Source organism: Leiobunum rupestre, chromosome 5 (assembly GCF_980474605.1).
Source record: "Leiobunum rupestre chromosome 5, qqLeiRupe1.1.hap1, whole genome shotgun sequence".
Taxonomy (NCBI): Eukaryota; Metazoa; Arthropoda; class Arachnida; order Opiliones; family Sclerosomatidae; genus Leiobunum; species Leiobunum rupestre.
Window position 1 is genome coordinate 40,319,194 of NC_143388.1, and position 72,089 is coordinate 40,391,282.

Below are 72,089 nucleotides of genomic sequence, written 5' to 3' on the forward strand. Positions count from 1 at the left end.
AGAAAGAAGGAAGGGGAGAGATATTTAGAACGGGGGCGACGTAAACTCGACGGTAGAGAGAAGCTCGTACACTAACGCGCATCGCAGTTGCGCATCGTCATAATATGATAATTTGAAACTTTGACCCACAGTGAAATGGATTAACAATCAGGCGCGTGCCAACTTTTTTACGAGAGCGGGGGCAAAAACAAGATGTGTAAGACCAAATATTAAAAAAAACCTATTGTTATATATATTACTATATATGGCCAGGGAAAAGTAGCGGGGGCAAGTCGCCCCCGCTGCCCCCGTGCTTGGCACGCGCCTGTTAACAATAGTAGTGCCTACCTGGATATATCACTCTAGCTTTCCTAAGTGTTTGTTACGGGTTCTGTCTTGTAAAAGGCTTCGTGTCGCAAAAGTCATTTACTTGTCAGGTTTTTTCCAAGTCATATATCCAGGTAGGCACTACTATTGTTAATCCAAGGTGAAAGTGACAGCTGTGGTTCTGCCACGTGCTTATAGGTAGTGAGTTTTTAATTAAAATGGTTTACCACACAAAGTGCTGCTATACAAATTGCAATAGCAACACTAGATATACTAGTCAAGAAATTTAAATTATGCCATATAAAACTTTTAGTTCTATATTAATTTTTTACCGATTCTACCGAACTTTGGTAAGCCTTTGCCAAAAAACACAAACAACAGAGAAAGCTCTCTCTTGACTATGTCGTAGTTGCGCACAACGATGCGCGTTATTGTACAAGATTCCGTCGGTAACCATGGTAGCCATATGACGCGAAGAGCCACTTCATGAAAAGGGGAAATACATTGAAATTCGCCTTCACCATCTCTCCCCTTCCTTCTTTCTCTATGGTGGTAGTGCTTTTTTTGGCACACAACCCACTTTTATTGTTGATTTTTAAAAGGCGCCCAATGTTAAAACAAGGGTCAAATATAATCCCATCCAAAGTCTTAACTCGCGACACGGCAACATAAATCATTCCGAGGGCAAATTCGTTAGGCCCCATGTCCGCAACTGCTTTCTCCAGAGTTAAACCTTGGGAACGGTGAATACTTATGGCGTAAGGAAGTTGAAGCGGAAACTGTTTTCGGTTACAATTAGATCTTTTTTTAAAAGATACGGTGACTGGAGGAATCGGTTTAAAATTTTTGAGTGTTATACATTTACTGGTATTTTTTGGGCAAAAATTTAAATATTTCTTGAACTTAGATTTGCTGGTAATCCGGGAGAGCACAAGTTATCCCAAGACCCGACATCAAATTATAAGCGCAAAAAACGCAACCAGAGTCTTCTTTCCCACACCCGTTCACGACTGACGCTTAGTGCTTACCCCTCTCTTCCCCCACCGATCCACGACGATTTTTCACCAGCCGCTTATCGAGGCTCCCTCTCTCTTTACCTACCCACCCAGCACCCGACGACGGACAGCAAGTCGGACAGCAACTGATTTTTCTCCAGCCGCTTGTCGTGCCTCCCCTTCCTTTTCTTACCCCCCCCCCGCAACTTGCTTCGGACAGCAAGATTCCCTATCAACTTTCCACATAGTGAGAGCTTCGCTCGCTCGCTTCGCTCAATAATACTTGTTTTCAACTCTATAAATAAAAACTTCAATTTGAAAAGGAATTATAACTTTAAATAATAGGTAGGTGGAAATTCACTGCCAATACTTCGTAATCTGATTTAATCGCAGTATCTCCAAAATATACTGTGAATAAAAATGTAAATTACGTAACCAAGTTCCGATTCTTACATTGTTCCCCGCGTGTTGCGATAAATTCGTCTCCAATAGGTAACACGGCAAGATAACTAGTCATGTTTGATTGTGAGAGATGGCGAAGATATGGAGTTTCGAAATACTTTGCGCTTATCTACACTCCCCCTAATCGCGGAGATTTCCATTTTTGCGTTTTCGTTAAACAATGATGTTTTGGCCGTTTTATATTATTAATATTTTTAACGATACCGAATATTCTATATCCAATTTTTAGTACTCCACAGTGACTCTATCCACATGGAGAGTGTGGGCGAATCCCAGCAAACTCAAGATCTCGGATACGTGCTGTACAAGCGACGCTGGCTTGTCATCCTGTGTGTTTCTTTACTCAACGTCACCAATTCAATAGTAAGTTTTTTCAGATTTCAGGTAAGGTCATTAATCGTGTACCGAAAAAGCTAGACTCTTTTTCGAAAGGTACAGAAGGTATTACAATTCAAAAGCTCGTCCCCCTTATCATCAAAATATATCCTATGGTGCCATTGAGGCAATTACAAGGAAGATATAAATGTAAGTGAATCCGATTAGACAGGATGGAGAATAATTCGTTAGAGTATCCGAAAAGCGGTGTGTACAGCAGGGCCGAAGTAGCTTATTTGGGAGAACGTTAGACTGAACATGGACGAGTCAGTAATTCGCCAAGGACTGAAGATCGGAAGGTCCCTGGTTCGATCTCGGGTTTAGGCAGCCGGGTTGAAGAGTGGGGATCATTTGTCACGGTATCCGAAAAGCGGTGGGTACAACAATGGATTTCATAACCTTACATTGATAGTTCTCTGGGGTACAACGTCCGGAAGTCTCGATTTTACCGATACACGCGATTTCGTTTTAGGCTGCTATTATTTATATCATTAATTGTACATTTCAGATCGCATTTTCGTTAAGAAATTTAATAAACCTTAGGCAATGTTTTCGGTCTATACGTACGAAACTTTAGGTATTCCAGAACCAAAACTTGAAAATAAGCATGAGTGATGAAACTATGATTTTTGTAGGCCTATCTATTTAAAACTTGTATCAAGTTTGAAAGCCTATAAATAATTAAACGATAAATTGGTTATATACATAAATGGCTTAAAAAGTACAATATCAAAAAGGTCGCTTATAGTATTTATTTCCCACAATTAACCAGGAAGCTTGTTACATTACAACAAACCGTTGAGAAAATATTAAATTCGCCGCGAGATGGCGACGTGTCAAAAAATCTAGTTCCGGATTCGTATCGGTAAAGGGGCTAAAATTGAGGGGACGACAAAAATATCTGGCAGCCTCGTTTGAAACTCGTACTATAATAAAATGTACAACAGGGCCGAAATAGCTCAGTTGGGAGAACGTTAGACTGAAGATCGAAAGTCGCCTGATTTCTGATGAGAATGGAAGTAATTGTTTAGGTTTCGGCAAGCGGGTAGGGCTTGAAATTTATTTATTTATTTATTTTATTTGATTTCAGTTGTGGTTATCTTACGCACCGATAGCAAATAAATCTTCGAAATATTACAACGTTTCTGAGAAACAAATAAACTGGTTTTCTTTGGTCTTTCCCATATCAACGGTCGTTTCAGGATTGGTATCAGTCAGATTAGCTGATAAATATGGACTGCGGTTTTCGGTAAGCTAAAATACTTAATTTATCTTTGAAGTTTCTGGTTTCGGATATACGTGTTATCATTATATTATTAGTAACATAACATGCAAATGTGTTACTACATAAGAGATAAGGGAGTGTATACCGATAGGGGCCCCTGCAGGCGGGGGAAACGGGGGTGAAACGGGCCAATGTGGGGGTAAGCATTCCCCCCATTTTGCGTACATTTTCGGCAGGTCAAAAGGTTAGCTGATTTACGAGGTCAATAGGTAAGATGATTTACGATGTTATAACCCATAAAACCTAACCCCCCATTTTAGGTCAATAGGTTAGATGATGTCGCTATGGCGGTGTGGACTGACACGATGTTATGCAAACAGCCGTTAAATAGTTTCCGTCAAAACCCATCCGTCATAGTGAATGTCGGGCCTAGGGCACCATTCGAGTTGGTAATAAATAGGGTTTTCGCCGACAAACACTTTCAAACACTTTCGGGCCCCTAAGGGTTGTAAAAGGGTAGCGTAAAATAGCGGGCGGTCATCGGTAAAAGTATTTTGGAAAAAAAGAGCAGAGTGTATACAAATTATAAGGTTTTATTTATACATTCAAAGTTACAGTACATTAAGCGGATGAAAAAAAACGCTTAAAGATAAAACAATTTAGTTTTAATATATTTATGGTTTGTAGATACCATAGTGAACAAATTGTAAAAGTTAAATACACAAAACATATTTTGGTTGGCCACTGTTTCTTTAAAATCTTCAATAATTTGAAATGCGGTTACGTAATTGGACGCATAGCGTACAACGGTATCATACCTTTCATGTTCATCCGATAGAAATAAATTGTTGGGCGCGCATGGTTCTTTATACAATATTTCGTAAATTTTACGATAATTATCGGTTATAACGTAACCCATTAATTCAAAGAGTTTTTGGTTCACTTTAAGGAGTTGAATGTGCGAATTAATGAAATATTTGAGTCTGTCCAATTCTCGAGTTTCAGGCGCTTTGATTACGACCGACGCTTCGGATATCGTACTTTGCAAGGTTAATTCTTTTTGGTCAGACATGGCGGTGGTCACTAGCGCATCAGATAGCGGGAACGGTGATCGAAAGGGGAGCCTTTGTGGATCATTTATTTGTTCCCAGTGCCCGTATAAATCATCCCAGGCGCGCGAAGACATCTCAAAGACCTGGTGTGAGACTTTATTGCATAGAGCTACAGATATATCGAGCTCAGACGTAAACCCCGTAGTAACGAAAAGCTCGGATGAAAGTGAATACCGAGGGTTAATTTTCCGCTGAGTCGGGTCAAATTTAGACATTTTAGTGGACCCAGGAACGTTATCTACACAGCTTCGTTTAGACATGATGCTCGAGAAACGGTTTGTAGTGTACTGCCGATGGATGACGGGGATGAATCCCTTATATATAGCGATAATAATTTGATGACGTAATCAGGATGACGTAATGGGTTGACTCAATGACTCACGCGATTAGTCAAATTTTGCGATGTTATGTGTATAGCGACGCCCATATTGGTAAACCAAAGAGATAGAAATTCTACAAGTCCCGGTAAAGGGTAGACAATAGGTAAAATGATTTATCGATAGTTGGAGGATCTCCCCTTTAGCGTCCCTATTAGGTAGGGGTGGTGGAATCATCTGACATGATGTTATGCAAACAGCCAGTAGCTATAAACCCGAGTAATTGGCCTACTTACCTATAGGTCAATGGGTCCCTCATTATTTCTCAACCACTTGTCAAAAACCTATCCGTCTTAGGGAATGTCCCCCCTACGGCATCTGTCAAACACTTTTCTCCACGTGCGAGTGGTGTTATGTAATAAATCCAAATAGTTCAATGGGTCGAGCCTTTTGTGTTTTCGCCGACAAACACTTTACCCGTGTAACATTATTTTCAAACACTTTCACGATGCGCAAAGCTATCCGTCTTACGGAATATCGGCCCTAAGGGGTAAAGGGTAGCTAGAGAATGGCCCTTACCCCCAGCGCGTAAAATAGACACAGCGGGTGTCCCCTCTCGCTAGCTAAAAGTGTCGTTTTACATCAGGTGTGGATTCTTCGCGCTAAAATGGTTATAACAAACGATTGTTCCCACCAAAAATGTAAAATCCATCTCCGCTGTTCTCGGATGAGGACGTAGCCATGTAAGTTTTTATAAATTTTTATATTTTTAGCTTGGTGATCTATTCCAATATTAAATGGTAACCACGTATGCGTAACAATTTCAATGTGCAAGATACTCGAGAATGGTAAAATAGTCTATATTTAAATTTAAAGTGCGAAAACTATATTTGTATAGTCGAAATGTATTTTAACTTATTAAAATAAAAATTCATCTTTCTGACAAGTCTTACCCATCATACATACACCATCTAATCTGGAATCTATGTTTAACAATTGGAGGAATTCATGTTTAAGATAGGTTCTTTTTAAACGTAACTTAGTACATTAATTGAGTATTTTGAAATATTTTAATATCGGAATTTTTTTTGAAGTATTAAAAGTAGAGTTAAGATGCTTTTATAGTATTTTCTATGTATTTGCATATCTGAACTTGCGGTTCAATTTTGGGTACATGGACCACTCACACGCTAATGATATTAAAATGAAGTTTAAAAATATTTCCATTTGAACGAGTCCCTCTTTTTATATCCGCAAAGTACTGAACGATTCTATCTTATGGATTAAAATAGTTCTAACAATAGTACAATTACAACATTTGAGAAAGACACTTTTCCCATTGTGAAAGTGGAATCCAAAATAAGAATCACTTTAAATTTAAATATAGACTATTTTACCATTCTCGAGTAACTCTTTTTTTTCTTTAAAAGCTGAAGAAATATTAGAAACGACATCAGTGATCAATTAATTGTTTCCGAGTATGACAGACGATTTTTGATATTAAAGAGTCATTTATCAAAAGTAAGATTGTTTTAGGTTATTTTTTTAAAGCTACCTTAGAAATCACATTATTTTTATATATAATTATTTAGTTGTAATGTTAATTCTTAATTACGGGTAGCCTTCACTAGAAACTATTATAAGAATTATATATGAATTTATAACCAAGCGTGTATTTACCACTAGTTAATGCAATATCTGTCGCGATAAATATTTCTGGGTTCAGTTAATGTGATGATTCGAGTGAAAAATTTGTATATGCTAAAGTTATTGGATTGAAGGAAACTTCAGTGTTTTCAGGGCGATAATTAAGTGAAGTTGCCTTCAATATAGTTGAAAATTATCTTTTTAAGTCGGTGTTCACCTCTTGAATAGGTTAGGAAGTGCAAAAATTTCATTTAGCAAGCTTTTCTTAAATTTTGGGTATCCACCCTGTATCATTTAAAAGCTCAAGCATTGTTTTTATCAAGTTAATTTTAAACATATCTTAAAACAAGCTTCCCTAAGTCTGACTAGCTTTGTAGGGTAATAATAAAATAGCTAAATATTTTTTGGGTTTAATAATGGTGCTTTTTAGTGAAAATTTTACATATATTACAGTATTAGGTGGGCTAATAATTTTTTCACCTGCTACCATTCTCAAAGGGTGAACATAGAATAACAAAGATAATTTTCCACTATATTTAAAGCCAACTTTCCTTACATTTGACAAGTGGTTGAGAAATAATGAGGGACCCATTGACCTATAGGTATGATGATTCCACCACCCCTACCTAATAGGGACGCTAAAGGGGAGATCCTCCAACTATCGATAAATCATTTGACCTATTGTCTACCCTTTACCGGGACTTGTAGAATTTATATCTCTTTGGTTTACCAATATGGGCGTCGCTATACACATAACATCGCAAGATTTGACTAATCGCGTGAGTCATTGAGTCAACCCATTACGTCATCCTGATTACGTCATCAAATTATTATCGCTATATATAAGGGATTCATCCCCGTCATCCATCGGCAGTACACTACAAACCGTTTCTCGAGCATCATCTCTAAACGAAGCTGTGTAGATAACGTTCCTGGGTCCACTAAAATGTCTAAATTTGACTCGACTCAGCGGAAAATTAACCCTCGGTATTAACTTTCATCCGAGCTTTTCGTTACTACGGGGTTTACGTCTGAGCTCGATATATCTGTAGCTCTATTCAATAAAGTCTCACACCAGGTCTTTGAGATGTCTTCGCGCGCCTGGGATGATTTATACGGGCACTGGGAACAAATAAATGATCCACAAAGGCTCCCCTTTCGATCACCGTTCCCGCTATCTGATGCGCTAGTGACCGCCGCCATGTCTGACCAAAAAGAATTAACCTTGCAAAGTACGATATCCGAAGCGTCGGTCGTAATCAAAGCGCCTGAAACTCGAGAATTGGACAGACTCAAATATTTCATTAATTCGCACATTCAACTCCTTAAAGTGAACCAAAAACTCTTTGAATTAATGGGTTACGTTATAACCGATAATTATCGTAAAATTTACGAAATATTGTATAAAGAACCATGCGCGCCCAACAATTTATTTCTATCGGATGAACATGAAAGGTATGATACCGTTGTACGCTATGCGTCCAATTACGTAACCGCATTTCAAATTATTGAAGATTTTAAAGAAACAGTGGCCAACCAAAATATGTTTTGTGTATTTAACTTTTACAATTTGTTCACTATGGTATCTACAAACCATAAATATATTAAAACTAAATTGTTTTATCTTTAAGCGTTTTTTTTCATCCGCTTAATGTACTGTAACTTTGAATGTATAAATAAAACCTTATAATTTGTATACACTCTGCTCTTTTTTTCCAAAACACTTTTACCGATGACCGCCCGCTATTTTACGCTACCCTTTTACAACCCTTAGGGGCCCGAAAGTGTTTGAAAGTGTTTGTCGGCGAAAACCCTATTTATTACCAACTCGAATGGTGCCCTAGGCCCGACATTCACTATGACGGATGGGTTTTGACGGAAACTATTTAACGGCTGTTTGCATAACATCGTGTCAGTCCACACCGCCATAGCGACATCATCTAACCTATTGACCTAAAATGGGGGGGTTAGGTTTTATGGGTTATAACATCGTAAATCATCTAACCTATTGACCTCATAAATCAGCTAACCTTTTGACCTGCCGAAAATGTACGCAAAATGGGGGGGAATGCTTACCCCCACAGGGGCCCGTTTCACCCCCGTTTCCCCCGCCCGCAGGGGCCCCTATCGGTATACACACTCCCTTATCTCTTACATATTTTAAAAAAATATAAAAAAGCGCCTTCTGGTTACGACTTTCCAAGAAATAATTCCTAAATTGGGAAATAGGCGCTTAAATAAAACATCTTCCCAGAAATTGCCATGAAGTAATATTTCCGACAGCCAGGACTCATAAGTTATTATTTATATAGTGCTTGTTGAAATATTAGAAAGCTGGAAACTTTCTCGAATTTAACATCGGTTTTTTGCTAAGCCTTAACATGCCAAAAAAGTTACCTGGTTAAAAGGAAACACTTGTTGCATACCGTACTGCAAAAGTAATATGTTTAGTTCTAAAGGAATGAGTTTTCGTCTTTTTCCGAATCCAAAAGATAATTTTATACGAAATGAATAAACTCTGCCTACATGAGAAGCTTAAAAATTGCCGGGTTTTATAAAAATATTACATATAATTTTAATTATTTATACCATAAGAGGATGATGATAATAATAATAATATTATCTTCTTATACTTAGTCTTAGTAACATTACATATTTTACCTTAAAATATATTATCGAATATTAACATTAGTATGTTCCTTATACACGTGAGCCGACGCGTTTCTTATCTGACGTAAAAATCTCATGAGGGCAAAAACGCGTCTCCATTGGCTTAAAGATGACTTTTCGGCTAGCCATTTTAACCGTTTAACCGACCGACCGGAAATAGTGCCTTCCCAGATGAATTTGGAGAGGGGAGTAAAAACCGAGATTCTTTTATTGAAGCGTCCATTTAATTATCAATTACAACTATGTTTTACGAACCACCTTTATAATGGAATTGTACACCAAGCCCCACCAAAAACCAAGTTGATCACCATATGTAATGAACTTAGAGATATAGCAGAAGTAAAGACTATTAAGTAATATTCAAATATAATTATTATTAGGGGTATCTTTATTTAAAAAGAATGCCGTTTTTCAACCGATTAGTAATTGAAATAAAAATGAACTACAAAATAAAGAGGATAAATATGTATAAATCAAGCTGTAACTGGGACACATAAGATGGAAGCCTTTAAAAAAGGTTGAGGCAATCGAAAAAGAATCGCGGATGTGTACGCGACACCCCGTAACACTTACATTATGCATAACTGGGACATAATGAAATGTAGAAATTAAACTTGGGAAGGGTATTTATTTATAGCCATATTTTTCCGATGTAAGTTTCTGGAAGTCACCATAAAATATATTTCACCCTGCACTCAGGGCCGCCGAGAGCGTACCCGGGAAAATATTAATTTCCCTAAAAAACCGTAACTAATGGAGATAACTATACATTTTAGGGTATAAATATACCTCATTTGTTCCGAATCGGGCCCCCGAGGCTGCACGGGCCCAGGCTCCAAAAAATAATTTGGGGCCTACATAGAGCTGTAACTATTGGAGATAACTATACATTTTAAGGGTGAAGTATACGTCATTTGTTCCAAATCGAGCCCCCAAGGCTGCACAGGCCCCGGTAATTTGTACCGGCTTCTGCTCTCTCTTGTCGAGCCTGCCCGCACTAGTTTCTTCTTCCATATTTTGAAGTTACATATTTCAAATGAGTAACATCCCCAGTAGGAAATTACAGTCAAGCTGACGCGACGGCAAAAATATTGGTCGGCTGGCGTGCGATTCTCATAAGTAGGGCCATTGGATTTGATGTCCGAGCCACTGACTGTCCATTGTATAATAACGAAACAAACAAATCGACTGTTAGCCAATTGAGGCCCTAAATGGGTTAGAGTGTGCAATAACTGGTGGCTTTACCGGGGAGTCGGGGTCCAGCTCTTGTAACCCATAAGGGCGGTAGCGCACTGGGAGGTGTTAGCTCTGATCAAATGGCCCTATCTCCACCTCCGACTTCGGTCAGGTTTGGGCTGGATACTGAGCTTCGGTTCAGGCTAACGGAGAGGGTCCAGGCAAACTGGTCGCCTCGGCGGATTGGGTAGCCTGCTGTGGGGCGGCGAGCCTCCATATGCGGGCATGGCGGTCCTGTTTCCCGGCCTTTTGGGGTCCACCGGGATCTCCGGTGCCAGCTGTGCCGGGTTACTTGGGCTGCTGTGTGCTCGTCGTTCCCCTTTAGGAGCTCTCTCCAAAGGGCTTGACTCCCTGCCTCCATAGGCGGGGTGTCGGCTGGAGTTGCTAAAGCATCCATTCTTAATCCCACTGCTGTGTGCGAAGTGGGGATTGGTCCACCCATTGCTGCACCTTCTGTTGGGTTGAGTGGCTTGCGTCAAAGGTGCGACCATCAGTAGTAGGGCTCTGCTACCCATGCTGGATTTGTCACCTGTCCGGGCTAGGTGGACGCTGGCGTAGGGCGCTATGATGATAGGCATCCGGTGGTATGGTCTTTGTTACTAGGTACACCGGGCTATAAATTCTGATAAAATACGCGAAAAAGTACTGATGAGTTCCAAATAGAACGAAACCGGTCTATCGTTGGAATTTCTGGCTATTTTATTTTATTTAGTTTTTATGTAGTTTATTACTCGAAGATCTATTTGATCCGAGATTCGCTCGAAGATCTATCGGTACGAGTTATTAGTAAGTATTTTAATTTCTTCCAATTTGTTTAGGATTTAGATATATTATCCCTTTTAATTATGGACTAATCTACTTTTTCGCGTATTTTATCATCCTTCTCACAGTCCATAGGTGGTCTCTTCTAACTAAACTTATCGTATATACTATTCTCCACCACACTCCCCCCTTTTCGGCTTTCCGTTGCTATGCAACGCGTTTTGAAATTTTTAATGTTTAGGCTTAGTTTCTCTTTTCGATATAACAGTCGCCAGCCAGATTTCCCGCACGGTACTGATGAGTTCCAAATAGAACGAAACCGGTCTACCGTTGGAATTTCTGGCTATTTTATTTTATTTAGTTTTTATGTAGTTTATTACTCGAAGATCTATTTGATCCGAGATTCGCTCGAAGACCTATCGGTACGAGTTATTAGTAAGTTTTTTAATTTCTTCAAATTTGTTTAGGATTTAGATATATTATCCCTTTTAATTATGGACTAATCTACTTTTTCGCGTATTTTATCATCCTTCTCACAGTCCATAGGTGGTCTCTTCTAACTAAACCTATAAATTCTGACACACTGTTAGCCAATTGAAAAATGACCGTCCATTTCGTGGTCAGATGCGAGTCAGTTAAGAGGCCTACTCGACTCTGAGTCGAAAACGATTACCCACTTCGTGGTCGGCTGATGTACTGTAATAAGTCCATTTCGACTCTGAGCCGTCTCAAAAAATACTACATGTAAAGTAGTATTTTAAAAAGAGGAAACTGAACTGTGCCCCCTTTATTTAGCATCCCGCCTCCAAAAATATGACACCTCTCATTTTATCTCACTCAGGTTAACAGAAAGCAATTAAAATCTTCTAGTTGAAGTGTTGATATATTCACTCGGCGGCATGTATTTCGCTAACGTCACCCGTTATATTTTTCCGATGATTTAAACATGCCATTTTAAATAATGCTACTGATAGGTTTCAAGCGTGACGTAACTACTATATGTGTTGTGTTAATTTTTTGTGACTGTCATCTCTTTATATATTTAACAATTATTAAACAAATTATTTATATACTTGCTATCGAACCACTATTTAAGTATCGAATAAATGTATTAAGCGGTGTTTATTACGTAAAACACCAGATTAACAAATTTTTGACTTTCATAACGTTACACTACTCTCCCAATGGAATAAAAAAAAAAATTATTTTAGCTTGCCCAACTTGTCACTTTTTCAAGTCGTATTTTGTCAGTGAAAAAGACTTCTATTTTTTTCGCGCCAACGCTATTTGTACGTTTTCGGTGACGCTCTACAATTTTCTCCTTGACAATTTTCTTATAGCACCTAGCGGTTAAAATTTAAATTTTCAAAAAACGTGAAACTATTTTTCGATTTAGATGTAATTTTGGTAGAAAGTATTCCCCGACACTTATAATGTACAGTACAAATTCAACTTTCTAGAAAACATAGTTCTTGAAAAAAATCACTAGTCATGTTGCTTGCCTTGGCCAGGGGCAGCACCAGGACAATTTTCTCAATTGCGGGGCCCCCTAGAAATTGACTCAAAAATTAAATTTTGCAAAATTTTAGGGGCCCCTAATTGAATTAAACGTAGGCTATTGCCTGTCTCGCCTACCCATAACGCCACCCCTGACCTTTGCGCCAAGTTCTGACATATTCTTATAAGAGTTTTCCATTTGATTGCTCGACATTCGCTTCGAATCTGTCTCTGACGTCATAGATCTCGCCCCAATCGACTAAAGTAAAACCGCAAATGGAACATCCCATTAACATATTCCCGTACTTGGATGTTTTTCGTCTGTTATTAATTTTAATTTTCGCGTCTTGGTCTGCCATTTTGCCATAAAATCTAAAAGGAACACGCAAAAATTTGCTCCGATCTCGATCCGTTGAAATCGGCAGATCGGTTTGGGGCGATCTCGGAGCACCCGAGAGCGGGAAAAGGAACACGCGAAACTTGGTCGGAGCAGATTCGAGCACGCAAATGGAACATAAAATGTTTATCAGAGCAATCTAGAGCGCTCGTGAGCACTCTAATGAAAAACGATATTAATTCAAATAAAAGTGATTCAACATAATAATTTTTTTAGGAAAAAATTCAAATTTAGGCTTAGTTTGTTATTCGTTAGAATTACTGTTGCATAAACTGGTGAAAATTAGGCTATTTGAAGTAAAACAATAGATTATCTCTAATTTCAGATTTTACTGGGAGCATTCTTTAATGGTGCAGGAGCGGCAATAAGGCTAGCTGACAGTTTTTTTAAATCATTTACATTGGCTCTATCTGGACAAGTCATTGCAGCTCTGGCTCAACCTTTATTTCTAAGCATATCCACAAAAGTTGCGGAGACATGGTTTCCAGAGCACCAAAGGCTCTCAGCAACATCTTTCAGTGTTATGGGTAAGCAAAAAGAGTGGTCATCACAACATGAACTAGTACTTGCATAAGGCTGCTGGTATAAAAGTTATCTCACTGACCACTAATAATTAAACCATCCTCCCTTAATTCCTATGAGAAGAAACATTTGTTATAAAAGACTAGCTATATTGAAAATTGAAATGCATTTAAAACTAAAAATGATGTGTAATTCAGTCAAATAATGATATATTACTGAACTAAAACAGAAAATTTACTTTCTCTTTGATTTTGAAGATACTGTCGATTTTGATCTATGGTAATAAATCTACCAACAAAGAGAGCTTGTCCTCAATAGTTGTTTAGTTTCTCATACATGTGTACAATGGTTCGATTGACTCATAATGTAATTACAGCTTATAGTTTTTAATTTACTATTTTTCAACTAAGAAGCAATTAGCAAGAGACCACAATTTAGGATTTAAATATTAGTTTATGACTTTGTAGACTGCGAAGTCAATAGTACTGTTGTCAATTTATCTTTCGAAAACTCTTGAATTTCTAGGCAGCCTGTTAGGACAATTAATAGGAAGTGGAATTACACCATTAATTACTGATGGAACATCATGTGGAATTAGCTGCATGGTAATTTGTAATATTCTAAATATTTTAAACTATTAAATAATTATTTTGAGTTTCTGTACCATTTCTTCTGGTACTTTAAATTAAGAGAATCCTACATTTATAGAAATGGGTTGCTTAGTTCTTAACAAATAAAGCTATGTTAACCATGCAAAGATAGCAAAAACTTAATTTCCGAGCTCGCGCTCTTCTCTTTCACAGTGAGTAGTTCTAGCCCGCGCTCAGGCTCTTCTCTTTTAGTACAAGAGGGGGAGCCCGTGCTCGGGCTCTTATCTTTTAGTACAAGAGGGCGAGCCCACGCTCACGCTCCTCTCTTTTAGTACACGAGGGCGAGCCCACACTCGCGCTCTTCTCTTTTAATACAAGAGGGGGAGCCCGCGCTCGCGCTCTTCTCTTTGAATACAAGAGGGGGAGCCCGCGCTCGTGCTCTTTTAAGAGGAAGAGCTAGAGCTCGCGGTCTGCTCGTAATGAGAAGCGCCCTCTCTCAGAGACCGATAGATTCTGGGAAATTCACATTTAGAAAAAGCACCACGTGAAGTGGTTCGTGAAGAAAGGCGGGAATCAATTGTTTTAAATTTCGCTCTCCTCTCTAAGGGCGGCGCTTAAGCTCGCGCTCGAGCTCTTCTCTTTTATCTCAGAAGCTGAAGCTCGTGGTCTTCTCTTTTTTTTCAGAGGCTGATTTCGCGCTTGCGCTCTTCTATTTTATTCTTAGAGGTTGAGCTCGTTCCCAAAGGATGGAGCCCGCGCTTGCGCTCTTCTCTTTTTTCCCGAAGAGTGGAGCTCGCACTCGTGCTCTGCTCTTTTCTCCGGAAGAGTGGAGCTCGCGCTCGCGCTCTTCTCTTTATTCCCGAAGAGTCTAACTCGTGCCCAAAAATAGCTCTCTGACTCTTTAGAGCCCAGAGCCCGCCGATCTCTGTAACCAAGTGTTTACCGGTAGACTAATATTTTCATCAGCACAGTTGAAAAAAAGTGCCCCAAGCCTTGGCATATTAGCGACCCAATAAATCTTATCATTGCAACTATTAATTAGAGTCCGAACGCGGACCTTCAATTGTAATAGCGGTCGTGACTTGAAAAAGACATAACACATTTATAACCCGACTAATAGCAGACTTATATGCAACAGTTTATTAGCCAATTAATCGCGCAGAACTGTGAAAATTGGCGATTTAATAAAACAAATTTAAATATTTTTTAAATAACTTCTTTTCTATACTCTATTTTTTCGAAAAATATCATATATTCAGCCTGAAAAGGTTTGCTTTTATTAAAAATCACTTAACTCAAGTAGGTCACATTCGTTAGGGAAATATACTGTTCATGAAGATTTCGATTCTTTAGTATACTTTATAATAAAATTAACAAGAGAAAGTATGGAATTACCATAAATCGTTGATTTATGTTTACAAATTCATAAATAAGCAATTCAATCACAGCTAAATATCTTTTAGGGCATCAAATTAGTATTTTCTTTGGTTCGAGTCGGAAATACTGCTAAATTTGACGTCAGCCCATCGTCGTTTCGGAGTCGTAAATGTGTCTACTTGAAGTGGGCCCGTAGTCATTTCAGATTCGGCCAATAGTCATTTAAGAGTCGGTTATATTGAGTAAAATTTTCTAGTCGATCGACGGTCGGCCGACCCAAGGATTCTACGCCACTGGTGGGCTACCAAAACAGTAAGAAAACTGTGGTGTCAGCGAACACACAACTAAAGAATTACAACAAAAAACGTAAAAAACCTAAAATTTCCAAAATCTTTTAAATTAAATTAAAAAATTAAATCTTCATTTGTGGCAAAAAAAAATTATATCCACGCTATCTACATGAGAAGGTCTACGAGGTGCAAGCCAAAAAAATTAAAAACAATAAGGCCGCTGTAGTTTAGTTCAACTGAAAGGAGAATGGAAGTAAAAATTATAGTATAAGATTTCATTAGAGTACCTTTTTTATTAAAATTATTACACTTTTTTGTGACTCAGATTATTTTTTCTACAACTTTTCCAATTTCATTTTTTGTTGCATTAGCATAAAATATAATGAAACATCAAGAATTGGTTTGATTTGGTCATTATACAGGGTGTTTCAAAAGGTTATGTAAAAATTTTAAGGAGTTGTAGGGGTGAGTTGAGAAGTATGAATGTTTTTTTCTCATTTTCCTACGATGAGTTAAAAGAGCACCAGAGAGCTTCAAAGTGTGGCCTACTAGCCCCTGGAATTAGGCTGCAACAAGCACAAAACCAAGCAGCAAGCAAATGCAAAAATTAAGATTTGGGTTCATGTGATAGGTAAACAAAGGACTTTGTAAACAAATCGAGGTAATCAGCGTAAAAAAGTAAACTTAAACAGTATTAAAGTCGTGATGGACCGCGATTTCTCAAACTGCAACAATGGAGTTCCCTTCGGAAGAACTGGCGGATTTTCATTTGGTGGACTAGCGGATGGCAATGCTTTGGCTGCTCAACGTCTCTACCAGGAAAGGAACCCGAACAGGCGCATCCCCGTCTCACGGACTTTTACCAATGTCCATCGTCAATTACGTAAGACAGGCACATTCTGGGTACGTTACTTAATTTTCTACTTGAACTTATCTGCGACTGGTTCGTTACAAACGTATTGTTCGTTTTACAGAACAGGAACGAAGTAGGTCGACCATGGGTTGCCCGCAATGTTCAGTTGGAAGAAGAGGTGCTGGAGGCTTTTAACGACAACCCTTCAACCAGCACACGTGCTGTGGGACACGAAATGGGAGCCAATCATTCGTCCGTTTGGCGGGTCATGATCGATAATCTTCAGTACCCTTTTCACAGACAGAGTACAACCGTTAAATCCGGGGGATTGGCCATTGCGAGTGGACTTTGCACGGTGGTTCTTGGAGCGTTCAGAACAATATGTCTTGTTTCCTAAAAGCTCCTTTTTCACTGACGAAGCTACTTTCGGAAGGGAAGGCCCATTCAACACCCACAACCAGCACGAGTGGGCGCTCGAAAATCCGCATGCCACGTTTGCACGTGGTTTTCATGAGCAATTCTCGGTTAAAATGTGGGCTGGAATAGTTAGAGACGTCTTGGTTGGCCCTTATATGTTGCCGCAACGACTCACTGGGTCGTCGTACCTGGTTTTCCTGCAAGATGTTTTGCCTAATCTTTTGGACGACGTGCCACTAGCGACTCTGCGAGGAATGTGGTTGCAGCACGACGGGGCTTCTGCTCACTATGCTTTGGCGGTCCGAGAAGAATTGAACCAGCGATTTGCACGCAGATGGATAGGGAGAGGAGGTCCAGACTTATGGCCTTCGAGATCACCCTACCTAACGCCGCTTCACTTTTGTTGTGGGGATGGATGAAGGATCTGGTACACGCTAGAGAACTGCATTATAAAAAAATTACCATTCCCGTTGAAGGTTTTCCCGTTCACGATCCATTCCCGTAGTTTTCGTTGAGTTTTACATTCCCATTCAAAATATCCCTCTTCCATCCGTTACCGTTCCGTAATTTCTCGCTACCAACCGTATCCGTTTAAGAAAGTAGTCCCATTCCCTATCCATTACCGAAATTTTGTAAGGGAAGAAACTAGAGTAAAAGAGTGGTTTTATAGTATTATTACGACTTGTAAATCAATTAAAACAAAAGCACGAAATGACTCAGATTGTACCGACTCCCGAGTACCGAAGTGAGACTACTGACGATGACGTATATACCATACCGCCTATTGAAAAACCTTCAAAACGAAACTTAAAGTAAAACCTCGATTTTACATTTGAAGGACGCCAACACATCCCCTCGCTGACTAGAAACTAGAAACGCCCGCCTCCCTTGACGTGCATTCGCCTTCCTTTCTTCAACACGCAACTAGTTCCCCAGTGAAACAAAAACAACGTACGAACGACGAAGTTATGAAGGGGCGGGCGGTGGGTGTAGGTGACTATCAAGCGCGTCGCAGACTGAGACTCTCGCTAGAGCTCGAAATGTATTAACCCCGAATTTCTCGGTCAGCCGCTTTCTCGAGTCACTTGAAAGTGAAAAATCCATCCCCGATTACCGACCAAATATTTTTAATCCATTCCATTACCGAATATAATCTTTCACTCCCATTACCGACCATTCACGCGGTTACCGGCAAGACTCCAAACTGCTACCAAACAGATTCGGAATACACCGGGAGTATTTCAACATATACGCGATTCCCTCCTTCAACGCTGTCGTCTTTGTGTAAGAGTTGAAGGAAGAAACTTGGAATATTTATTGTAACTTGTACAAAACACACATTTTCCTACTTTGTTCTTCTGTTTAATTAAACTCATTTCACATTTCTTATTTACTCATTTGTTTTTTATCTAAATCGTATTTCCCTGCTGCTGGGTTTTGTTCTTGTTGCAGCCTACTTTGAATCTCTTTTAACTTATCATACGAAAATGGGGAAAAAAGCGGAATACTTCTCAACTCACCCCCTACAACTCCTTAAAATTTTGGCATAACCTTTTGAAACACCCTGTATATTATTAAGATGGTTTTGATTAACTGGCAATATATGTTAGATAATGATTGTCCCAAGTGCCCAAGTTATATTCATTAATGAAAAGTTAAATAAATATTTTCCCAAGTGCCCAAGTTATATTCATTAATGAAAAGTTAAATAAATATTTTCCTTATAGAACATTATCTGGACTGTTCCTTGTATTGTGGCTGTCATTTTCGCTTTATTTGGGGTCAGAAATTCGAAACCACCTTCCCCTCCTAGTGGAAGTGCAGCCATAACAATTGACTTACCATACATACCAGTTATTCTCAAGGTGAAATATTTAACTTTATCTATAACAACTAGTTGTAAACCAGCATTTGTTATAACTATTTAAATTTTTCTAATGCAAAAATCTAATTACACTAAAATCTACAAAGCACATTTTGGGGATAATACTTTCAGTTGCAGTAAGAATTTCTGTAACAAAACCTATAATAGGTGCTTTTGGTACATTCAATATAACAACCACCTGACTTAATCATGAAAATTCAATACTTTTATAAAAAAAAATTATTCTATCACAAATAAAAATTGAGTTAATTTGGACCAACATAACAAATTTTAAAGCTTATTAACAAAAATTATTTTACTTTTAGTTAATATCAAGTTGGAATTTTATGGTACTGATGCTAGTAACTGGAAGCATTTTGGGTATTTCAGATGTCCTTATTGCCAATATGGAAGAGATACTCTGTGCCAGGGGGTTTGACAATGTAAGATTTACCTAAAATCTAATTGCATCTTTAAAGACCTTTTCTATTAGCGGTAGTTTAACGAAGCTAATAAACATCTTTCCAATTTAAACGAAAATAAGTTAAACATACATTAATATTACCAGAAGTATATAATATTTTCTTTTAAAGAGAAGTATTCATCTTGCTAACATGTTCTTTCTGATTTTAGAAGTGCAGGAGTAAATACATTGTTATCTACTATTAAATTTAAAAAAATGGTTATCACATTAAAGAAAATATCCCTATACAATGTAATTTTTACAGATTACGTCATTAGAAAATTATGAGGTGTACATATGCTGTTTGGCAGGAAATTTACAACACAAAACTGGTGATAGTAGATGCATTCTCATTTTAATGACATAGATGCATACTTCTATCAGATTTATAAACTTCTGATACTCCATCCCTTCATTAATGTTAACTAATATTTTGAAGTAGACTTGGTATTTCTCTAAGAATTATGAACATGAGAAACCTCATGAAGATCTTATAATGGTAAAAAATACATTATGATGGAAATGAAACTGTGAGAGAAGAGATTTTTATCTATTTAAAAAGATAATTTGGTCAAACAGAAAATAGTTTATATTATATTTATTCATTAACATAGAAAACACCAAGATCATTAAGTATAAATGTTGAAGATATCACACTTAGGTGTTAATAATTTAGGAAGTACTTGTGGTACAGCATTGAAAATTTCTTTAGCACATTTGGTAGAATGGTATTTGAGTACAAGACTTTTACCAGGATTTTGCTGGTTATTGTTCCATGATTCTTCTTGGATGTGGTCTCCTTGGATCTGCATTAACAAGCCTATTTGCCGGAAAGCATCTAAAATTAAATATTGCCATGAAGATTCTAATTCCTCTGATGGTTGCATCATTATGCACTTTCATATTGGTAAGCACTGTTATAATTTTGTATTTGAAATTAACTCATTTGGGTTTATAAATATAAATACTAGATCTTTTGATATTTTAATCATACATTATGAGCTTTAAAAGGAGATACACGCCCCTCCTAAGCCTGTCAAGACAGGTATCTTAGTTGTTGCTTCCTTCACCTTAATATTAAGGTGAAGGAAGCAACAACTAAGATACCCTTTTGCATCATTCCTTGTCACTGGATGTTAGTGAAAATAAAATACAGCCTGACTGAGGGTAACACTTATTTCTCTTCTTAAGTAGCTGACAGAACACTTTGATAGGATATTTCTTCTTTGATAATACAGATTTCTACCATGACTTTTCAGACATCTCGTTTTGATCTCAAATACTCAATATTGGCATCATCTGGGCTTATAGGATTCTTTGGCTATGCTGCTTTTCCAGTTGGACTAGAGTTGTGTGCCGAATACTGTTTTCGTCTCATACCCGAAGCAACAAGTACAGGGTTTATTATAATTAGCGGGTAGGACTTTTTTTCATTTTCTTGAATGAAATAGCGAATTACTATTTCACCAAAGAGCTATTTGATATTTTTTAGCGTAAAGATTCAATACTGACATAAACAATTTTTACATCAACAGCAAAATTTAATTTATACCATCAGATTTCTTTACCCATAAAAAGAGTGTTAGTCAATTTTGTGATAAAATTCTTCACATAGGCTTATACACATTTATTTAAAGAAATAACATCTTGGCGGAAAAATATATTTTGGAGGAAAAATATGGTTTATTTTTCCAAATAAAATAGCCACAAAATTTTGGGTCTGACAATCTTTAATTTTTTTAGATTGAAAATTTTCTTCTATCTACCATCACTAACAATTTGTTTGTAACACCTTGGGACTGTTTATTAGCATTTATCTTCCTACATAATTTAACAGTTTACTTAATTCTGATTTTCTTCATTAGAACTCAGTAAGAATTGATATATTTTATCATTAAAGCAGAGAAAAATACTGTTTTGACTAGTACATGGAGCCTAACCATATTTTCCATTCAAAAACGTGCTACAAATGTATCTAAAATCATTCTGATAAGATAAACAAAGCATAGACAACAGAATTTTCTTTTAAGGCACCTTCAAGGATTATTATATTTGCTTCTACGTGAATTTGCAAGTCAAAATTTGGACGCATCTGAGATGAAGAGAGAGGTCTGCACACATTTTTCAATGCTTTCCGGTTCACATGAAATACAACCTCAAAATGACACTAGTAAGTTAAATTCATTTCCGAGGGGGTTTTTAAAACGATTTAGTTAAAGAACTTCTTTTCTAGTTCCATTGCTGGTTATTGTTGGAATTACAATCTTCATAGCTCTGTTGTTTCAAACTATATTCAGTATTAAATTCAGAAGAGCTGAAGCAGACCAGACTCGAATTATAGGAAGGATAGTAGATACTCAAGATGAATTGGATGGAATGAGGAGAAAAAATGCATGGGAAGCTTCCCTAATATATTCGTAAATTTTTTACTTAAATTACTTTTGTATTATAAAATAATAAATTATTTACATTTTTCATGTTTATTTTAAACCTTTACATTTTATTCATTACCAATAAACATGTTTAATATAGGATGTGTATTAATGGATGATACCATTGTGTCAGTCCCATTTAAGACTGAGTTACAGGCTCTCAGATGTGTAAGCAACACATCTGTGAGCCTGTAACTTTAGTTGCACCAATACACCACTTCTGCCACAAGTAGAAATGTATATTTTGGTATTAATCCTTTTGAAGAGCTGCAATTTATCAATTTAATTTTTCTTGTTTCTCTATGGAAATGGGGATAAAAAATGCGAGTGGTCGGAAAATCAGATGAAAATTATAAAATTATGGTTATTTACATTTACCATTTCATTTAAATAGAGAAAGAAACATAATAGCTTTTAGGAGCTGAAACTCTAATGAAGTGAGTTTTCGCTTAAAGAGGATATGATAATTTTGCCACTACTAAAAGATCTTGTTTGACTATAGGCTAAAGGAGCATATATTTCTACCATCTTATCAAACATCTGGACAAAAGCTGAAGTGATTTACTAGTGTTAGTTAATTTAGCATACTGCATGTTCCTCCTAGATTATGTTGCACAAAAGATGATTTACCCAAGTTAATGCTTCTGAACCGTGTATTGTGTAAACTGATGTAAAATGCCTATAGTATTATTATGGTTTGTAATATTAACTACTTTAGAAATGTAGATAAATTATTACTGTTAATTTTCCTTTTTAGGTGAGGTAAATTATAAATAATAATAATGAGGAATACTGCTACAATGTTTGATACATTTTAAAATATTTCAGAAGAATAAACTTTATTTAAATGGCATAATTAATAAAAAAATCTTGGTAATTTCTCAATAAACATTTTTCTTAAGCAACTGGCATATCAAGAATTCTTAATGAAATCGTGTTTGTTCACAAATGTGGTTGTAGCGCCTGTAAAGAAATTCATTTAATTATAATAAGACTCGATACATCAAATGGGCCTAATTTTTCACACCACACGATTGATTGACTTTTTAAGCCAAAAGGTACGAAATCAGAAATGTCATGCAAAATAGTTTACAAGAGAAGAATTGCAACGAAATGACTTCAGACTTTTCACATTATTGCGTTAAAAATAAGGATTAAAAACAAAATGTAACTTTTTTAATAATTTAAAAATGCAAACTATCTTTGAAAAGATAAGCCTCATTGATACTTTGGCTAAAAAATTTAGTCAGTGTTTGGCATATTAAATAATAAACGCTGTTTTAATAATAATAACATGAAATAAATATATTTAATGAGATAAATATTGCAAAAAGGTAACCTAACCATAAAGTGGCTTTTTAGGAAATAACAGCAGAGTTCTACTTTGACTATGTCACTATATCCACCCCAGGTGTTGCCCGAGGTGACAAATAGGGTTACATATTCATTCAGTCAAAGAAAATGAGTAAAATTATAAATTAAATATTTGGCAGGTATCCTCTAATCTTTGGTGCAACCAAAAGTGACAATTACCAAAAGTGTGACAATCCCTGTACTTTTGTATGCTAAAGGTTTAATGAAAGCTCGACTCGAGATCGACCACATAAAAGACTATTTATTTGCGCCTTTCTGGATCTTTTTTTAGTCTATGGTATTATATCGTAGGTAGATGGCGATAGCATCTCTACAGAACGACGAAAAATCAAAAATTACACTTAACTTTGACCAGTGCTACTTAGTTCCTCCGTTCCTCACTACGAGGCGTTATTTGTTGGTATTAACTTACTTCCTTCCCCAAGGCATACTTTCCCTTTTCCCCTCCAAACTTGTATTTCGCTCCTAACATTCATTCAGAAATAGGTTCGATTGACACACTTAATTATGTCACTTTTGGTGTAACTAAATTGTTAAAAAAAACAAAATTGTTTTTAGCTAAGTTTGATCCCTCTAGTCCATTACTATGCCTTTATTACAGCCTTTATTTCCAAAACTGGCTGTATCATAAGATTCACTTTTAAACGTAATTGTACTTTCTTGACGCTGATCTTTATGGCTAGAAGAGATTTTTAGGCAATAACATGCACACATTCAAAAATAGTTTAACTTAATAACATAGTTTAATGCCGGTAGTTAAGATTCAATACATACTCAGCATGTTGCATTTTGTGGCTCTGTGTTCGACAATTCTTTCCCCAATAACAGTTTGGTCGAGAAATAACCTCATCTGTAAAATCAAAACTTTTTAAACCCTATGTAATTTGGAAACATCAACAAACACTAAAATTATACTTTAATTGTCACAAACTACTAGCTTATCTCTTTGTTGGAACATTGTGCCAAGTGTTTTGGTCTCAAAATACAGTACTTTCAGAAACAAAGCCTGTCCGTTTATGATCCGGCATAATAATTTATCGTTATCTCACTGGAACCACAGACCACCTACCCCAAGAGGGACATATATATATAAAAAATTATGTCCCAAATGCGGTGCGCCTTTTTTAAGAGCACGCCATCTCACGGCAAGTAGAGGCATTTTTAAAAGTACAAACACAAGCAGTACGCATGACAAAACAAAATATATTATAGAAGCTGGCTTGTGCACGACTTTATTTATATTTCATAAAATAAAGGATTATCATGTGCTTTTTTCTTTTGGCTGTAAAAAAAGCCCATTCTTTGGTCCTGAACCTGCCGTTCCTATCCCCTTAGGCAAAGTGTATGGACTTATCTCCAAACTCATGATTCATCAACTCAAACTTGGGCTTGAGATGGATGGACAAAGGCAGGCCAAAGAGTATCCTTGGATCCTAGTCTAGAAATAGACTGGTAATTGGCCTACTTACAGGTCACTGCCAACTTAATAGACATTTACACTTGATTGGCATCAATGATGATACAATCTACCGGGCCTGTCAGGCTGAGGAGGCAACGTTCTCTCTTGTACTTTGTAAATGTGAAAATTATGCAGCTCAAAGGTTTGAGCACCTTGGCATGCATTAACTGGAAATTTCTGATTTCTTTAACATGCCAGCCAAACGGATTCTCAGTCTTGTGTCGGAGATTGGACTTTTTAAGTCTTAAGGTCTGGGGTTGCACAATGAACGTATGGTTGAAGTGCGCGATTGGGCCTACCTTGGCTATCTATCTCCCTTTCAATAATAACAATTATCATTATTTGGAAAAGGCTAAGCCCGATTACTTTGTAAGATTGGTAAAACGTACCCTTAGCAAAAAATTTTAAGGTCTGGGGTTGCACAATGTACGTATGGTTGAAGTGCCCGAATGGGCCTATCTTGGCTAGCTATGTCCCAATTCAATCATAATAATTATCATTATTCAGAAAAGGCTAAGCCCAATAACCATGAATGTATTCATTTCAACCATGAATATCGAACTACATCATTACCCTTTCTACCATCTGGGACTAAAATGGGCGGTGCCTATTGCGTCTTACGTAATCGCTGGAGCCAATCAGGAAACAGGTGATTGTCATTGACTCCATCCACAAAACGTTTCCGGGATTGCGCGATTCAACCAGCGAAGAAAATGACTCGTGATTCTTAGAACAATACCTGTACTTTAACAAAATTACTTGATAATCATATTTAAAGGAATTTATTATTAATATTCTTACCTATTTTCGTACAATCATAAGCCTATCAACCCTAAGTTTGAAACGTGCATAGCGCCCTCTGTACCACCACTGGACTAGTATCGGCACCTGGTAGAGATAAATTGAAGCTTCTTCCTTCCCCCTTTCTCTCTCTACGCACCTCTCTCTTACTAAAGCAGCTGGCATCATGCATTGCGAGACGCGTTACGTTTCTCTTTTCCGTCACCGGGTGGATTTAGTGCTGTACTTTTGACAGTTGTTAGCTTGAACCAACACTGCCTTTCGATTCAAACTTGGGGTTGATAGGCTTATGGTACAATCAGAAAGATGGGTATTAAAATTTTTTAACTAAATTTTTCACTAAGCCTTGGCACTGAAAGCTAGTCAAGTTTCAAATCGTTGCCTGTCGATACAATTTTTGAGCGGCGGCACGTTCCCAACCTCATGATAACGAAGCTCCTCCCATCCTGCGACTGAGGCCAGACTACCTAATGCAGTTCGATATTCATGGTTGAAATGAATACATTCATGCAATTACTTTGTAAGATTGATAAAACGTACCAGTAGCACAATATTTTATTTCATTTTGAATTTCCCACCAATAATAAAACATATTCATTATAAATGTGACTACAGGTTATAAATAACATTTTAGAAATAAATGTGTAGTTGATTTCTGAAATGCTACAGCAAAAAGAACAGTAGTAAAAAATGTAAACCTAAGAAATAAATAGAACCAGAACTAGTCCTTCCAAAATTAAACAATCAAGTCCTATTAACTTGTGGCCTCAGTATGCAAATGGCAGAGCCATTAGGCCCATAATAATAATTATTTATGTTCAAAGTTCATATTGGTCAAGTTCCGCCATATGTCGTCAACCATTTCAAGCGAATTTCCAGTATGCATGGTTATTCAACTCGTGATAGTGAAACTGGTTTTTACCTTGAGAATTTTCCAGCTACAATTGAAAAACTAAGTCCAAGGGCTATGGGTGTAGTTTTGTGGAATACTCTCCCACCATCGTTATTTCTGAAAAAAACCCTCTTTGGCTTCTTTTAAAAGAGCCACTTTAGAAGTTGTAAATAAATTTTAATTACCTTAATGCTTAATGAAAAAATGTATTCTTGTTTGGACCCAGTTGGAAATCAGTATTTTGTACTGAACTGGATATTCATAATAAAGCCTTATAATTATTATTATTATTATAACCCAAATATTATACGTTCAATACATGCCCAAGGTATGTAATTTTTCATTGCGACAAAAAACTATTTTTTATTTGGCGGTGGTCTTACTTAAACTATTTTTTTTTTAAATAATGTAAAAATTAGAATTTCCAGCCAAAAATTTCTGAAGCCACTAAATATATTGCAGTTTAAGAAACTCTCAAACAGTAAACAACAAACATAAACAACAGATTTAAGGAGAGGATTTTACATGATAAACCCTCTATACCCTTTAGCACAAGATTATAATGTAAAATTTGTATATTGTAACTAGCAATATTTATTTAAATGCTTAATAATCAGGAATATGTTTAGACCGAAGGCTCAGTTATTTGGTAAAATCCTGTGTAACATTAAATTAAATGCACAAATCCCAAATCCAAGAATTTTCCTCCCATAGAGTTGATATGCAAATCCACACTTAAAAATTCTGGATTTTAAAAAACTGTATTCGCAAAACAGGCAAACATCCAACCACTCGGTTTACAATGCATGAGGCCCCTACACAGTAAAATATGGGAAAACATTGTCTGGGGCCCTAGGTATTCCTGCCAATTTTTACATAAACATGTTTTGAAAAAATGAATCCAAAAAAGGAAATGGTAAATACCGAAACTGATCAAAACTTTGATTTCAGAGTAAATGCACTTACTTGGTAATATTTCATTCTGAATGTTACTTCTATAAGTATACAGAAGGTTTTTTAATTGTCTCATTCCACAAGTGTTACATACAACCGAATTTGAACTAAGGAGTGGAACAGTGGTAAATAGCTTATCATCAAGTTTTGTCAAACACTCCTGGAAACAAGTTTTCCAATCTTTACCCGATGATGCTAGAAAATCCTGTTCATGGAAAAACGTTATGAGGTATCGTAGAAACAATGTTTTAATTATTTTACTGCTATAAAGTAATTATTTTCTAGTTAATCAATAATCAAAGCTTTTTCATTTAAGTATTAAAACGTATTATAAGTAATTATTTTCTAGTTAATCAATAATCAAAGCTTTTTCATTTAAGTATTAAAATGTATTAAAAGTAATTATTTTCTAGTTAATCAATAATCAAAGCTTTTTCATTTTAGTATTAAAATGTATTAAAATTTAAATCAACATACAGCGAATATTGAAAAAATCAAATTTCATTGATTCTGCAGACAAGCTTTTCGAAAATTTACAAGGTGTATCAGTGGCTTATCAAATGGAAAAATTTATTAATAATGAAAACTATAGTTTTGGTCGTTTCTTACGAGTAAACAAGAAAGAAAGATTAAAGCTCCTAAAAACAATTTAATAATAGAGAGCAGCAGAAATTGATAACATTTAACCTGCATTGATTTCTAATCTTGCTGTGAACAGTACGGCTTGATAAATATACTCCACAGCTGTAGAGTATATTTAGAGCTCAACTCATTATCCGCTTTTACAACCTCCTGTATCCCAATAGCCAACAAAGACTGATATACTTTTTGACCATTTTATGACAAGGTTTTAAATTTCAAGCTCAACCACTTGTTGTATTTTAAATTTATAAATGGATTTTAAATCTTGAGAACCTGAAGAAGTGCCTTTGTGTTTAGGGTTTGTAAAATAAATTGTTAACAACAAAAAATATTACGATTTTATGGCAAGGAAAATGACGTTTCCTCTCTTCTTTTTATGCAGACTCTGCAGTTAAAGAAGGTGCACAGAGTTGGGCACATGGGAGAGTGTCAGTGGACTGGGCTGTTAGTCATGATAGAATCAGTTTTTAGCACTTGGCGTTTGGGTAAAGCATGTCGTAGAATTACTCACTTGCGTCTATAAAATTCATGAATTGAAATGTGATGACAAAAAGTGATGCCAACGAAAGCAAGTGTTCAAAAGACGAAACAACGCGATTGTTATTTGTACAAACATGGTAATAATAGCTTTTTGTATTGTTTTCTACATTTATTCCTGTTGTGATGGGCTATTGAAGGTTGGCTAAAAGACGCCTTTTTATACAACCTCAACCAAGGAATGCTTACCATGCTAAATCCTCTATGGTAATTAAGTTGTTCCCCCATCTCAACCACGTCCCCCCTATCTCACGATACGGTTGCAAGTGTTTTCACTCTGTCCAAACTCTGGTTTCATTAAATTTAAATTTAACTGTCATTATGACTTAAAATGTTAGTCAAAAGAAGTTATCTGTCATGCGAGTCCTGTTGGTTTAGAAAATATTATAAATAAGAAAATACTTTTGACTTGCTCTCGAAACATTTATGACCTTGCTGGGACTAAATCTAAAACGTTGGTAGTAGTGCAGCTCCTGATAGGTCAATATTTTTCACCGTATACAGAAATTTATGAACTTACTAAAAGAATTCTTGTTTCAGTGAAGTTGTTATTAATACCTCGAACCAAATCAACTTCATCAAACTTGAGATCTAAATTTAAAAGGAAAAAGAAAGGAAAATGACAGTTTTTCATCATCTCTAACAGCAAACGTTTCATTTTACCTTTGAACTCATTCAAACATCCTTTGCAATAAACTTTAGTACAACCAAAGTACAAGTGACAAAAAATCATGTAACACAGAGTACCTAAAAAAATAAAGCAGGGTTTAAAAATATGAACCAATGACGGAAATTTTTAAGAGCAGCAGCCAAATAGATGGCCCCAATAAATATTAGGGTGGTTAAGCTATTTCCAACAATGGGAAGGCCAGTGAAAGGTTAATGCCGAATATATTCTGCAATGCAGAAGCGTAACCTTTCACCCACTTGAGTAAAGATCTATAAAAATTAAATAATTTACTTAAAGGGCACCCATAAAAAGATAAGGTCAGGCCAAACAGTAGATTTTACAGACCACAAAGTTTTATTTTGGGATTGGGGTTTTTTTTTCCCGATTTAAATTCAGCATTCCCATTGGTTTTTAACTTTACTTTATAAAGTTTATTTCAATACAGATATTTTCTTTGCCCTTTTTAAGACAAAATATTTACTTCATGACTCAGGGTTCATACAACATTTAGAAAATTAATTTCCCTGATATTTCCAGGTGCTAAAGCACCGTAAATTTTCGTTAAATAGAAAAATATTATATATAATTATTGAGGAGCTTCCAGACTCAAACGAATTTCCCTGATATATCCAGGTTTTGGTTAAATATTTAAAATTTCCCTGATATCTCCCTGATTTTTTTGGAAAGAATCTGTTTCACTGATATTTCCAGGTTTTCCAGGTTCTCCAGGTTTGTATGAAACCTGTGACTTAAATAATATTTTCCTAACTTTCCCCTGTTTTCTTCAAACACATTTTCTGGATTTAGCCATGGGCTTAAACCTGATCCGAACTAAACAGCCATCAGTTAGAGAGTTGCTGATGCTTAGTAAATTTAGCAATTTTTATTGTGAAAATTTCCTTTCAACTAAATATTTTCCAGAATTAACCTCAGGGTTGTTGATTTTTTTAAAAAAATCAAAAACATAAGATTTTTTTGATTTTAATCAGATTTTTTTGATTTTAATCAGATTTTTTTGATTTTAATAAATTTTTTTATTTTTTATTAATTTTTAGGTTTTTGTCACTTATTAAAAGCAATATATAAGCTTATTGATATAATTATTATTTTTGTATAAATAATATTCAATAGTAGACAGTTTTATCATGTCAAAAAATATTTATTCCAAGAAATAAGTATATTTGTATCACAGGAGTAACCTTGAAGTAAAACTAAACAGTGTGAGAAATAAGGCACTATCACAGGCCAATCCCCATTTTAAAAATTAAATGCCTGCGGTGTTAGTGGCCCTGGTGAAAACTTAATTAATTCAAAGTTTTTCCCTTCAAGATTTATAGTTCTTTATTTAACGCTCCAAAATTTTGAAATACCCATAATAACTAACCTATTAAGCCTATACCCTAGCACATATTGTCAAGAGTAGATAATTTGACCATAAATTATGAAAGCCTGATTTTGAAGGTTAAAAATGGTAAATGGCCAGTGGCCAGTGGCCAGTTTTTTAATTAAATTACCTAGGCTCTACTGGCCACAGGTCCAGTTTAAAGCAATTCCTTATTTCTCAGCCTCCGAGAGTCCATTATTTTCAAAACACCAAAAATGAGGTGGGGAAGGGATCGTGGTAGTGATAGGTAATAGTGTAATATAATGACAAAATTGGTCTAAAATATAATAATTCAATAGTAAATCTCTCATTTATGGAAAATTAATACCTTTTAAACAATCTTTCATAGGAACAGATTTAAATCAATATTCAGATTTTGTATCCATTCATATTCTTTCCAAGAACTTTAAGAAAGTAATGGAACTTAAATAAATTGACGCGTTCTCTTTAATTTACGCCATCACCCGACCCAAAAGCAAATCCTCACCCCCCACAATCTTTATTTCCCCTAGCAGGAGAATAGAAAACGTATCACCCTGATGCAATTCAATCACACGGTGAGAAGTAAATTTTAAGGAACCAATGAGGAACTAGGCTAGTTAATTTGACTTTCTTTTTGGGAGAAAGGAGCTTAGTAAAACTTTTGTAAGACCAGCTCTGAATCATTGATGGTTTGCGAACTTTCAGCATTTACAATAGTGACTTCAGAAGTTGTTGCACGATGTTGAAGGGGCGCTGATTATTTTCATTGAAAAATGGCAAAATAAATGGAGCTAAGAAGGAGAAGAATAAGATTGGCTTTTAAATTAAATTAATAATGGATGATGAGAAAGATATATTTCAAATTCTGGATAGTAAAAAAACGAGCTGTAGTTATAGGAAGTATGGGCATGTAATCTTTTACCAAAGGAAACATGTAAAAAACGCCATCTTTGTCCATAAGTTTAGTAGTAACTATTTTGTTTGTAGCAGATATTATTGCAGCGATGATTTTGTAAATCATCAAGGTTTCAAGCCGAGACTACGATTGCTCAGCACTGACAAACATGACATCACAATCGAAAGTGTGAAAAGTCGTTCAACAACTTCTCGACTCAGCGCTTACAGGGCTGGCTACGATGAATAGCCGTTGAACATGAGGGGCATTGGGAGCAACGCTAAAAATCGTATCCCTGAGAATAGAAAAAATATTCTTTAGTGGTGTAGCCAGAAATTCTTCAAGGGAGGGGTTCAAACTATGTAAAATACGTGAGAGGGGTCGAGAAGTGGGTGAAATTTTACAACAGACAATTTTACAACCAAGGGGTTGACACAGAAACCCTCCCTTGTCTACACTACTGCAGACATTCTTGTTTATATTTTTCATTTATTTGTAGTATGAGATAGCAGTTTTCTACCCAAATTTTTAAGCTATCAAAACTAATCTAAAATGGCATACTATACTTCCAGACCAGCATTTATCATGATTCAATTAACGCTTTAGAAATTCCAATATGATATACTTTATACTTAATCAGTGAGATTTCAGTGAACACCATACTTACACTGTTGAGGTGGTGCCCCTTTCTCTATTCGTCTGTCAGGCATTAGTTGCTGGCAACAATCGCATGATATATGACTCTGATTTATCTTGCAAATAAATTCAGTAGTGCCATTAGCTGCGACATTTTTATCAGTATTGCAAGCCCCTAAAATAAAAATTGTAGAATTATAACTACTAATTAACATGCTGCCGGGAATTGACATTTCAGACTAACAAGGAGTGTACCCGCGAGGTGTTAATCACCAATTTTGATGAAACTCAGGGGGTATGTAGACCTTGGGGTAACATGAATTTTCAAAAAAGGGAAAAGTTACACTGGGCTATGGCAACCGAAAATGTTTTTGACAACTTAATAAAAAAGCATGGGATTTTCTCGGGTTCACTGTGAAATTTTTTTTCGAAAAATCAAAAAAATTTCAAATCTGAACTAAAATGCTATTTTGGGTGAAATTCATCAAGTTTGGGTAAACTTCATCCAAATTTGAGTAAATATGAGGAAATTTCAATGAATTTGATAAAAAAAGGAATACCTGCAAAATTTTACGTAAACAGGGTATTGTTAAATAATTTTTTTAAATCGACAAAAATTGGATAAATTGACCAAAATTGGGTAAAATGACCTAAAATGTTTCAAATTGGATAAAATCGTGTTAAACCAACTAATAGTCTAAAATGAGGTAAGCTGATAAAATTGAGTAAAACAGCCAAAAATTAATAAAATTGAATAAAATGGTGTTAAACCAACTAGTACGGGTAAAAGAGGGTAGCTCAACGGCAAAATTCGTTCCAACATGCAATGTGGACTAAAAATTTTATTTCGTTGTCTACTTAGAGGATCCGATGAATCCGCAGCGATGCGGGGTGGACAACACAGTATGGGGGGGGGGCAGGAGGGGAAATTTGCTTTCACCAAATTGGGCAGTGTTTGGTGTTGTTCCCGATGGTGCATTTCACCCTGAGTCGAATGCGACCAATCACATGCACATAGGATGAACCGTTTCCGAGTTATGGCCGAATTTGTACTGAATAACTTGCTTTTTTCACTAATATGAAAAAAAATATATTCCCAAATGATAAATTTAGCAAGCGGGTCACGCTTGGTATAGTTTCTGTAGTATGTTTTGACGCTGAGTCAAATGAGACCAAAACGCGGATCACTGGGACTAATAGCCCTTACCAAAACATAAGTTGGCTAAAAACCACTTAGGACAACTTGTATTTCAACTTGGTTTTCAGTTTGTATTTGGGACAAATGCCTACTTAAAAATAACTTAAATCCTCTTTATTAATCAACTTATTTCCAACTAAACCAGAATCAACATTTACATTTAACTACTTAAAAGCAACTTAAATCCTACTAGGGAAACATCTAAAAACCAACTGAAAAATATTATGTCATTTCCTGACTACTAAAAACCAACTAATTATAAACTTAGCAAAAGCAGTATTTTCCTACCAACTGAATAACAACTTATTATTACCCCTTTAATAGTAACTTGAAATATGCTGACAACTTGAGCCTACTTAATACCAACTCAATATCAACTAATAATGTGTATACAAACTAAATACAAACTTAAATCCAACTTATTTTTTGGTAAGGGAGTTCGGAGTTATGACCAAAAGTACACTAAAAAAAGTTTTTTTTTTCAAAAGTTTCACTAAATGTTGAAAAAGTATATCAACCATTTGGCCAGGACCAACCATACTTTTGGATCTTACGTATTATTCTGTGCCGAATCGAATGACACCAAATAAAATAATTCAACACAATTCTAGTCAATTTCATTTATTTAACCCAAATTCCGGTTGTTTAACCAAATTTCATAAATTTAATTCAATATTTTAATCATTTTTAGCCGTGTTTTTAGCTGTTTTACCCAAATTTCGTCTATTTACCCAAAAAAATTTCATTTTACCCAATTGTAGACGATATTAGTTGTTTTAACACAATTTTACAAAATTTTAGTCAAAACAACTAATATTGGCTACAATTGGGTAAAACAGCCAAAAACGTGGCTAAAAATGATTAAAATTTAATAAAATTATTGAAATTTGGTTAAACAACCGGAATATTCAATATTGGTTGCCCTCATTTCCACATTTATATACCACCAAGAATAAAGTGAATTACAGCGTAAGTCTAAAGATAAAAAGCATTTTTGAATTTTGTGATTTAGGGTACATACGTATTAATGTATATTGTTATGTCCCGAATTCTTAAATATATATGTTATAGCATTTAAAACCAATATTTAGTTCTAAAAATTGCCTTAAAATATTTTGTGTTATTCACTTCCCCATAATTTTACCCATTGGTGATGTCATAAATTGTTGTGGAGATCTGGAATGAAATTTAGAAGATTTCCTACCTAAATCCTATCGTTTTTGTTAGGATTAAATATGTGTATAAAATTATGTGTTAATTCTTTGGGCTCCTAATATTTCAGTGGAGCGTGGCTTGCTTGATTTTGCTCAAAAATAAAAAATAAAAACGCATGCGCTCAATAACTTTAAAAGTACATCAGAAAATAGCAAAAAAAATCAATATTTTTCGAAAGCTTATTACAACCGTTTGATTTGGAAATAAGGTATTGATTTCTGTTTATTGATGATTAAATTCCTTATACATAAAACATTTATATGATTTTACTAAATGTAGAATTTAGATTCTGATGTCATATTAGTTTTCTCCATAAGGGGCTCAAATGATTTTTGAAAATCCCAAATTAAGGCTTAAGATATTAGGCTTGTGAAATTTTTGTCAGCATTGCCAACCTTAGAAGAAGTGTTTATTGTACCAGGGGCACGAAACTATCGTATTTTCGCTAAAAATTACACTTTAAAGGACTCGACAGAATCTACTATTCACCGATTTCTAAGTGTTTTCCGTGCAAACATCCACCCAAGCGGGGAGCGGGAATTTTAATAGAGCAAAAGCATGTACCAATTTAATCGAATTAATCCTTTCAGTCACATAATTTGGGCGCGAAAAATAATAAATCTAGTGCTTAAATCAGCTTTCTAATTGGTTTTGGCAGAATCTAGATCGCAATAGTATCAGGTTTTTTTAACTAATAAATTATTTTATTTAAAAATTTCAATTTATCTGTTGCAAAAACCTACTATATTAACTTTGTCATACTAACGCACAGCTCCTTTACTTCTGAGCATAGATTTTTTACGTTTTTGTTACGCGTTGCGGTTGCAGGGCGGCACTACAGTCGCCAATTACGGGTATATAAACCGCTGCAGAGGAGGTATTACGTTCGCCCGACTACTACCGTCACCAACGATGTTTGCCGCGCTCCGTAATGTTTGTTACTTATACTAGTCTCTTACAAGTGGCTTACATTGCCCTTGCTTGTATTGTAAATATCATTTAAACCAGTTTTTATTAAACCTAACTTTTTCATGACTATTTTGACCACCGTTATTTATCGACAAGACAATCCACACAACATTATCGTACATTTTGCATATCGTAGACGAACACTATCGGGTCATTCCACGTCAAATTGACAACTCATGCAACCATGGGTCGGCCGATCCAAATGAAATTTTTACCACGTAAAATAAGGACAAATTGATTGGCAAATACTAAGTTTTAGCAAAAATTATTAAGCGGTTGCAAACTAGAGCAATATGAACAGAAGTCACTTTTTCGAAGTGACGTAAAGCTCATTTTGGTACCCCCAAAGGAATCATTGAATAAAATATAATATACAAATACGTTTTAAGCAAAATATTCGGCGATTTTAGTGTAATACATACTGTAGATTTCAAAAAGCACCATAAAAAGTTTCTATCTTTAACCGTTGGTTTAATAATAATAGTTTTCTTAGAATTTTTTAAAATGGGCAGTCACCTTCGACGGCGTATAAAGGCCCAAGTCCCAACTTTGATTTTCCAATACAAGTTATTTTTAAATATCCCCTTACGTAAGCTTGAATTTTATATACTATACTCTTAGAGTATTTGGTTTTTAAGGTTTGAAAAAAACAATATTCGAATTTTGTTTATTTTTGCAAATTTATCAATAAAATTGTATGTATTACACTAAAACCGCCGAAAATTTTGCTTAAAACGCATTTGTATATTATATTTTATTCAACGATTCCTTTGGGGGTACCAAAATGAGCTTTACGTCACTTCGAAAAAGTGACTTCTGAGCATATTGCTCTAGTTTTGCAACCGCTTAATAATTTTTGCTAAAACTTAGTATAAATTTGTCCTTATTTTACGTGGTAAAATTTTCATTTGGATTGGCCTACCCATGGTTGCATGAGTTGTCGATTTGACGTGGAATGATATCGTACATCGTATTTGGCCCTATATATCATACAAATATGTAGTTATCGTATGGTTGCCCCTTACCAAAAAATAAGTTGGATTTCAGTTTGTATTTAGTTTGTATACACATTATTAGTTGATATTGAGTTGGTATTAAGTAGGCTCAAGTTGTCAGCATATTTCAAGTTACTATTAAAGGGGTAATAAGTTGTTATTCAGTTGGGAGGAAAATACTGCTTTTGCTAAGTTTATAATTAGTTGGTTTTTAGTAGTCAGGAAATTACATAATATTTTTAAGTTGGTTTTAAGATGTTTCCCTAGTAGGATTTAAGTTGCTTTTAAGTAGTCAAATGGGGTGAAGTAAGGTACACAGACACACGACATTTTCGACCAAGTGTTATATTTATTTGATACCTTGGGCGATGATGAATATTTGGGTGCAAGAATTATGCGGCGCAAATTTATATTCGCAGAGCTATTTAACTTTAAAAATTTAGATTTTTCAATGGATGTTTACTAAAAATTCCTGATTTCGAATTTTTAGATAACGTAGAACACCTGACGGTTGGACGATACTAGGAGCGTTTGGCTAGGTACTGTCCTCTCGGTCGCGTTATAGACGGCCCATCGCTTTTTACAGTATGGGGTTGGGGTGGCGCCGCGCGCCCCCAGCGCTCGAGCGAAGTGAGTGCGCGGCGCCGTCAGGCACCAATAAGGGGAACGCTTGATATTCGACGTCGTGTGTTCTGAGGCAGTGCCATTTATTCTATGTTCCATTCATTTGGTTTTAAACGGTGTTGTCGCACGTGTTCTGCTATTTTTAAGATATTTTAATTCGTCATAAAGAGCGAATTATTAGGATGTCTTCATTAGAAGAACAAGCGGGCCCTTCAGACTTTAAGGGAACCGTTAATTTGGCTGGTAGTGGCAGTGAAATGTTAGAACCTGAAGAAGAATTTCCTTCTCAAGCAAGCGAGGTAACCGTTTCATCAGATTCGAATAGTGGTATTGACGAAGGAGAACTATTCGACATGTTTGAAATCGACAGGTTATCCAAAAACAAAGAAGAAATGATTGAATGGCTTCAAACTTATAACCTCATAGGCAAGGGCTTCGATTGAAATAAATGCAAAAAGGACATGAAATTATACCCAGATACAAGTGACTTAGATGGTTTTACATGGAGGTGTGGTAGGGTCATCGAAGCGAAGAAAAGAAAGAAAAAGATGAGGTGCAACACTAAACTCTCAATTCGCAAAGATTCTTGGTTTAGCAATTCTCCTCTCTTGATAAGGGATATTTTGCTGATTGTGTACTTTTTCATTTACAATATTCCGCAAACTTTCGCAGCCCACGAGCTGCATGTCGCTAAATCTACTGTTTCAGATTGGTTTAGAAAATGTAGAGACGTTGCTTTCGATGCAGCTATTATGACTAGCGAACGAATTGGCGGTGAAGGAACTGTCGTTGAACTCGATGAGTCCAAATTCGTTAAACGAAAGTTTCATCGCGGCCGACGAGTTGAAGGGCAATGGGTTTTTGGGGGGGTTGACAGGACCAGTAAAGCTTTTTTTATGGTTCCTGTCGCCAAGAGGGATGCGGTCACATTAATCCCTATCATTCAGGCATGGGTCAAGCCTGGCACCACCATACATACTGACTTCTGGAGAAGTTATGATGCCCTTGATGCTGACCCTGATTTCACGCATTTTAAAGTTAATAATTCACTGCACTTCAAAGATCCTCAAACCGGGGTCCATACGAACCGCATTGAAGGCCTTTGGGCACATGCTAAAAGAGCAATTATTCCCTCGGCCGGCAGGAGGAAGCGCTTTATTCCGGGTTATTTGGCAACAGTCATGTTCAAGAGTAGGGCAAAAAATTAAGGGAAAAACCTCTTTTTGGATTTTTTAGAAGCTGCTGCAACTTTGCATTCCCCAACGCCTTAAGCACACAAAAAGACGGTTTACTTTTTTCATTGGTTCTACTGCACTGAAAACCACTTGAATATTTCGGAAATAAAATATATATAAAATAAAAAACGTGTGTCTGTGTACCAAATTTTTGCCGGCATTTGTCCCAAATACAAGTTGTCCTAAGTGGTTTTTAGCCAACTTATTTTTTGGTAAGGGTGGCAACGCTGGGCTCGCTTTAGTAGCAACCACTATAAGCACCTATCTGCCAATGACGTCAATAATAAGCACCCAAGAAATGTAGGAAGCCTAGCTACCCTTCCATTTAAAAACTTAAAATTGATAGTAATTATTTATTTTAAGTAAAATTGTCATTACCATTATTATTATCTATTTATATACCTCATGCAAAAATCTAATACACCATGAAAATTCTGACACTATCTCTTCAAATGGTGATTAAAATAGTTTGAGATTTTAAATTACCCTCCATGTAATTAGTCTCTCTCAATCCCTAACGTGACCTGGAAGAACGTCCCCTTACCAAAAATTAAGTGGTCTAGGAACTTGGTTTTAAGTTTGTATTTGGGACAAATACCAACTAAATACTAACTAAAAACCATACATAAAAACAACTTATTACCAACTATACCATACTGCCAACTTAATATCCACTTATTACCCCTTTAACTAGATTATTGAAAAATGCTGACAACTTAACCCCAACTTAATACCAACTAAAATGTGTATACCAACTAAATACAAACTAAAAGCCAACTTATTTTTTGGTAAGGGACGTCAGCCGTGCTATGTTTTGTTTTGGCTTTTTTAAAACCTTTATTATCAGATGATGATAACTCACCATCACTAAAGTTTAGAATCTCTTACTTATGAATGTTAATGTTATACTTAGTTTCACTCAAATCAATTCCATCTTTTTGAAGTGTTTGAATAGTAACATTTTTTCATAGAATGGGCTGATGGGTTGACCCTTAGCAAAAAATAAGTTGGATTTCAGTTTGTATTTAGTTTGTATACACATTATTAGTTGATATTAACTTGGTAATAAGTAGGCTCAAGTTGTCAGCCTATTTCAAGTTACTAGTTGAAGGGGTAATAAGTTGTTATTCAGTTGGTAGAAAAATACTTCTTTTGCTAAGTTTGTAATTAGATGGTTTTTAGTAGTCAGGAAATTACATATTATTTTTAAGTTGGTTTTTAGATGTTTCCCTAGTAGGATTGAAGTTGCTTTCAAGTAGTTAAATGTAAATGTTGATTCTGGTTTGGTTGGAAATAAGTTGATTAATAAAGAGGATTTAAGTTATTTTTAGTAGGCATTTGTCCCAAATACAAACTGAAAACCAAGTTGAAATACAAGTTGTCGTAAGTGGTTTTTAGCCAACTTATTTTTTTGGTAAGGGGAATAACACTGCTTTGAAGAGCCCAATATGAGATAATGTTTACCATTTTAAAATGACACGAAAAATACTGATACGGAAATCAAATAAACATACCTGTATTAGTAGAAGTGCTAGGGCGGCCTAAATTATCAGTTCTTCTGACTGAAATTTTACTTTTGTTTTTTTTCGGACACTGAAGACAAGAGCCGCTTAAGGAAAAAATAAATCAGTAAACAAGTTATAAAAAGGAGAGATGAGTAATACATTAGTCTTTTATCAAAGGGCAGAACCATGAATTATGTAGATTTGACAAGAAGAAACAAGATGTCACGAACATTTAAGTACACACAATCCCCCAATGTATGCACTATATTTAAAATATTAAATTTAAATTTGAACAAATATCCAATCACTTAGAAACCAAGAGGAATTTTATAGAAAAATAATTTTTCAAGTAACCTGGTTTTGAAAATAAAGTAGCGAAACACAAACCCAACTTCCCAAGAAAAAAAAGTGAAACACGCACAAATTTTTTTGAGTTAGATGGCGCCTGTATCAATTAGTACGAAATTAAAAAACCACAATAGCGGGTACGCTGATCGGTTGGGTCCCGTGAACTGGCCAGAAATCTCACTTAAAATTAAAATTTGTTTATGCAACCAAAATGAAGTTAACAAATAATCAGTACTAATTAAAAATATAATTTACAACAAAGTCGGTCTTAATTTAAAAAATTAATGTGCACATAAAGTCAAAAATTGCTAGATTAAATCGCCAACAATTAGTAAAACGGGCCAACGTCCCACTTTCGGGGCCCCAATCTCACATATGTTAACTATGCTGGCGAGAGCAGGCTATTTGTAATTGATGATAATAATAATAATCCTCTAGGATTGTGTGTAAAGAGGTAAAGAAATGAGCCAGAATATCGAACTGTTAAAACCATTAAAAAAATTAGAAGCACTGAAAAAAATCATTTTTGAAAACCTCAATAGATACCTCAAAGAGTCAGAATGCACCAAACTTGCATTACATCCATCATCTGTGGAGTCGCTTTCAGATCCAATAGAATCGGAGTCCCTTGAAAAATGTACCTAAAGGTAATATTAAAAATGTAATCACAGGAATTGAAAACCAACCCAAAAAAGGATGGCACAGCCACAATAGTAGCCTCTTCCTTCTAGCACTCTTGATTTTACCCCTTTAATTAAAAACTGTGGCTCAGCACTGGCATAGGTAGATAGAGAGAACTAATGCCAGCGAATGACGCCTTAAATAAATTTATATTGAGCGCCTTTGAAGAGAATTCGTTGATTCCCGGGAACTTATACGGAGCTATAGACTACCCTTACCAAAATAAGTTGGATTTTAGTGGGTATACACATTTTAGTTGACATTGAGTTGGTTTTAAGTAGGCTCAAGTGGTCAGCATATTTCAATAAACTAGTTAAAGGGAATAAGTTGTTATTAAGTTGGTGGGAAAATACTTTTTTCTTTAAGATGGTAATTAGTTGGTTTTTAATTTAGTAGGTTTTTAGATGGTATTTGTCTCAAATACAAACTTAAAACCAACTTAAAGTATTTCCTAGACAACTCATTTTTTGGTAAGGGTATATACAGACCTATAGCTTCCTTTGTATTATTCACCACCACACCGAATACATCGGGAGCAAAAATAACAGCCTCTTTCTTCTATACTAGAGGAAGAGGCTAAAAAGTGGACATAGCCTACTCAGAATAAATATTATTAAAAAACGATTCTACACAAATCAGGTTGAGTGGTAGCATTATACGGGGTTTCATTTTCGATTAAAAAAATTATTTCTTGAATCATTTTGTAAATTTTTGTAATAATTTTTTGTTTAGAAATAACGGCCATTGAATTTTTTATAATTTCTGCAAACTGATTCGCATATTTATCAGTATTCTGACCCTTCAAACTGTTGATTTCAGAATAGAAAACAAACAAAACGTTAATAGGAAACTAGCTAGTCAGATCAGTTATTTTGCCAATATTTTCCATTCAAAATTATATCAAATAATATAAACTTCTATCACTTCATTTATATCCATGGCCCAAACTGAACCTCTATTGCAATCTAAGGCTGATAAATTCAAATTACAAAATAAGGTATAAGTTAACATGCCCTATACATGTATAAGCTAATTACAATCTACTTTTGGTTGAAATTACCACTACTGCATGGCCATTTAAAATTTTGTTTAGGAAAGCTACCAAAATCAACAAGTTTCTATTTATTCTTTTGGAATTCCTGGTTCTATTTCTTGATTTTAGGTAGAAAAAAAATTTGTAGAAATTTTTTTTCTAAGTATTGGCAAATGAGGAAAGGTGTAAATTTTGATATTATTTCTGTAACAAAAAAGAGTCTATCTATGAAATAATTTACACATTAGTAGATCTATACATATCCATGGTAGCCAATATTACATTGCCCTTACCAAAAAATAAGTTGGATTTCAGTTTGTATTTAGTTTGTATACACATTATTAATTGATATTAACTTGGTATTAAGTAAGCTCAAGTTGTCAGCATATTTCAAGTTACTAGTTGAAGGGGTAATAAGTTGTTATTCGGTTGGTAGGAAAATACTTCTTTTGCTAATTTTGTAATTAGTTGGTTTTTAGTAGTCAGGAAGTTACATATTATTTTTAAGTTGGTTTTAAGTAGTTAAATGTAAAAGTTGATTCTGGTTTAGTTGGAAATAAGTTGATTAATAAAGAGGATTTAAGTTATTTTTAGTAGGCATTTGTCCCAAATACAAACTGAAAACCAAGTTGAAATACAAGTTGTCGTAAGTGGGTTTTAGCCAACTTATTTTTCGGTAAGGGTGCATTTCTTACAGTAAAAGAGATCTAGGCCCATTTTTACATAACTGTTGGTAGAAATGTACTTAATTTATTCTGGTATTTTTACTGAACTGTTAAAGAATATGCCATGTGCTAGAGAAAAGAACTTAAATATTTGATACTGCATTTGGTGCTTATGTTTCTCGCTGGACCCCCTAACACTAAAAATTGACGAAATGTTTTTCGGTATCATTTCATAGATACTGGCCTATTTAAAACTATAATTGTTAGAAATTTTTCATACCTACCACTAAGGATCCAGTGCTGTTATTAGTTCAAATAAATCTATTTTACAAATAATATACACTTTTGATACCTTTTATTTAAAGAGATAGTGCCAACTCAGATTAATTTAAAATTTTGTTCTTTGGCTTACAAGTTACGATAGATTTTTAAGTCCTGAATCCGAATATATATACATATTAGCACTTTCAATTAGTATTTAGTTAAAATTTTAATGTAAAATAATGGTATTTCAATAGCTGCGTCAAAACTTTACAGATTGTTGATGTCATGAATTTGGTCGATTTCGCCGCGCTCGAGCGGCGGCGAATTTCCAGTAGTCTTTTACTACTCCCTTACCAAAAAATAAGTTGGTTTTTAGTTGGCTTTTAGTTGGTTTACACATTTTAGTTGATATTAAGTTGGTTTTAAGTAGGCTCAAGTTGCCAGCATATTTCAAGAAACTAGTTAAAGGGGTAATAAGTTGGTTTTAAGTTGGTTTTAAGTAGGTTTTAAGTAGGCTGGAAAATTCTTATTTTTTCTAAGTTGGTAATTAGTTGGTTTTAAGTGGTCGGAAAATTTCATATTATTTTTAAGTTGGTTTTAAGTTGGTTTTAAGTTGGCTTTAAGTTTGTGCTTGTATCGCGAGAAGGTTTAAAATGTTTTGACGAATATTTTTCTACTAAATAACTACGCTCGTCCAAATATGCAAAGAACGTATTTATATTTCTAAGAACCTACGAGGGTACTTTGTAACGATCCGTCCAAGGGTCGCTCTTTAACAGAATATTTCGGGCACATTTCATGCTTGTGACTAGTGTTGTTCCAGCAGAGGCGTAGCGAGAGAAAATGGCGCCCGGGGTATTTAGCCGCTTTTGCGCCCAACTTAATATATAGTTTTAAAGGGAGTATGTATATGTATATTTTAGTAGTTGTTAAGTGGTTTAAAGGCCTAGGTTTGCTTCTGTCAGTCCGCCTTTATATTGACTTGCCTGCAGTGCAAATACCCTGGTGGTAGGCCACCCACTAAACATGTTGTTGTCTTTACTAAGTAAGTTTCAAGTTGGCTTTAAGTTGTCTTTATTAAGTAAGTTTTAAGTAGTCTTTATTAAGCAAGTTTCAAGTTGGTTTTAAGTTGGTTTTAAGTTGCCTCCATTAAGCAAAATCAGAGTTGGTTTTAAGTCTACTTCTAGTTGGTTTTAAGTAGGTTTTAAGTAGGTTTTAAGTAGGTTTTAAGTAGGTTTTAAGTTGGTATTTGTCTCAAATACCAACTTAAAACCTACTTAAAACCAAGTTTAAATATTTTTTAGCCAACTTATTTTTTGGTAAGGGCTATCACGTAGAGGATTTGTTAGCGCGTTTTTTGACTTTCTTCTCGCGGACCACGCGGTTCGAGATTCTCGAATCAAGACTTCACGAGCCGGCTACGTGTAAAAATATTATTTTCAAAGTAGAAATTGAAGAAAAAATCGATAACAAGGTATTGTTTATAAATTATATCATTATTTCTTATACGTAGTCATTATAACAATATTTATATTCTACGGAAAGATGCCACCGAAAGCACCGAAGACCGTGGGCGCCACAGTGCAGTTCCTTCCTGCAGTAATAATAACGACAAAAGTGGCTTATCTTTCCATTACTTTCCATCGAATGAGTGTCTTAAAGCGTGCGAAAGCGGGAAACTCGGATCACAAGAAAGCTATGGGAGTAAAATTTCCTCCTGTAATCCCCTAAAAATTCTATCTCCAGCTTGCTCTAGTAGCAACCAATAAAAATCAACCTATCTATGACGTAGACAGTATGTGTTAAAAAAAAAGTTACGCTATCTTTCCATTTTAAAATTTGAAATTAATCGTGAATATTTATATTTAAACCAAATGCTTTATAACTATATTTTTCTTAATATATTTTTAAATAAGTTATGAAAAAACTTCATATACGTAGACAATTCTGACACTATCTCTTTAAGGTTTTCACAATTTGTTCGCCTCTATATGCATAAAGCGATTTGATTCACAAGTGATTTAAAAAAATCAAAATAAATCACCTATTATATACTTCAATGATATTATGAAAATGTACGAAAGTTATCTAGCAATATCAATTATGACCAAACTCAATTAATATTTTATTAATAATTTAATTTATTGAAGATTAATTTAAATTTTAGTTTACAATAACGATGCCCTCAAGTTATTAATGAATTTTGTGAAGAAAAATAAGCATAAAATCTTTAAAAAAATCAAAGGAAATCAAAAAAAAAATAATAAAAATCCGTTTTAAATCAAATAAAGCAATTTAAAAATAATAAAACCCTGCTTAAAGTGCTGCAGTTAAAAAAAAATTCAAATCCTGCTAAAAGTGCTCAAGCAGATTCAGGTCTCCTTGACTATATCCAACAAATTAATAATCATTAAAAAGAATTTAGAACGCATTATATGATTTGTGAACCGCAAGTTATTAATGAATTTTGTGAAGAAAAATAAGCATAAAATCTTTAAAAAAATCAAAGGAAATCAAAAAAAATAATAAAAATCCGTTTTAAATCAAATAAAGCAATTTAAAAATAATAAAACCCTGCTTAAAGTGCTGCAGTTAAAAAAAAATCAAATCCTGCTAAAAGTGCTCAAGCAGATTCAGGTCTCCTTGACTATATCCAACAAATTAATAATCATTAAAAAGAATTTAGAACGCATTATATGATTTGTGAACCGCACGCAGTTTTACAACAAATTTGAAACTTTTTAAATATACATGTATTTTCAATACGTATTGGTATTTCATTTGTGGGTTAGATATGTTTTAAGAGATAGTCAATATTCGTGCCAAGTTAGGTTTGGATATGTTGCGTGTACTAAAACTGACTATAAAGCTAGACTATAATTACATTATTAAGCATAAAAAAAATTACTTACAAAATCGTTTTCAATTGTGTTTAATTGATGTAACTTGTCAACATCAGAGGCACTTCGTTGTTTTTCTAAGAGAAAAAATGTTTTTAACTATCCAAAAATGTTTTTCTAACTTATTATATTACCTGGGTTGCTCCGCAGATATGCTTCAACCAAATTACTAACGATGTGATTCTTTGCAAGAGATTCAACAAACAGCCTGCACTGAAAAAATTATATTTTTTCAATTCCTCTATAACAATTTGCTTCATGAAATATCTAAGGTGGGTTCAAACACCACTTTTTGTGTATTGCTAAAAAATCCACAAAGGATTAATTCTGAAATTTATCTTTAAAATAAAAAAAAACTAACCTGAGGGCAATTGGGGGACTTTTTCATCCACTGGGAATAGCATCCAGCACAATAACAGTGCAAACAAGGTTGTAAACTAAAGGAAGAAAAGTAAGTGTTTTGTAATGAACGAATTTTTATGACTACTCAAATAATATTTCAATAAAGAGGAAGCTTACTAAATAGTAGCACAACATTTTACTACACACAAAATACTGTAAACCCGAGGAAGACTGAAGGTAGTAATATCAATTGATTATGGAGCTGCCAAAATGAATAAGGGAGCCACGCACAACCCTTTTTTTTAATTTTGGCAGAAAAGGTTCCTTAAAATGAGTTTAAAAAATCTGGTAACAGGGGCTAATACTTGTTTTTAACGTACCTAGTGAAAAATTTACACTGCAGCAGGCTTTTAATTACCATGAAAGCAACCAAGAGATCAAGAATCTGAATTCCCCAGCCAGCAAATAGAGAAACTTTGCCAGGTCAAAAATTGCGCTCTCATTGCCACAAGCGCATTTAGATTTAGATTGTATTGTTTTTCTAACTAGCATAACTTTTTCTGAAGACGTAATTTTTAAATGTACAACTACAGCAATTGTAGTTACTACTCTTTGATTCTCTCAGTGCCATGAGTTGATGTTTAACTTTAGTTTCTCAGCACTAATAATAACAGCTCTCTTGAGGCCTGAAAGTATTATTTTACCTAGGCCCAATCTCTGCTGCTGATTTAAAAAATAACAGGGAAAACATCTAACTAAAAACCAAGGAAAACATTAAATAAAATGCAAATACTACATACCTACTCACATTCCAAGGTTTGAAAGCACTACTGAAACTATGCAAACCAAGTAAAAAAAACATTGCTTACCAAACAGGTTCATGAAGAATGTCTATGCACAAACTACACTGTAGTGTCTCTTCAATCCCATCTCTATCATTTGCAATTGCAGAACAATTTGTACTAACAGAATTAGCCGCCTGTTTATCAATCTGTTTATTACTATTTTTACTTTCACTAACTTCAGGCAGGTCATCTGATGGCATTTCATCAGTTAATGGTTGAGTATTATCTGACAACTCACTGTCCATTATTTCAACTGATTGTTGTTCTGCTTTTACAACTACAGTAGTGAAGTTTGTGTGTTTTGTCCCTGTTGGTTCTTGTGCCACTGGTTGGTCAGATGTCTCAGCTTTAACACATTTAGAGAAAAATGTTTCTCTTTCAGCCACACACGTAGAAGAAGCATTCTGTTTTACAGTATCCTCTGTATCACAAACTATTTTTGAAATAATATTTGTTGAAGCATTTTTTTCTTTACTTTGATCATCTTCAATATTGTATTCATCAGTTGCATCTTCTTTCATCGTATCATTAATAATCTCACTATCACAGTCATTTGGTTCAAGCTTGATCCTTTTATTACTTTTCTGTAATAATCAATATTATGAATGGCTAATCCCTTACCAAAAATTAAGTGGTCTAGGAACTTGGTTTTAAGTTTGTATTTGGGACAAATACCAACTAAATACTAACTAAAACCATACATAAAAACAACTTATTACCAACTAAAACCATACTGCCAACTAAATATCCACTTATTATCCCTTTAACTAGTTTATTGAAAAATGCTGACAACTTAAAACCAACTTAATACCCAACTTATTTTTTGGTAAGGGAACAGAAAAGCTCTTGACACCAAATTATTATTATTATTAGTAGCCTATTTATAAAGATCGAGGCTTTAAAACTTATTCCTATGCTAATGGTTGAAAAATAAAGAGTATAATAAGTTTAAAAGTCTTACTTCATGATAATTCGCTGGGTGTTTAGCACAGGAACGAAAAATCAAGCAGATATCTACAGTAGAAAGAAACACCTTTATGAGGGGAATTAAAATAGCTTGGAGTGGTGAGAACATGTGAAAAATAATAAAAAAAAGACCACTCTTGTAAAGCAGAAATTAAATAAAAGCAGCTACAGCCAATTAGTGTATTATTTTTCACATGTTTAATGTACTAGATTATCCTTCTTAGCAGCCCCTTACCAAAAAATAAGTTGGATTTCAGTTTGTATACACATTATTAGTTGATATTGAGTTGGTATTAAGTAGGCTCAAGTTGTCAGCATATTTCAAGTTACTATTAAAGGGGTAATAAGTTGTTATTCAGTTGGTAGGAAAATACTGCTTTTGCTAAGTTTGTAATTAGATGGTTTTTAGTAGTCAGGAAATTATATAATATTTTTAAGTTGCTTTTAAGTAGTTAAATGTAAATGTTGATTCTGGTTTAGTTGGAAATAAGTTGATTAATAAAGAGGATTTAAGTTATTTTTAAGTAGGCATTTGTCCCAAATACAAACTGAAAACCAAGTTGAAATTCAAGTTGTCCTAAGTGGTTTTTAGCCAACTTATTTTTTGGTAAGGGGCAGAATACATTTGTAAATGGATTGTGCAATAAACTGATCATTCCAAAAAGCAGAAAAAAAAACATTTAGTGCAAATCTGTTGACAGCCAATTCTGTTGGAAAGTAATAATAATCAGGCTTGCTCTTTAATATCAACTGGTTAATTTATTAAGTTATCAAACATTAACTATTTACATATAATACATTAGTATTGGCATACCAGCTTCTAGCATGACCCATCACATCGACATACTCAGAAGGAACTGGCTGACAGCCAACTAGCTCATATAAGACAACCTATAGTTTTCACTAGAGGTCGCCCTAATATTCTACAGGGGTCAAAGTCAACTTATTTCAACACTTCCCCGTAATTTATTATGATTTTCAAAAATTGTTAAATTAATCTAATTATTAAACAGAAATCAATAACCATTCTCTGTGGGAAAAAATTTTGTAAAAATGTCAGCTAAGTTATTTTTAGTACGCTAAATTAAATAAACCTTTCTATAGATTATATCTTACAAAATGGTGTTGCAAGTTTAATTTGATTCAGTTGTTTTCTATTCTACTAGCGGAAAAATATAAAGCTGATTTTTTGTCGCACAATAATAACGGTTTCTAAATATCACCTAAACTATTACAGAAAGGATTAATTTCAATAATGATATTATTTAGCCAAATAAGATCTCTTGCCATGTGTTCTGACTCCATACTGGCAAGTGCCACCGTCTCTTGCTTGGTTGATTGCCAATTAACTCACCAGATTCCACCTGGATGTTAACGAATAACCCACTAGTGGACTTCCTGTCATCTTCATCAGACACGTATGATGCATCTGATTGAACTTCGAGTGCACAAGTATTTACACGGCAATAGTTTAGTCCATATTCGCTGGCAGAGCAGGCGTAGTTCAAAACACCCAATGCGTACTTATAATGTTTCCTACTGGGGTTTTATGAGAACATGCTCATTTCCCCAGGACATCAGGTGTCGTTCACATTGAGAGGTACGAAAAAATTCCGACAATTCTTCTATACAATGTTTCCAAATGTTCACTCTCTGAGCAGTTTCTCTTTGTTAATGATACGCCCATTGGTAAAGGCATTTTCGCTTTGGGATTGTTGGTTATGTTATATTCCTTTGCGATCTTTGTTATATACCTGCTTTGATTGTATTATCATATGCCCATTCGTGTGTTCAAATTAGATTCCAAGGAAATATTTGAGTTCTCCTAGGTCATTTATGTCAAAACGTGTTTTCAAAATCTTTACAATGTCTTGCATGGTCTTCGCATCTCTAGCCAGAAAGATTATGTCGTCGACGTAAACAATAAGAATTCCTTTAGTGCCTATTGTATATAATGCGTACAGCTCATTGGACCATTTCCAAAAGTAAAGGGCTGGTTTTAAATGTGTAGCAAAAGAGTTTCTGAATTTACAGGAATGGTTTTAAATGGGTAGCCGCCTGGTTTCATAACGGAACATACCTGGTACTAAGTGAATGGCTATCTAGTTTTAGAATGGAGCAAGCCTGTTATTAAAGGCCTAGTAACCTGGTTTCAAAAGAACACTGGACCAGTTAACAGCTCCCTAAACTCACTATTACCAATAACCTCTACAAGTTTTTATGAAAAGGGGAAACTGAAGGATTCATATGTACCTGCATAAGTTGGAATAGGGAGCTAACAGTTTTCGTTGCACGATCCAAGTCACCACCTTAGGCCTAAGTCATCAAGCGAATTTTAAAGCCGTTAATTCAGGCTACCGGGTTACAATGCGTGGAACACCGGAAGAGAGGATAATTAATGACATGTATTTAGTGTAAGAAGACTGATAAATTAATAAGTAGCGGTAGCTTTTCAACAAAAGGGTGTATACATTTTTTTGGAGGTTTAGCGCTCTATAAGCTTGTGTTAGAAATAAAAAATTATACTACCAAAAAATATGCTTTAAATTCAATATGGTCTTTACCTTTATCAGGATGGTCTTTCTTGTTAATCGGATAAATTTCATCACCATCTTGTAAAACATGACTCTAAATTAAAAAAAATTATTTGGGTGGTTCATAAATGTTTCTAGTTCTACTATACACAGTGTTCACTAATTCAAGGGTTTGCATGTTAATTTTTGAACCACCTTCAAGAAATGGTACAAAGTCATTTGAATTTTCTTTATGCAATGATCCCACCCTTACCAAAAAATAAGTGGTCTAGGAAATAATTTAAGTTCGTATTTGGAACAAATACCAACTTAAAAACAACTAAATACCAACTTAAAACCAAATTACCAATAATATTTAATTTTCTGACCACTAAAAACCAACTAATTACCAACTTAAAGAAAAAAGTATTTTCCCATCAACTTAATAACAACTTAATAACAACTTATTACCCCTTTAACTAGTTTATTGAAATATTCTGACCACTTGAGCCTACTTAAAACAACTTAACGTCAACTAAAATGTGTATACCAACTAAATACCAACTAAATACCAACTAAATTCCAACTTATTTTTTGGTAAGGGCATGTAATGTGAAAACTTCTAATTTCATAGCCAAAGGATATATTGAATAATTAACCCTGTATTATTGTTTAAGTGGACACCCTATATTAGCATAAGTGACATAATCACTCATAAATTATCTCTGTATAAGATTTCCCTAGAAAAATTTAATTGACACCTTGATTCACACAGAACAAAAAGTGGGGAAACGGACACAATCCACCCCAATATTTTTAATGGACAAAATTCTTATAATCATTGTGCTACATTGAAAGGGTTACCATGGAAACAAAATCTTGTAATGGCAAGGCACGAGCTTAACTATAGATTGTCAAAGTCAGAAAAGCATTATATTCCATGGCCCATTTAAGACACATTTTTTGTCAGGAACTTAATATATGTCATATCCCGTGCTATTGAGGCATACTTACGAGTGATTATATTACATATGGTATTAGTGAACACCAAGTTACTATTCTTAGTAAAAAAATTCAAAGTAAATAAATTTTAAAATTTAACTCACTTGTCCATTCGTAATTTTTACACATCTATTAATAATAGTGCCATTTGAACTTGAATCATAGATATAAACACTATCACCAAATGGCTTAAGGTAGCAGTGACACTTAGAAATTAGTTTATTATTCAACTCATAATTACAATCTGAAATATAGAAAAAAGCTTAAGAATAACATATTTCAGAACATATTAGTGAATGAAGATAAAATTTCCCATTATTTTTTACCAAACAATCTAAAATATGCTTGAGCAATCAACAGCAGTTCCTAACAAAATTGACTGCATGGAGGACCTTAATTGACGCTCCTCTAATCAACATTCCTTCAAAATAGAACATAAGTAACATAACACTTCCAATGGCCATTTGGCATTTTTTAAATGAGTCTGCCCTTACCAAAATATAAGTTGGCTAAAAACCACTTACGACAACTTGTATTTCAACTTGGTTTTCAGTTTGTATTTGGGACAAATTCCTACTAAAAAATAACTTAAATCGTCTTTATTAATCAACTTATTTCCAACTAAACCAGAATCAACATTTACATTTAACTACTTAAAAGCAACTTAAAAATTATATGTAACTTCCTGACTAATTAAAACCAACTTAAAAATAATATGAAACTTCCTGACTACTAAAAACCAACTAATTACACACTTAGAAAAAGAACGATTTTCCTACCAACTGAATAAAAACTTATTAACCCTTCAACTAGTAACTTGAAATATGCTGACAACTTGAGCCTACTTAATACCAAGTTAATAGCAACTAATAATGTGTATACAAACTAAATATAAACTGAAATCCAACTTATTTTTTGGTAAGGGTGTGTCAACTAAAATCATTTACATGCCTCTTCTGAAACTTTTGACTACACAATCAATCTGTGACAGACAATCATTCATATAAAAGTACTAAAAAAGTTTTAGTAAAAATTGTTTGAATCTGACCTCAGTTTAAAGTTATTTTTAATCAGGTCAAATTTAATAACTATTGAGTGACAAGTTATTTCCTATAGTTTTATTTTTTTGAGTATTTTATTGTAAAAATGGAGGATTTTCAAATAAATTATCTAATTAATATTTTATTAATTATAAATTAATAAATAATCATCATCATGCACCTCAGTTTTTGTCTGAAAATGAGCATTATTCCAGAAGTTAATGTAACAAAGTTATTGGATAGATTCAAATTTTTAAGCTGCATTTTCCATAATACGAAATACATCGCATCATTGTTTAACTGGCGACACTTATTACGCATGTAGTTCTCAGAGAAATTAACACTCATGAAGTTCATGGTGCGCTAGATTGCGGAAGCAAACGCTGAGAAAAAGGTGGATGCATATGGAAAATGCCTCTAACATTAAAGCTATTAATATTGGATTATTAATTATCTTAGGATAATTCTCTAGCATTGTCTAAAAAAAGGAAGTAAAAAGATTGTTTATCCTGACAATACCTTTGGCTCTTCCGATGGTAAATTTTTCACCAATTAAAGGAATGACTGAATCATTTTCATCATTAGTAGCTTCCAATTTATCTGCTTTAGATGGTTTTCTAATATAAAGATTTCCCCAAACATTAGAATGACCAGCAATTCCAGTACTCGTAGAAGGAGCGCAAGACATGATATGAGTGTTTATGTTTCCTGGAAACAAAAAATATTACACATAAAAATATCGTAAATTTTGTGGTTTAACTTGTGAATTCGGTACTATATGATGGCGAAACAATTTCAATTGCTAAATTGAATTATTTATCAGCTACGCTAAAGTTGTGAAGCCAATTATTCCCAAGACTTTATAACTAAAGTTAACCTCAGCAAGTTTTAATGGAAAGGAGAAACCCCTCTAAAAAACGGAGCTAACTTAGAAACTCAACACAGAAGGGGTGGTTCAGAGCTTTCACCCAGTGCCAGCTCCTCTGGCTGCGAGGGAAATTAAATTGTATTTAGGCATAGTAGCACAGCTATTAGAAAACAGGAATTAGGCATAAAGAGGCAGGAGACTATACTCAGGCAGGAATAGGATCTGCTAATATTTAAATTATTTAATTAATTTTAATGGTTAAAATTCAAGGATAAATCATTTTGCAAAAATTTACGGTGGAAGCCAATAGTAACATTTGTTTGATTTTAATTTTGAGAATTAATACTTTCTGTGCGTAAACCTGGTAAATGTAACTTATTTCACTGCAAAATGAACCAAAATCTAATATCGTTGTCACGTGTCCTTTTTTAACCAAATTAACGAAAGATTTGGCCTTCCTACTCTTGGTCCTGGTACTCAGCTTATTTTAACAGGAAGGAGTACAACAAAATTAAAATTAGAACACTTAACATTCAAGGAACATTATAAATAAAATTCATACTTTATCAATTAGAAGTTTATTCAGCAACCCATTTCTAGTGGGATATGAAATACCACAAAAAATAAAACCCACGTCGAGTTTCAATTAGGAGAATACGGTTTTATATTTATTGAAACCTCTTCGTCTATGATTGAAATGACAGCGGGCGTTGAGGAGAAAATTCGAGCTGTGGAAATTGAAGCAGACAGCTTTTTAAACGAATTGAGAGCAGCGTGGGAAAAAAGGCGGTGGCAGTCATATAGCGTTTTCCATTTGACTGCTCTCGAGCACTCTAGATCGCTCTGATCAACATTTTATGTTCCATTTGCGGGCTCGGATCTGCTCCGATCAAGTTACGCGTCTTCCATTTCACGCTCTCGGGTGCTCTGAGATCGCCCAAAACCGATCTGCCGATTTCGACAGATCAACGGATCGAGCTCGAGATCGGAGCAAATTTTCGCGTGTTCCTTTTAGATTTTTTGCCAAACTGGCATACCAAGACGCGAAAATTCAAATTACAAGCAGACGAAAGACAACAAAGCGCGGGAATATGTTAATGTTATGTTCCATTTGCTTTTTTACTCTAGTCGATTGGGGCGAGATCTATGACGTCAGAGACAGATTCAGAGCGAATCTTGAGAAATCAAATGGAAAACGCTAATAGAAATAGAAATTTCTATGGTGGCAGCGGGCAAATGACCAGTTTAAAAATTGCCCGGACCAGTTTATTAATTAAATCGGAGGGGGGTTAGTGGTCCACTGGACCACTTAATTAATTAAAGGTGTTTTAATTTTTTTAAGTGATTCTGCTTGAATATTTTGCAATTGGTAGGTCCAAATGTTATATTAAAATTATTAGTCTTTGTATTTGTAGGTCTGTGTAACGGCGGCTGTGGCAGGTTTGTACACTCCATTTCGAATTCACTAGGGCTGTGCGAGCATGGAACCAATAATTAACTTGGGGACCTTTCGCTCTGCCGAAAAAAGAAAAATAACCGTTCCCCACGACACCTCTCGGAAAAATTGTAGAAATTGTTGGGCCAAACAAATCCACGTGCGAGTTCGCGGCGTCGTGTGGTGTGTTTTTAAGAGAAATGTGAGAAGACTTAGGAAACTAGACCATTAATATTAAGAATATTGATTCAATAACTTACCAATTTGATAAAGTTATTAGTCAAAAAAATTAACCAAAGTAATTAAACTAAATAATGATTAGAAGTAATCTCATGAAAATCAGTTAATTCTATTAAAAACCTTTAAATTATGAGCTTGAATCAATGAGTGATATTCAAATAAAACGACCGTTTAAACATAGCCTACGATAGTAGATAGGTCGCATCATATTGTCAAAACCCGTAGCGCAATAGAAATACGACAGGTGGCGCTGTAATCCATTTCCATTGTTACCAAAAATGGGGGAGAAACTGGGGGAAGACAACCTGAAAATTCGAAACACCGGATGATGCCGCGTTTTGTACGGGTTTTTACTGAAGCGAAGCGTCCCTAAGTTAATTGGTTCCATGGTGCGAGTAGTGGTTTTAGGCAATCGAGTCGGGTATCGAGTACGAATTTTTTTTTCATCGAGTATTCGAGTCGAGTAATTTTGAAGTCGAGTCGAGTAATCGAGTACTTGATTAAGGGGGAATTTTCTCTAATTTGAGTCCAGTAATTTAGAAAAAACGTCGAGTAATATTTTTAAGGAGTAGGGTTATCGAGTAAACTTGATTAGGAGCTGGTTTTATTTCAGTAATTAGGAAATTAAATTTAAAATGAGTTGAAACTAGCTTTCCATGCTGAAAAATATTCCTTTAATTTAAATGAACCACAGTTTTTAGAACTTTAGTAACCTTACAGTGACTAGTGGGATATAAAAAGACTAGTATACTAGGCTACTAGCCTAATTATAGTAATTAATAGTAAAATAACAATACTATACATATTTTTTTTAATTATTAATGTACCGTTTGTCCGTATATTGCTTAAGAAGTTAAGAATCTTAAGTTCTAACGCCGGCTGACATCTGAACTCGTGAAGTGACACTCCAAAACTAAAACTTAATAATATTGTTTGAAGAAAAACCACGCAGGTGCACTACACATTCAAAACCGTGATCCACCCCCGGTCATTCAAGGATTTGTTGTTTGTACGTCTTGTAAGTACCGTTTATTATTTCCACCCCAAAAAGTTGCAAAAACCCGTCTTTGAACTTACAACAGCTTATTCGAATAATCGGCTACCCGACAATTAAATTTTTTGGTACTCGATTATCGATGAGTGTTTTCCAATTAGTTATTCGAGGTCTAGTTACAGTACTCGATGATGTTCGAGTACTTGCTCAGCCCTATATACCAAAGCTCTTTTCTGAGAAATGGGCGACGAAGCATAAATTAGAACCCAGGTAGCTTTCGCATCCGCAGCTCTAGCGGAACATGAGGAAGTCATATTGCTTGATATAACAACACCTAAGTCTCGACAGCTTTAATGGCTCTACCCATTAAAATATACTCACAACATGGATGGTTTTTAACAATATGCATTACAACTGATTTCCCAACGATTAAAGTGCATACCATTTAAAGTAGGTAAGTTTTCGCGGACTGTAAATCCCTCTGTAGGTTCTTAAGTGTGATATTTCGATAATAACAATGTTATACAGGTTGTTTAAAAAGGTTATGCAAAATTTTTTAGGAGTTTTAGGGGGTGAGTTGAGAAGTATGCCTGTTTTTTTTCGCATTTTCCTACGATGAGTTAAACGAGCGCCAGAGAGCTTCAAAGTGTGGTCTACTATCGTTTGGAAGTAGGCTGCAACAAAGGCAAAACCAAGCAGCAGGGACTTTAAATACTGTTTAAGTTACCTTTTTACGCTGGTTACCTCGATTTGTTTACAAAGTCCTTTTTTACCTATCACACGAACCAAAACCTTAATGTTCGCATTTTCCTGCTACTTGGTTTTGCGCTTCTTGCAGCCGACTTCCAGGGGCTAGTAGGCCAGACTTTGAAGCTCTCTGGTGCTCTTTAAACTCATCGTAGGAAAATGGGGAAAAAACTGGCATTCTTCTCAACTCACCCCCTGCAACTCCTTAAAAATTTTGCAAAACCTTTTGACACAACCTGTATAACATTGTTATTATCGAAATATCACACTTAAATACAATGTCGCATTATCCATAAGGCTGATTAGGCTGAAGCAAGGGCCCACCAAGATCAGGGGCCCATGCATGACAAGGGGAGGGTAAAGGTCGACGGGTCAAAAGTTTCAATGTTCCCGCGTCAGTGAAGTTACCTAATAGCTTAATTTCATTTGTGGAATTTCACCACCAAAATGTGTACCAGCCTTTTCCGTTCACACTGCTTCATTCACTGTCCATTAGTTTGGTGGCCAAAATAATTGGCTTTTAAAGGCCGACTACATAAATCTTCGGTTTACTCTGTCTTTCACTGGTAGTCGGCTGACTGCATGACACACGTGTATTGCAGTCAGCCGACTTCCAGTGAAAAACAGAGTGAACCGAAGATTTATGTAGCCGGCCTTTAAAAGTTGAAGATTCTGAACCCCTTCTTTATTTAAATACACGTACCAAATACAGCGCTACCATTCCCGTCTGTAAACGGTATGTTGAAGATATCCTGGCGTTATGCATAAAATAAATAAATGTCTTTCTAAAATTATCTAAATAATATCATTCAATTTATGCATGAAATTGAACCATATTCTCTTTTTAGATGTACAAAAAAATCTACCAGCGCAATTGTAACAATTGTATTTAGAAAGCTAATAATAATCAGCTAGGCTAATACCCAAGGCACCACCTTAGTCCCAAGTAATCGAGCGACTTCTAATGCCTTTAAACAGGTGGCCGGGTTACAATGTGTAGAAAGGTGTTCGCCAGCCCTTAATGCCACGCGTGCCAACAGCTCCCTACACTAATAACTATCGTTAACCTCAACAGGTTTTTATGGACTGTTTTCATGTCGTTATCGTATCTCCCACCGCATCCTAACTCAAAGCCGAAAGGATGTCAATTTCCATATTTTTAGAGCGTTTAATGTCCGTTCTATCGTAACGTACCTTAATAAAAAACTTATCCTCATCAAAGCCATATAGGTTATACCATAAGTAACATAATAACAATAAGTATGACAATTAACGAGATTTACAACCTAACTGATTTTCTTAGTTATTGCGTAATCAAGATGTTTTCTAGTGTTTAAAATATGCCAGACTTCCGCCAAGCCGACATATCTGGTTTCCGATAGATAGGCGGAATATTAGGCTAAAATGATAAAAATAAAAACGTTTTTACTCCGCGCCACGAGCTCATGTTTTTTTTATAACGCATGATTCGCACGCGGGCTTCAAAACAAAGCCAAAGCCCCTCGCGACTCCAGAACGTGCTCTCCGATATTATACTTAAATTTTTATCAAAAAGTAGTGATCCAAAACGTTAAGTCGCGAGTCCAAGTCACAGCTTGAAGAGAGTATCAGTGCCGAAAAAAGGTTCGGTTAGAAAATTAGCATTAAAACTATAGGAAGTGTCATACTTATGGTTATTATGTTACTTATGGTTATACCAATAATTTCGTTAATAAAGTTCTATAAAAAAATAAAGATAATTTTAACCTTCGCTAAACAAAAAAACTTGTATTAAAATAATCTGATAAATTATGAAACGAAATAAGTGATTACCATATAAGTCAGACTTCAAACCTAATATTGATTTAACCAACACTACTGGTTCAAATTGAAATGAAACTTTTGGCAGACCAAATAACCAAAACCTAAAAACACACGAAAGTAAAATTGTTCGTAATTAGGCCACTATTTTATATTTAAAGTAAAGGAATCATCAGAGATATCAACCTGGTAGAAATCTTTTTTTTATAAAGGGAAAAATTTGTAAATCGTATAAAACAACCGTTGAGTTTATGGCCGTGATGCGCATTTTCAATAAGATATTTTTATTCTCACTTCACAAGTTGTTATTTTTATTAATTAATAATCATTTAATGTGTTTTCACGCGTCGGTTTAGTCACCTTCTTTATAATTTCAAGCCACATATGCCTAAAAAAATCCCCTTCTATAACGGGTGTAGTTCCAATTCTTTGTCGCTATCGGTATAATTAAGTGTGTCTGAAGAGGTTTTTTGAATTACAATTATTTTCTATTTTGTCAAACAAAATTGACAATACTTTCCGTGTGAACGTATCCACGGTATCCTGTGATTTTGACGTGTACCACATCCCGAAGTTTGACCCCTGGAAACCATAAGCTCTTCGCAATTACCTGGTTGGGGCAAGAAGCGTCGAAAATTTTTCACTAGAAATCGACAACAGTTTTTTACAAATATAATTGTAAATGAGTGGAACTCTTAACCCTCTTGCTAAGTCGGCAATAGGTACTGTGGTACACTGCTCAAAGGGACGGATTTATTAATATTTATTTATTATTGGTGATATAATATTGGTAAACTTGATTAAATAAAAATAAACGTTTTTTACCTTGTGCATATTCTACGTAAAAATGAAGGTACAAATTTTCGACTTTACGCAATAAAATTTTATTTACAAACAAACACTACACGTCGAAATAAAATTTTATTGTGTAAAGTCTAAAATTTGTACCTTCATTTTTACGTTGGTAAACTTGTTTGGGGTTGTAGCTGTAAATGTAATGAACAAAACTGGACGTATAAACATTTTCCAAGTGTTATCGGATTGCCACCACCCTCCTACGCATTGTAACCCGGCCACCTGAATTAAAGGTTTCAAAAGGCGCTTGATGACTTAGACCTATGGTGGTGCCTTGGGTATTAGCCTAGCTGATTATTTAATTTATGAAAGAATTTAAATTTGGCAGACCAATACAAAAATGAAACCCACAGAGATTACCTATTTCCCTAATAAAGATTAGCTAATCATTCTATTAATAAAAATAAGAACAACACTACAAGTGTACGCTACCTTAGTTCAAAAATCTGGTAATTCCACATTAACTAATTTGATTTCGACGGTTTCCGAAAAGGTGAATTTTAATTTTCGTTCAGAGGTTTCGGTGTTATCGATTTTTAAAAATCATTTCGTAATATTATATTTTAAAACTTTAATGATTTTTTAGCCAAGTAAAATTTCTTAAGATACCCTATTTTGCTATTCCATAAATAACGGCACTTGGACATTAGGATAGTGGAATAATTTGATATATAATATATTTATTTATTTTTCAAAATCATGAAACAAAGGTATAATTCCGACGATCAAGAAACAAAATTCGATTGTCGTTTGAAATAATTAGGTGGTTTGGTTATTGAAAATTTCAATCCAATAACCGTCAGGGTCCTGAATGAAAGCTATAGTTTTCATTTTTCCGTCAGTTAGCTTCTTCACGAATTTGACTCCTAGTGCTTCAAACCTATCGCAAGCTGCTTTGACGTCTGGGACCATTATTCCAATATGCCCTACAAATAAATGAACCTACATTTTCCTGTACAAAAAAATATTACCACCAACTAACTGGCTTTCCGCAGTTCGACAATAAGGTTAGGAACTTAGGCAGGAATCCATACTTCTACTTGGAATGCTTATCGCGGCAGATTTTCGTCTCGATGTGGCTGACGGTTTTTTTGACGTTAACTTAACAAACAACTACATGAAAGTGGAGCGCGTGCAGAGGGGATTTTTTTTATCGTAGGCGGGGCCAAAGCCGTCAGAGTGATGTTACCATACGCGATACGACAGGATAAGCATTCCTAGTAGAGGTATGGATTCGTGGGTTAGGTGGTTAAAAATATAGTAGATATACAACTAAGAACGAATTTATTTATACTTAGAGAGAATGACTACCTTAAGACTATTTTTGGAGTTTCTCCTGATCCACTTTACAGTCTGCCCTTATGCTCCTACCCTTAAAAATCAATCAAATCTGTACTGTATCTCATTGCTTTCCTAAAATTGACGTCTTTTGACGCGACTGAAACACACGCGGGTGACGTTTTTCCTTTATACCCACTTGTGAAAAAGGAAAACTAGATTATGAAGGATCGCCTTAGCATTGTCATTCTCCCTATACATGTATAACAAAACGCATTCTTGATTCACCCTACGGTCGTAGCACACAAAATTTTGTAACTCCACTACCGCTGAACCACCATTTAGCAGACGACCGCTTCTAGAATCCCGCCAGCTTTGAAAATTAACGTCAAAAATAGGTTTATCAAATGATGTGATTGATATTCGTTCGCTACACAACCTAGTTACTTTAAAGCTCGAAAGATGGCGGTACTACTATTGAAACTGTTATTTAGCCCGCACCAACCAACAGTTCATATCTACTTCTGATTATACGCACCGAAACCTCTGGGATCGGAATTTCCATTATGATATTTACAGCTGTCATCTTTTTCAGTTCCCCAGTTGCTATAAAAAATAAGGGTAGTCACATCATAAGATTATATTTAAACCTTTCAGAAATGTAATTATGTTTAACATGAGTGTGTCAGTTCTATAAATTTCACCTGTATACATTTTTACTGATAGTCATTTCTAGAATGACCACACATTTTTTATGGACTTCAGAGTAAATTATTAAGCATAATGTTTGCTCTTTGCCTCGTCGTAATAGTGATTTATTGATTATAAATTTAACAATATAGTAATAATGACTGTTATTTGTTCAGTTGGGGAGGGAAGAGGGGGGGGGGGCTTCGTTACAGCACCTCTTTCCAAGGGGAAATTTCTATGGATAAAATGTGCCATTTCGATTAGCATATACGTGCGATTTTAGGTCATTTCATGTAGAAGTTTATCCATTATTCGTTACTCCACATGTTGCTATCAGTAATTCTATAGGTTATTATTATTATACCACTACATTAAGAATAAAGGTAGTGAAAGGTTGGTTTTCACTAAGGCAAAAACCCAACTTCAGCAACGGCCAACGCAAAAAATATTTTATAGGGCTTAAGTGGATTTTTACGTCGATGCTCATCGTCGTCGCGTTTTTGCCCTAGAGACAACCGGCCTTAAAGGGAATATAACCTCAGGTATTTGGTGTGGAACACCAACGTTTTCAGCACCGGTGCCACTGTACAGGAAAATTTAAAAATTAAAGGGGTCTTCCATTAAGATTGCTTTGCAGGTTATATTCCCTTTAAACCGAGTGTTCTATAGGTAGGCATAGAAATAGGTCACTACAGATCTAGGCAATTTAGAACGTTTTCTTGCTCAAACCAATGAAACTAAAAAATATTTACATAGAAATGAACCCTAATCAGTCTACGAGGGCGTTCTAGAGCTTACAGAACAAGTGCGGGTTTTCTAGCACACGCCAAAACTATACACGACCGAAAACTATCGCTACGCACCATTTTGGTTGCCAGTGAAAACTAGATAGGTAGCGGCTAAACTGCCGTGCAAAGCACAAAAGCATTAACGACCAAAACCAAAATATGGAGAAAACCCGCGAAATTCAAACTTTCTTTGCCTTAAGATACCCCAACTTACTTCTTTCAAGTTTATGTAGTAGACTTGGATTTTTCAACTCAAATTATATTCTGGTACTAAACAATTTACAGGCCAAACGATATTTCAGAAATATCATTAAAACCATGTCTTAAAACGCGAAAACAATGCGTTTTGATTTGACTTTTAAAGAAAATAAACACATTAATGCGTTTTTGGTTTGAAAATAATGCCAAAACGTAAAATAATGCGTTTTGCAACAAGTCATTTCTCTAAGAACAAAAATTTTAAATTCGAAAATTAGTTCAAAATTTAATTTAAGGTATAAAACAAGGAGAAATAAAACCAAAATCTGTAAATCGAAAATTTGGTCGTTAATGCTTTTGTGCTTTGCACGGCAGTAAAGCAGACGCTATTAGTTTTTACTCATCGTTATTCGTAAATTTGATTATACAAATAATGATACTTGCATTTTAATATAATTTTTGCATCGTTTGCTAATATTTTGATAAGATGATCATGATTTGATGAAAAACGTTCTTATGACTTTTAATTTGTCTGTAGCAGACGCTAGATCATAGGCGTAACCTCGGATAAGCTGGCGCCGTTACGCCACCTAGACTCGTTTCAGTCGCGAATAGTATCTTTCTGGTGACGTTAGAGCAACATATTTCTACTTTTTTAATTTTCTTGATCAATAATGTATTTATCATGGTCGAATTTCCCCTTGTCGGTGAGAGAAAGGGGGGGGGGGAGAAAAAACGTCACCGGCGTGCGCTTCAATAGCGTCGGAAGACGTCACATTTAAGGAACCAATGAGATGCCGGGCTGATTGTTTTTTTTTTAGTTGAAGGAGCTTACTTTTCGAGCATGAAGGGATTGGGAGCAACGCTAAAAATCGTCTCAACATGGAAATAAACACATTGCAGATTCTATTGAAACATCTATTAAACTTGTTTTGAAACATTGGGGATATATTTTGCAATGTCTAAATATTTTTGCATATAAAAAATACAGCGTGTTGGATTCAGTAGGTTTTGGGACAAGTGTTTTAAGAATGAAGCTGGTCTTACTGCGTTAATTCGATAGTGGCTTTTCTGGAGAGCGCCCATTGACGTCTGGCGACGGGATCGCTGGGAATATCCTGGGCCTTCTCGAAGCCCATGAAGTATAGCGAGAATTTCATTTCCGGGAAATCTAGCTTGAGTAGAAGCCTGAAACGAGAGTGCCAGAGTGCTGTGTATTCCAACGGTAGGTTCGCCTCCGCGTATCCTATTAACCGCGCATATTGCCAACGAGATCAGAGTAAATAGCCCTCAAGACGAAGTGAGTAGAGGCCAAAAGCCACATACAGGTCGAATCAATAGACTTTGTTTCGCGCCAAAATGTAGGTGCTGCCATTTTGTACAAAAGATGACTGGCGACAATGCTAACATGGTTGTTTATAAGTAGATAGTATAAATGGTATAGTAATAACAAAACCATTTAATTCGGTATTTTCTAAATTATCAGACAGAAGGTTTAGATAGCCTTTTTTCTATGGTGACCTACGTGAATAGATTATTTTCAAAATATTGGCATTTTATAAATGGAATAATAACACAACATAGGGATATTTTTATTCTACCGCGTACAATGTGTTCTTTTAGAAAAGTTAATTAATATCTACGTATTTAAAATTGGAAAAAACCTTACTTCCTTCATACTCAAAACGGAGAAAGCACTAACAGAAGCCTGTAAGATTATTGTATGAACATTGGACGAATTTTACAAAATCACCACCTACAATCAGTGCTAACATTATAGGTGAGTGATAATGGCGGATGTAGTGATGGGTTATGGCAGCGCTTATGTTTTGACACGAAACAAAATATATTAATTATCTAAATATGAGCTGGCTCATTTTTTCAATCGAAAAACTAATTATTTTATTTTATTTAATTAGAATTTTTATTGAATGTAATTGATGTTTACTTCATTAATTTTGAAATATTTTCTGTTTTTCTGGAAAAATTAATTAATAAATTTGTAAGCATACGGTATCATAAACTAAAATTTAAATTAATCTTAATTCAATTTAATTACTACTTGAAATTTAGCTATCTCAGAATTGGCATTACTAGATAACGTACTTTTGCACATTTTCATAAATTTATTTAAGTATAATGGCTTGATTTAAAATTAATCAACCCTGTCCTGTACCTCATGCCAATAATTCTTGTATAGAAGTCCAAAGTTACTTCGGGATCTTTAATTCTGTACATTGTTTGCTGCATTATATAATCCTGAAATAAAGATAATATTATAATCATAATATGTCCTAGACATGGGTGTCTATGTTTAAGAATACACAGAATACATTTGTTGGTAATGTAACAAATATGTAAACAAGATAGAATTTAGTGAGAACTACTATTTTTAAAAGATTTTTAACGTTGCTCCCAATCCCCTTCACGCTCTAACCGTATGCTCCTTGTCCATAAGAAAAATCAAACCAGCCCGGTTCCTAATTGGTTCCCTAAACCTTCGATTGAAGCGCACGCCGTGACGTCCCACCCCCCCCCCCCCCCCTCACTTGTACCGAGCGAAAATGATTTTTGAAATTACGAACAGTATAAACAAGGATTCTATATTTTTAGAAGGATAGGAAGTGGCTAGGTTCCCCTGTATAAACGGGATGGCGGGAAGAGCGTGGAGTTTTACAAAAGAGTGACGTCACATTTACCGCTTTTACTCACCCCCAAGGTCAAATCGCTCAACGGCGAAATGGGCTTTTGCGCCTTCACGGTAGCGATATTTGACCTTGGCTGAGTTTTTAAAACTATTACAGAGGGAAAATATGGTTTGTGAATAAGTTACATTTACAACCTAAGGTGGAGTAAAACAGTTGGGTACATAATAATAATAATCAGATAGGCTAATATTCAATTAAGACACAGATTTACAGTTTACAAAATTTAGCTAAGTGAATTTAATTGATGAATTATAATATAACCAAGAATGCATTTAATTATTCAGAGATAATGCCTACGTTGAGACGATTTGCTGGCCTGATCGATGAATTTTCTTACAGCATAAGATCATTAAGATGGGGAGGGAATACGTCACCGGTGTGCGCCTCAATTGCGTCGAAGCACGTAAGCTTTAGGAAACCAACGCGATACCATATTGGCTTTTTAACTTCTGAAAATATTCTAAATTATTCCAACCCGGGTTTCAGTTTGCTTAGAATTGATTGAAACCACTAGATGTCAATACCCAAGGCACCACCTTAGGACCAAGTCATCGAGTGACTTTCAATGCCTTTCAATAAGTGGCCGGGTCACAATGCGTAGGAAGGTGGTGGCAAGCGGTTCACAAGCCACGTGAGCCAACAGCTTCCTACATTTACTATTACCGTTAACCTCTAAGATTTTATGGGAAGGGGAAACCCCTTTAACCAGTGGGGAGAGAACTTGCAAACTCAACGCAGAAGGAGTAGGTCAGAGTTTTCACCTAGTGTCACAAGCTGGGATCGAACCTTGCTCCTCTTGCTGCGAGGCGAAAGTGCTAACCTCTTCGCCACCCCACGGTTTTGAGCCATCTTCGATTTAATGGAAAATTCACATCCATTGAAATCTGCGAAAGATGGGAACATATCCGGTAAGAGGTATATAAACTTCTGATATAATAAAATAACAAAAAAAGCGTTGATGGTGGAATGGGTTTAATGGCTTAGATTGATAGAGCTACGGTAGCAGAGCTATATAGTAAACCTACAATACGTCACTTTCCAAAGTGTTACGAAGAAAGCGACACTACATCGGCTCTCGTTGCATTTTGCGTTTCCTTATCGCAATACAATATTTCCCAAAAGGCACATTTATCTGGAACTACGTAGCCTGTCACAAGGTCTTCCATGTTAAAGGTCTGGCACAGAGTTACGGGTTAACGCAATGTCCATAATATACGAAATTAAGAAAGAGTCAGCCAGACATGGAGATCGGAGAACGTTCGGGTAAACGTCACTTTCATGTGTCGCTGATACTGCCTATTAGTGCCGTCTTTGTTTTAAATATTTCAACTTCAAAAGTATTCTCTTACATGACACAGCAACCAGGTAAGGATCGACTTTTTCAAAGTCAGTGGGTGAAAATACCCTTTCCCCTATCTCGCTAAGACTCACATCTCCATTCTCATAACGTCATCTATATCCCACTTCCCAAAGCTTAAGGGAAGTGGGTCTTCACAAGATTAGTCGAACGATGCTTTAACCTACTTACTTTTGGAATCGTTAATACAGTAGCGTTTCGGTGCCAAAAAAACCCGACCCTAATAGGATCGCTCCTTGTGATATAACCTTTGAGGAATAAAGTGAGGGAAAAGCGATCGTTTGTCAATTTTGGTTTAACTTGTGCCGAAGCCGTTCCCTCGAAATCGCGGTTATTTACCATCTGTGTGGGAATGAAACAACCATTTACGATTTCAACATTTTAAAAATAAAATTAAATACATAGATGGCGCGAGGTCACCGAGGTGTTAATAAAATGGATTCCAACAGGGGAAACCGAAATTGCCACCGAATTGACACTCCTCCACTTTATTCCTCCAAGATATAACTTTCCAGATGCGTAGATAAATATCACGTGTTTTTCGCAATAGAGGGATGGGAATAAGCATTTGTACTTTGAGCACCCATTTTAATCTTATAAGAGTTCCAATTTTTAATAAGCCCTTTTAATCTTTTCTCTTTTACTTTTTGAAAGATAGCAAAAGAATGTCTTCTACTTAAAACCAAATATATACGATCCAGTAGAAGTGGATAAGACACTTCTGAAAGTTAAAATTTAGCGACTATTTCTTTAGGTGTGATGGCGATGACTTGGGCTAAGGTGGTGCATTGGGTATTAGCCTAGCCGATTATTATTATTATTATTATTAGCACTCTCGCCTCGCAAACAAGAGGAGCCGAATTCGATCCCCACTTGTGGCACTAAGTGAAAACTCGGAACCACTCCTTCTGCGTTGAGTTTATAAGTTATATCCCTGCTGCTTAGAGAGTTTTCCTCCGAGCTCTTCGGTTTCCTCTTTCCATAAAAGCTTGCTGTGGTTAACGGTAATAGTGTAGCGATCTGTTGACTCGCGTAGCTTAAAGGGCTTGCCACCACTCTCCTACCTAATCTAACCCGAATACAAGTAATTCGCTTTACAAGTCACAAAATGTTGTTGTTTAGTCCTGTGTAGTTCCTTGGGTATTAGCTAACTAATTATTAATAAAAATCGAACAGTCATTATGTTTTAAATTTAATAGACAAGAACTTACATTCGTAGCTGAATCGGGCTCGGCGCATGCTTTCTGGGCTTGTTCATCGGATAATCCTGATACCTCGGACATTATGCAGCTCTGAAATAGTAGTATAGTAAATTATATGGCAAGAATTTATGAAAAGCTTTAAGCAATTAAACCTTTCTACAACCAAGAACGTATTTATTTATAGTTGAGACGACTTTCAGCGTGGTTCCCAATCCACTCATGCTCGGACAGTAAAATCCTTCCCTCAACAAAAAAATATCCCCGTTTTTTCATTGGTACGATAAAACTCGCGTCTTCCGACGCAACTGAGTCCCACGCAGGTGACGTATTACCTTCCCAGTCTCGTGCCGTGAACCGTCTCAAGTATAAATTAATGCATTCTTGGCTACAATAAACGTGAAATGCAAATAGACACCAAAATTAAAAGGGCTTAATACGAAAAACTATATTTCTCTCCACCACTCTCCCGCATTTCAGCTTTCCGTTGCTACGCTACGCGTTTTTAAATTTTTAATTTTTAGGCTTAGTTTATCTTTTCGGAGTAATAGTCGCCAGCCAGATTTCCCGCACGGTACTGATGAGTCCGAAATAGGACAAAACGGGTCTATCGTTGGAATTGCTGGCTATTTTATTTTATTTTTTCACTCGAAGATCTATTTGGTCCGAGATCGCGTCTTTATGTTTGCTCGAAGACCTATTGGTACGAGCTATTTGTAAGTTTTTAAATTTCTTCAAATTTGTTTAGGGTTTAGCTTTTTCCTTTTTCAATTATGAACTTTCCTACTTATTCGCGTATTTGATCACTCTTTGCAATGCAATCCATGTGTGGTTCCTTTTAACTAGACTATATTTAGTACAAGGTAGAATTTTATCTCTTTTTCAGTTACGATAATTGCAAGGAAGAACGTATTCAGGTGAACAGAGAGTATATGGACCACGCCTTTCCTTCCTTCCTCGTATAATCGCCTCCCCCTCTCTGTCAGTAAGGGAAAAAGTACAATCCCGGGCTCTCTATATCTTTCCCCGTGTAGGCGGAGCATATCTTCCGGGATTCATGAAAACAGATGCTATAAGTGTGGTCAGGAATCCATAACGCTACTTGGAATGAATAACGGCTTCGATTCCCCGCCGTTGTGGCGGAACATAGTAGGCGGAGCTTATGAGCCTTTACTTGTCACTGAATTTGACGTCATTTAAGGCTGTATAAGCGTTTTTAGCCCCTCCCACAATGTTCCGCCACAAAATACCACAGGGGATATGGGGAGATACTCATTCCAAGTAGCGTTATGGATTCCTGGTGTGGTTCTTGGTACAAATCCAAAGATTTTATTCTCTAATTCCAAAATATATGCCAACAAAATTGTAAATTTCATGTTCGGATTCAACAATTTATAGTTTTTTCCTCGCAATGAGCGTTATATTTTCATTTGAAACCGTTTTAATTTCAATACAACTTAAGAGTGAAGAGAGAATTAGCTTGCTATTTCTCTGGCGTCATTACTTGATTTTCGGAGTAAATAAAAAATGCGTAAACGCGGTTTTATGACGCCATTTTTGGGTCGATAATTCAAAATTGAGCCTCTTTACAGAGCCAAGTTTGTGTTAGTTGTAGTGTGAACTACGTAATGAGGTCGATAATATTTTAGGCGTATAGAGCCTTTAAGATATAACAGAAGTATGTAAGTAGGTAATTAATAATAATTTGAGGGATACAGAAAATCAGACAATATGTAGTTGAAGCATTTTCTTTATTGAAATCACTTTCCCGTTAAAAAGGAATGGGTTCGAAGTTGTACACAAGATGAAATATCTCGATTTGGCAGTCGAGTCTTCGTTCTTTGGGTAGCTTTTCCAACACGGAGCACAAATACTTGCAAAATACTTTCGTGTCTCTCTCCTCTACCAAATGACGCAAATTCCTATTATCAAATTAACACATTTGGAATATTAAATTTTTAGTACGTGATGTGACAACATTATCAGGAACACCAAAACAGGCACAAAGAAAAATGAAAGATCGCTATAAGTTTAAATTGTTTCATAAATCATAACTCTTTAATTATGTCCCATAAGTTTAAAATTAACCCGAGGTAGAGCACGTATTTGGCCTAATGACTTAGTCTGAAGTTCACCAAATATGCGTGGTCATTCTATAAATGGCTCTCAGTAAGTATTTGACAAGCGGAAGATTGGAACTGACACACTCACGTTAAACATAATTATTGACTTAATAACCAGCTCCGCGACATACTAATAGGCAATTTGATTAAAGTGTTGGTTGCACGAAATTTTAGCTATGGCTAATTAATGATTCATTAGAAAGAGCAAACATTTTATAGCAAGTACAGAAAATTTCATCAAAATCGGTTAAGCGGTCTTTGAATTATTATAAAAAGAAGTAAAAATGGTGAAAATCGAGTTTTTCGGCGAATTTCCAGACTTCTAAAATTCTTATCGGCATCCATGACGTCTGAAAATGCGAAGCGTATCATAGGCTAATTGTCTGTAATACATTTCTTTACATCTGGGATTAAAAGCAGGTTGATTTAACACCCAGGAAAAAGTCCTACGAAGTAGTAATTGAAATAGGCATACACAAGGCTACGTAGTAGAAATCAAAAGTAGGAGGCCACCAACGGTCAATATATAAGAATTAAACGACAAAACTGGTAAAAAAGACCGTATATTTAATAAAAATAAATCGCAGTACTTCGGCAAAATATGCCTTCAAGGCGGTACAAGATTTGAAAGAAGACGTCTGTAAAAAGCTTCAAGGTCATGAAGTATCTGGAACTCATCAGGTTGACGTTTTTCTGGTACGAAAGAGAGGCCTTTTGAAAGGACGAGTCGCTCACTTTCTTGTAGAACGAGATCACTTGGTATAGTTACCACGAGTCTATTCAACTGGCCAGGATCGATATGCTCGGTTGCGAAGTCTGGAACTAGTCTGGCGGTTTTACTCATCTTGATTTCACGCAGATAATTGTAAATAATCCGATTGAAAGATCGGACAAAAACAATCACTGTGTGGTAAAGAGCCTCGTTAAAGCCACAAAACGTTTTTAAGTTAATTTTCTCAGCGACAAGATCCCGTCGAAGTTGAAGTTTCTTTCTGTCAAGATCACCAAGGAAAGATCGTACAAGTCGTTTCGATGTAGCATGAAGAACTTGAGAAGAACGTCGTTGAAACTGATTGAGGTTCGTACCGTGACAACGTAAACGGAAACCGTTGGGAACAACGTTTTTCATTAGGCAATTACGTAAAAACGAAATATGACTCGATGTCTTGGTAGAGGTAGTAGTTAGACGGTATATTTCAAGTGCTGAACGAAAGACATTCGGTGGAACTGGTGGAATTCCCGGTGGTGGTCCAAGATGGTGAAGACAGTAATCCGATAGCTTCCGAATGAGGCGATTGCGTAGAGAATAAGAAAGCGTACTAATGCAGGGCATGGTGGTGGAGAGAAAGTGATGATATCAAAAGTAGGAGGCCACCAACGGTCAATATATAAGAATTAAACGACAAAACTGGTAAAAAAGACCGTATATTTAATAAAAATAAATCGCAGTACTTCGGCAAAATATGCCTTCAAGGCGGTACAAGATTTGAAAGAAGACTAAGATTTGAAAAATTAAAAGCACGCGCGGTGGAATGCCTAATGAACGCGAGCCGTAAAAAGAGAGCTATAAATAACTACACAGAAAAACTAAAGGGGGAAAAATATTACAGAAATAGAAAATTTAACGGAACGAAAGCTTTTCGTTCAGTCCGGCTGGGAATTCCGTTCCGAATTTGAAAATCAGTCGGTTTTCTTCAGTAACTCTAAAAGGTCGGTCACCGTTAAGAACCTTGAGAACGCGGATAGAAACGGCAGATATGGTGTGGACGTCGTTGAAGTGTCTAGTTACATGATTTTTGTCGCGGTTGCTTCTGATATCAAGTAAGTGTTCGCGGAAACGATCAGCGAGGCGTCGACCAGTCTCGCCGACGTAAACTTTGTCGCAAACTTTACAAGACAAAGAGTAAACGAGGTTGGATGTTATACAGGAAAAGGATCCTTTAATATGATAGTTCGATTTAGGGGTTGTAACCACCAAGTCGGAACTAACATAAGCGCATGTGTTGCAACGAGGGCGATTGCATCTCGTGGTGCCGGAATGAGTGCCGGATGGATCATCTTCGGGTAACGAACTAGAAACGAGAATCGACCGAAGATTCTGGTCGCGACGGTAACAGAACCTGGGCGGTTCAGTGAAAACATCCCTCGTGTCTTGGTCGATCTGTAGTAGGTGAAAGTTCTTACGAAGGATGTTTTCGGCCTGTCGAACTTGTGGATGGTAAGTTAGAACCACCGCGGGACGATTTGTTGGTTCAGGACGAATTTTGTTTGCGAGAGCTTCGTTTCTAGTTGTCTTGGATGCACGATTGAGAGCCGATGTTAACACATTCTCGTTGTAACCTCTTCTCATAAAACTATCGCGCATTTCCAAAGCTTGGCGTTGAAAATCGTCGTTGGAGGAGCAAATACGTTGAAGACGTAAAAACTGGGAGTA

At 35.5% G+C, this 72,089-nt stretch overlaps 3 protein-coding genes and 1 long non-coding RNA gene across 8 annotated transcripts in view; 2 read left to right on the top strand and 2 right to left on the bottom strand.

The window, feature by feature from the left end:
- Nucleotides 1-2,012: 2,012 nt before the first annotated feature.
- Nucleotides 2,013-21,867, top strand: LOC149944455 (solute carrier family 49 member A3-like). Of its 2 annotated transcripts, none has more exons than XM_090175367.1 (10): nt 2,013-2,126; nt 3,229-3,387; nt 13,327-13,528; nt 14,049-14,128; nt 18,778-18,915; nt 19,241-19,357; nt 20,132-20,284; nt 20,637-20,794; nt 21,408-21,547; nt 21,611-21,867. In XM_090175367.1, the coding sequence occupies exons 1-10, from the start codon at nt 2,016-2,018 to the stop codon at nt 21,796-21,798; spliced, it is 1,446 nt and encodes a 481-aa protein (XP_090031493.1). In that variant the 5' UTR covers nt 2,013-2,015; the 3' UTR covers nt 21,799-21,867. The 2 variants fall into 2 exon arrangements, with proteins under 2 accessions (XP_090031493.1, XP_090031494.1); XM_090175368.1 differs by lacking the exon at nt 2,013-2,126 and adding an exon at nt 3,088-3,157.
- LOC149944456 (uncharacterized) lies at nt 4,521-6,282 on the top strand. The gene is made up of 3 exons (XR_016480839.1): nt 4,521-4,561; nt 5,439-5,535; nt 6,223-6,282. It is a non-coding gene; the product is annotated as an uncharacterized LOC149944456 (long non-coding RNA).
- A 745-nt stretch (nt 21,868-22,612) lies between the features above and the next one.
- Nucleotides 22,613-53,938, bottom strand: LOC149944457 (E3 ubiquitin-protein ligase CHFR-like). The gene is made up of 17 exons (XM_090175339.1): nt 53,806-53,938; nt 52,895-53,083; nt 51,440-51,579; nt 50,385-50,448; nt 47,816-47,868; nt 46,879-47,438; nt 46,029-46,104; nt 45,802-45,880; nt 45,680-45,744; nt 40,671-40,765; nt 39,786-39,880; nt 32,067-32,210; nt 29,132-29,215; nt 28,989-29,059; nt 27,302-27,494; nt 23,958-24,033; nt 22,613-22,772 (listed from the first exon to the last, which is right to left on the bottom strand). The coding sequence occupies exons 2-17, from the start codon at nt 53,061-53,063 to the stop codon at nt 22,733-22,735; spliced, it is 2,004 nt and encodes a 667-aa protein (XP_090031465.1). The 5' UTR covers nt 53,064-53,083; nt 53,806-53,938; the 3' UTR covers nt 22,613-22,732.
- Nucleotides 53,939-59,966: 6,028 nt separating this feature from the next.
- The window catches only part of Glo1 (Glyoxalase 1), a 19,178-nt gene continuing 7,055 nt past the window's right edge, over nt 59,967-72,089 (bottom strand). For 2 of the 4 annotated variants that reach the window (XM_090175362.1, XM_090175363.1), the window contains 5 exons: nt 67,545-67,625; nt 64,445-64,527; nt 63,316-63,456; nt 61,131-61,198; nt 59,967-60,240 (listed from right to left, as the gene is read on the bottom strand). In XM_090175362.1, the coding sequence (XP_090031488.1) occupies nt 60,074-60,240; nt 61,131-61,198; nt 63,316-63,456; nt 64,445-64,527; nt 67,545-67,616 (531 nt within the window). In that variant the 5' untranslated portion in view covers nt 67,617-67,625 and the 3' untranslated portion in view covers nt 59,967-60,073. Of the gene's footprint in view, nt 60,241-61,130; nt 61,199-63,315; nt 63,457-64,444; nt 64,528-65,737; nt 65,842-67,544; nt 67,626-69,121; nt 69,455-72,089 lie in introns of those variants that run through there. The other 2 variants (XM_090175364.1, XM_090175359.1) reach the window with 2 other exon arrangements.

Coding starts and splice junctions, on each gene's coding strand:
- LOC149944455 (XM_090175367.1), top strand. CDS start 2,016: ATGGAGAGTGTGGGCGAATCCCAGCAAACTCAAGATCTCGGATACGTG. Junction 13,529..14,048: donor AACATCTTTCAGTGTTATGG/GTAAGCAAAAAG, acceptor TTGAATTTCTAG/GCAGCCTGTTAGGACAATTA. Junction 21,548..21,610: donor ACAACCTCAAAATGACACTA/GTAAGTTAAATT, acceptor CTTCTTTTCTAG/TTCCATTGCTGGTTATTGTT.
- LOC149944457 (XM_090175339.1), bottom strand. CDS start 53,063: ATGTCTTGCGCTCCTTCTACGAGTACTGGAATTGCTGGTCATTCTAAT. Junction 51,580..52,894: donor TACCATCGGAAGAGCCAAAG/GTATTGTCAGGA, acceptor TCTATATTTCAG/ATTGTAATTATGAGTTGAAT. Junction 29,216..32,066: donor AGGGGCACCACCTCAACAGT/GTAAGTATGGTG, acceptor TTATTTTTTTAG/GTACTCTGTGTTACATGATT.